The sequence below is a fragment of the Astatotilapia calliptera genome, chromosome 4, assembly GCF_964374335.1.
Source record: "Astatotilapia calliptera chromosome 4, fAstCal68.1, whole genome shotgun sequence".
NCBI classification, from domain to species: Eukaryota; Metazoa; Chordata; class Actinopteri; order Cichliformes; family Cichlidae; genus Astatotilapia; species Astatotilapia calliptera.
In genome coordinates, this window is record NC_137425.1 from 32159564 (window position 1) to 32231652 (window position 72089).

The 72089-nt window shown below is 40.2% G+C and overlaps 2 protein-coding genes and 1 non-coding gene across 10 annotated transcripts; 1 reads left to right on the forward strand and 2 right to left on the reverse strand.

Moving 5' to 3' along the window:
- Positions 1 to 613: 613 nt before the first annotated feature.
- Positions 614 to 30651, reverse strand: LOC113021402 (beta-1,4 N-acetylgalactosaminyltransferase 2-like). 7 transcript variants are annotated; one of them, XM_080300497.1, is made up of 12 exons: positions 30518 to 30651; positions 23212 to 23339; positions 22133 to 22270; positions 21723 to 21829; positions 21057 to 21094; positions 19565 to 19631; positions 19080 to 19193; positions 18802 to 18888; positions 3539 to 3720; positions 2683 to 2826; positions 1942 to 2170; positions 614 to 1854 (listed from the first exon to the last, which is right to left on the reverse strand). In XM_080300497.1, the coding sequence occupies exons 2-12, from the start codon at positions 23337 to 23339 to the stop codon at positions 1661 to 1663; spliced, it is 1428 nt and encodes a 475-aa protein (XP_080156623.1). In that variant the 5' UTR covers positions 30518 to 30651; the 3' UTR covers positions 614 to 1660. The 7 variants fall into 7 exon arrangements, with proteins under 7 accessions (XP_080156623.1, XP_080156619.1, XP_080156622.1 ...); XM_080300493.1 differs by having other exon boundaries at positions 22133 to 22282; XM_080300496.1 differs by lacking the exon at positions 30518 to 30651 and adding an exon at positions 24931 to 25088.
- Positions 30652 to 36123: 5472 nt separating this feature from the next.
- Positions 36124 to 43638, forward strand: LOC113019945 (uncharacterized). 2 transcript variants are annotated; one of them, XM_026163612.2, is made up of 11 exons: positions 36124 to 37257; positions 38189 to 38286; positions 38447 to 38581; positions 38814 to 38962; positions 39064 to 39200; positions 39295 to 39388; positions 39524 to 39644; positions 39763 to 39980; positions 40061 to 40244; positions 40480 to 40604; positions 40776 to 43638. In XM_026163612.2, the coding sequence occupies exons 1-11, from the start codon at positions 37127 to 37129 to the stop codon at positions 41109 to 41111; spliced, it is 1728 nt and encodes a 575-aa protein (XP_026019397.2). In that variant the 5' UTR covers positions 36124 to 37126; the 3' UTR covers positions 41112 to 43638. The 2 variants fall into 2 exon arrangements, with proteins under 2 accessions (XP_026019397.2, XP_080156625.1); XM_080300499.1 differs by lacking the exon at positions 38447 to 38581 and having other exon boundaries at positions 36129 to 37257.
- A 24364-nt stretch (positions 43639 to 68002) lies between these two features.
- LOC113020079 (uncharacterized) lies at positions 68003 to 70287 on the reverse strand. Its single transcript, XR_013908675.1, has 2 exons — positions 69887 to 70287; positions 68003 to 68338 (listed from the first exon to the last, which is right to left on the reverse strand). It is a non-coding gene; the product is annotated as an uncharacterized LOC113020079 (transcript).
- Positions 70288 to 72089: the final 1802 nt, after the last annotated feature.

A 72089-nucleotide genomic window follows, 5' to 3' on the forward strand; every position in this document is an offset into this window, starting at 1 on the left:
TCACCGTAATGTCACAGTTTTCCCCCCAATGCAGTTACTTATATATAGTTTTTATAAATGTCAACTAATCATGATTCATAATTGAAAGAGGTAATATTTTGAGCTCAAATAATGGTTTTCTTAGTACCTTCTTCAGAATGAGCACTACAACTTCATTTTATGAAACCAGTGCAAAGTAGACTTAAATCACCATATCTTTAAACAGAGCTGTTTTTCTGGCCATCTGAATGTATTGGCTCTTTTAGCTGTGATTTTGTTCTCTCCCAACTCCTGAGGGGAGTATCTGGATTTATACATGGCATCGTGTTTGGTGAGCAGGCCATGCTTTAGAACTGGAAGCAGCTTCCTGTTGTAGCCAAAATCATCAACATGGTGAGTCAACCACAGTTGGGAACAGGTGACAATCACAATATGAAACTCTGGTAATCAGAGCAAAGCTGCAGAGTTAAGTGATAACTGTCACGGGGTGGGGATAATGTGGACCCAAAGAAAAACCTGTACTTCAGCTTTGAGGATGTCCACAAAGGCTGCAGAAGACAAAGTCCATGAATAGAAACAGGTGTTGAGTAAGAATAACAGGTGCTGAGACAGAAAGGCAAAGAGAAAACCGAGGCAGTAAATACACACACGTTTATTTGGGTAGTGGGGAACACATGCGTAAAAAAACCCAAACAGGTGCAACAAATCAATGGAAACAAGCTAAATGAAGTAAAAATAAACACAAAGCACAAGAGCCAACAGAGGGAAGCAGTTCAAATATGTTTCTGAAACGTGCACTGAAATGAACTTAACCTGTTTGAGCCTTTTGTACCACATATCTTTAAATTGTTATTAAAAAAAACATATTACATAACTTATAACAATACATGACATGTGAGTTAGGGTTTTTCTTTCTGCTTAACAAATAATAGATGGGTCCAAAAGCTTTTTATAGGGCACTCAGATGTCTGTGTGACGTCAAGATACACACCTGTTTGGATAAATCTTTGACCTATGCATCTCAGACTAGTGGGTTGTCTGTAAAAGACTGAACAAAAAACCAACTGAACTCATTCAACAAACCAGCATCTAAAGCTCACTGACAACCACCCCCCTCTCAGTAAACATTGCTTCTATAAAAGTGAACTCTTTAGCCCATTTACACCAGGATTCAAACATGTGGTTAGAAGGGAAATTATGGCATCTGATTACATCTGTGTAAACTATCATAAGTATAAATTTTAAGGAACTATTACTGTTACGACACTGTTCATTCTTGTACAGTATGTATATTTATTTCTTTGGTTTTATTAAATATAAACATAGGTGGCATAGATAAATGACTCACAACATCTATTAGATTTTAGCGTGTTTTGTACTTCTGTGAAGATATATAACGTTTTAAAGTTCAGTGTATTAGATTTACAATGAAAACATGAGTGAAAACACAGGATGACAAAACAGCAAAAGAAAATAAGTAAAAACAGAACTCAGTGTCACCAACATCACAAGATATTAATCTCTATAGGAATAATAAAGAAAAAAAATCTTGATGAATAAAATCCAAACAGAGAGCCAAACTCGGCTATATTCACTGAGAATCCTAAACTCAGATAACCCTGGGACCATGACAAAACAATATGACATTACAAGTGACACTGATGTTCTTTGAATGAATCTTCTATCCATATGTAATGCACTTAAGGTTGTTTTTGTAAAAGTGAAGCTGCAGTTTGAATTCTTCATCATTTTCTCCCGGGTGTCTATATTCGTCGTATATAGAACTTTGGCTGTCGGCTGTTTTGGGTTGATGACCAATGGATACGTGACTACATGATGCAACCAGCAAAGAGCCCAGACCATCCATAAAAAACTCTAGAGTTAGAAATTGGAATTTAATATTTAACACAAAATGCTCTTGCTGTCATTTGTAATATAAACTTCTTTGAGATCTGGACCTACCTGAATGTGCTACTCGCTGTAGCTTAGGGTCAAAACCAACTTTCTGTACAGCATCTGTACGAGCCAGGAAGAAGTTGACTACTCCATTAGTCAAAAAGCATTGTGGGTAGCCAGGAAGTGAGTGGAATTTCCCCTGAGACTTTCTGTATAGGCAACCACCTTCATTTTCCTTTCCTTCCTCATATATAAGAGTAAAATAAAACTGGTTCTCTTCTACAGCCCCACCAACCTAATACGAATAAAGAAACACAACATCTTGTTACAAAATGGCTAGTGTTTCACTGCAAGCTCCAATATTGTTCAGTCGATGTTCAGGTAGACACTACTTGTCATGCTTGTTTTTGAAAATCAAATCTAGAAATGAGACTAGTCTTTCAGGTAACCTATGCATCTGTCCAGAAGCTGGTTCCACCAACTTTACTTTATTGTGCGTGGTCATAACTGCTCATCTGATCTTTGTTAATAATAGATGTTACAGTAAACCCAAAAATCTAGAATAACCTTTGTCTTCATTGATTATAAAGGATCTGCTCCATGCAAGTTATTGTGAAGTTAAGACCCCAAACGTTGGCATGCTACATGGTCCAAAAGGCCTAACTAGATCAGATGTAATAAAGGAAAAAAGGATTACATCAGTCTAACATGTGTATTTTATGGGTGTATTATATTTACATTTTAATGTTCTATTCAAATTATTTTAAATAAACTGCAAATGCTTTATGTGAGCTATTTCATTCTCACCACATCCAGTTCAGGGTTCGCCTCCATGACCTCCACAAGCTTCTCTATCTTTGTCTTCTCTGTAAACACAAAATCATCATCCACCCACAGGAAGTACTTGGTGGTTACCTGGGAAACAGCCAGATTTCTGCCTGCAAACCAGCCCTGAGGAAGGAAACATCTTTCACATCTTAATCTTAACATTTTAATCTTTTACACTGTGGTGTAATGGTGCTCTCAAGTGATCAATACAATAAAAGTCATTGTAAAGCAACACTGTTTTTTGTTTTATTAGCAAAAAACAAATTTCATCCATCCACCTTCTTCTGCTTATCCGGGGCTGTGTCACGAAAGAAGCAGCCCAAGCCTCCCTCTCCCCAGCCACCTCCTCCATGTGAAGGAGCCCTACTCTACTCTGAGCCCCTCCCGGATGGCTGAACTCCTTACTCTATCTCAGGGAGAGGCAAGCCACCCTTCGGAGGAAGCCTATTTCTCATTCTTTTACTCACTACCCACTGCTCGCGACCATAGGTGAGGGTAGGGATTTAGATTGACTGGTAAATTGAAAGCTTCGCTTCTACACTCAGCTCACCCTTCACCACAACAGACCAGTACAGCGTAAGCGGAGTGGCACTCCGCCCTTTTCCTGCTGAGGATCATGGTCTCAGATTTGGAGGTGCTCATTCCCACCGCTTCACTCTCGGCTGTGAACCGTTCCACCATAGGTCAGACTTATTTTAAATTCATACATACAAGAATCTGAATTATATCTGAGATTTATCTGGTTTTGTAGAAAATTCAAACTGACAGTTTGTACCAACATTGCATATTTAGTAAACACAACTGTGGTTCCAATTCTTGGATCTACCACACATACCTGTGCTGGAGGCATGATGTAATGTAAGATGTTTTCTCTGTGAATTGGCTCTGGTTCTAAGCTGTCATCTGCAATAATCACTTTTATGTTGTTGTAGAATTTTCGGATGCTGTCCAACAACACCTTCAGTTCTCTGTAGCGCAGGAAAGTCTTTGTGGTGATGGTGACTTGAGAACTAATGTCTAAAAGGCAAAAGAAAGCAAATTATTTTCACTTTTCTTCAGTCAATAGAAAAATTAAACAGCAGAACAGAAAAAGGTCAGAAGAAAAGGATACACACTGATCTTTCCTCTTCTCTCTGTAAGATTTCAGTCATAAGTTTTACCTGCCTACACACCTAGAGCAGGCTGTATCTGGTACTGTGGGATTATAATATTATTTTATGCCATGTTAGACCCCTAATTAAAGATTGTGAATTATTATGTAGTTTTAGTTTGCATTATTCTCCTGAATTAGAAGAAGGTGATAACTATTGCGTTTGTTAAACTGATTTGCATTACATTAGACTGCTGATTTATTGTGAATGAATGATATTGTTATATGATGCATTATACTGCTGAGTTATAAGAAATACTGTTCGCAGAAAGTCATCGCCTTATTTGTCTGATTAGAAGAGAACAGAACATGCTGGAGTTTTCTGCCCCATCTCAGCAGGAGCAGATAAACAGGGAGCCAAGGTCGTAGCTTAGGCGCTGTGTGAGAGAAGGCATGTGAATGTTTAGGCTTTTATGATTAGGTGGGGGCCACTAGAGGCTATAAGAGTTTGATCAATGCTCCACTATTTTGAGATCTGATGCTGTCTGCGTACGGTGTCCATCTCCCACGCGTGTGATCATTAAAATCATCGTTTGACTCAACCCGGCCGGACCAGTGTTGTTATTGTGGTTTTTCCTCTTGTATCCATCCCCAATATTTGAATCCGTAACAGTTTGGGGGCTCGTCCGGTGGTATTGGGGTGGAAGTTGGAGGTTTGGACGGTCCGAGGTTGTCGAACGGACAGGCACAAGTCAGTGGTCTGACGTGAGTGGGCATAAGCCGGCTTATACAAAGGTAAGGCACTACCTGTTGAATCTATTTCCAAAGTGTGCCAAATTGGACATGATAAAATTAAAGTCTACTCACTGAAATTACTGGAAAGTGACAGTACTGAGTATTTAAAGCAGTTGGACTGCTGATTGAAGTTAAAGCAGTTGGACTGCTGAGTGAATTTAGTTTGATAGGGAATTGGTCATTTTGTGGGTTAGAGTCCCTGTTGGTTTTAAGGTTGGACCTGCGTCAGTCATAGTCTTGTTTTGGGGTGTTGACTGTTGTTTCAAAGTATTATACATTTTTCAAGAACGGCAGTTGGACTGCTGAGAAGCGCATAGCCCGGAGGTTACGCTCCCTCCTGGCCGAGGAACGCGCGACCTTGACCTGTCGGCGAACAGGGTTAGTTCAGTTTGGCTTGACTGTGGGGTACAGGGCATCCTGGAATAAGCTAGGAGTTAAAATAGACACTTTTAAATTGAGTAAGGGACTTTAGAGACAAGGCCAGAGACTGTTGGACAGATACTGGTTAATTGATCACAAAAAAGTTGGACTTTTTCGGTTGGACCGTTAACTTAAATTTGTCGAAATTGTGTAGGCGCTAAAGCTGTCAGGCCTGAGAGTGATTGTAAATATAAGACGTCTTTGTAATATAAAATAACAGAGCTGTGTGTGAGACTGTGTGTGAGACTGTGTGTGACGTGCAGCTGCAGCGCTGCGAGCTATTTTTAGACGGTGTGTGAACATGCAAATGAGGTGGCTGCTGTGAAGCGCACAGAGGACTTTTGCTTCCTGTTTAGCGTGTTTTTGAGTTTTATAATTATGATTTGCAAACAATGATACATGCCTGTAATTAAAACGCTGATTTTGCTGATTATAATATTACAAATAAAGTTTTGAATGACTACGCTGAATGTTTGATGTTTGGCTGGGTTTTGATATAGAAGAGACAAATCGTGCATGATCTAGACCGGCACTTCAGTCGGCAGAGTAAGATTGAGTGATAAATACAGCTGTGATTTGTTTCAGTTTTGTGGTGTGAAGCAGGATTTATAAGATTTTTAAGTGACTCTTGGTTCAGCTCAATAATATAAGCAGTTACATTTGATTTACTTTTAGTTTTATCATAATATAGGGTGTGATCAAGCACGAATTTCAGCACTGGTGGTGGTGTAGTAATTTCATTTTACTTAGATAAAAGGCATGCTTATTTCAGGGTCGTGCTGAATTGAAATTTCACCTATAGAGGATCTTCTTTACATGAATTGCATTGGTCACAGTGAGTACGAATAGATGAGTAAATACAACGAATTTTCTTGAGGGTGTGTTTCTAGGGATAATTATGACTGGTTTTATACATTCATATTGAGGACGGAGGATTGTGGCTGAGAGTGTGGAGAGAGGACATGAAGACGGCTTTGCAGCTGCTGGGTGGAGTAGCTGTGTGTGTCATATGAAGCAGTGTGTGTGACAGGAACTTTGCATGCCCATAAAAGGCAACTGCCTGACTGTGTGAAGTATGCACCAAGAGAGAGAGATAGTAAAATCTAGGCAGATGAAGCGAATGGATGTTTTCAGAAAAGAAATACTAAGTGAATGTTTTAGTGTGTTAATACAGGTGGATTTCTCTCAACCTGGAAACGATGGCGGTGCGTGCACACGCAGCGGCTTCTCTCTCTCCCAAACAAACTACTTTTTCGTGTTTTTCGTCCTGTAAGTTGCAGTGTTTTTGTAAGTCATTGTCACGTCTATCTGTGTGCAAGCAAGGATATGCCCGAACACTTCTTCTCGACATCGGCAGAAACAAACTTTTTAAGTTAAACTCTGTGGACATCGAGAAGCTGAAAGATCTGGGTCTGCTCCGAAGGCCTACTCAATCACCGACCTCCACTCCTGCACTTCGCCCACAATGGATGCGCCTCAAGCGGTGTGAGAGGAAGCAGAAGAGGGGTAAGCGCGGTGGCATCCGAGCTAGGCTAGCGGCTAGCCCACACAAACCCGCCATCCCCTCTATCGTTCTGGCCAACGTACGCTCGCTAGAAAATAAACTGGACGACATCCGACTGCTACGTTCATCTCAAAGGAATGTAAAGGACTGCTGTGCTTTTGTGTTCACGGAAACATGGCTCAGCGACAGTGTCCCGGACCGCGCCATTCAGCTCGACCAGCTAACATGCTACCGTGCTGACAGAGTCATCGTCGCGGGAGGTAAGACCCGCGGGGGAGGACTTTGTGTTTGCATCAATGATGCCTGGTGCTGCGATGCTGTTGCGGTCTGCAAACACTGCTCACCAGTGCTGGAGTTCATGGTTATTAAGTGCCGGCCATTCTATCTACCGAGGGAATATACAGCCATACTACTGTGCGCTGTGTATATCCCTCCCTCCTCCAATGTCAACAACAGGAGTGAGGCACTGAATGAACTGTACCAGCACATCAGTGAGCAGCAGACAGCCCATCCTGATGCTTTTCTCATCCTGGCTGGGGATTTCAATCATGCAGACTTAAAGTGCGTGTTTCCAAAAATACAACAACACATAGACTTTCCAACAAGGGGAAATAACACACTGGACTTTGTTTACACCACCCAGAGAGGAGCTTACAAAGCTTTTCCCCTCCCCCACCTCGGCGCCTCAGACCATATCACTGTCATGCTAATGCCTGCTTACAGACCGCTCGTTAAAGTCACCAAACCGGTTCGTAAGCGGATACAAGTGTGGCCAGAAGGGTCTTCAGAGGCTTTACAGGACTGCTTCAACACCACAGACTGGAACATGTTTAAGCAGGCTGCCACCTATAACAACACCACTGACCTCCAGGAGTACGCAGAGACTGTTACTGCCTACATCAACAAGTGTATTGAGGATGTAACAGTCACGAAAACCATAACTGTCCAGGCCAATCAAAAACCATGGATGACAGGAGAGGTCTACAGGCTGCTGAAAGCTCGGAATGTTGCCTTCAGAGATGGAGACGAGGCGAGCCTGAGGACAGCTAGGGCCAACCTTTCCCGTGGCATCAGAGAGGCTAAGAGACAGTACTCCAGGAAAATATCTCATCACTTCAAAGACAGCAGAGACTCACGGAGCCTGTGGCGGGGCATTCAGACCATCACAGACTACAAGCCCCCACCACAGACCTGTGATAGCACTATCCCCCTGCTGAACGAGCTGAACACTTTCTTTGCTCGCTTTGAAGTCCAAAACAGCACCACTGCACAGAAGACCCCACCCCCTCCTGGTGATCAGGTGATGACTCTGTCCCCAGACAGCGTGAGGAGATCCCTCAGCAGGATCAATGCACGTAAAGCTCTGGGTCCTGACAACATTCCTGGTCGTGCACTGAGAGACTGTGCAGTGGAACTCACTGATGTCTTCACAGACATCTTCAACATATCACTCATCCAGGCTGTCGTCCCCACATGTTTTAAAGCCACCACAATCATTCCGGTTCCAAAAAAGTCATCTCCCTCCTGCTTTAATGACTACCGTCCTGTTGCACTTACTCCCATCCTGATGAAGTGCTTCGAACGACTAGTCATGCAACACATCAAGACTGTCCTGCCCCCCTCCCTGGATCCCTTCCAGTTTGCGTATCGGCCCAATCGCTCAACCGATGATGCTATTTCCACTGCACTCCACTCAGCACTCACACACCTGGACAAAAAAGACTCATATGTTCGAATGCTGTTCATAGATTTCAGTTCAGCATTCAACACTATAATTCCCCAACAGCTCACTCAAAAACTGGTCCAGCTGGGGCTCAACACCTCACTGTGCAACTGGCTGTTGGATTTCCCCACCGGAAGACCTCAAGCAGTACGGGTCGGCAGTAATACATCCAGCACCATCATTTTAAACACGGGGGCCCCGCAGGGATGCGTGCTGAGCCCCCTCCTCTTCACTCTGCTGACCCATGACTGCACTCCATCATACAGCTCCAACCTCTTCATCAAGTTTGCGGACGACACAACGGTGGTGGGTCTCATTAGCAACAGGGATGAGACCGACTACAGAAGTGAGGTGAGACGCCTGGCCACGTGGTGTGCTGACAACAATCTCTCTCTGAATGTGGAGAAGACAAAGGAGATTGTTGTGGACTTCAGGAGAATGCACACCCAACATGCTCCTCTGACCATTGACGGAGCGTCTGTGGAGAGAGTGAACAGCACCAAGTTCTTGGGTGTGCACATCACAGAGGATCTCTCCTGGTCGTACAACACCACAGCACTGGCCAAGAAATCACAGCAGCGTCTCTTCTTTCTCCGCAAACTAAGAAGAGCAGGAGCACCAGCCCCCATCATGCACACTTTCTACAGAGGCACCATTGAGAGCATCCTGTCGAGCTGCATCACTGTGTGGTTTGGAACCTGCAATGCGTCCTGTCATAGAACCCTCCAATGCATAGTGAGGGCTGCAGAGAGGATCATTGGTGTCTCTCTCCCCTCCCTCCAGGACATTTACAGCACCCGTCTCACTAAAAAAGCCCTTTGCATAGCGGCTGATCCCACGCACCCAATGCAAAGCTTCTTCAAGCTGCTGCCGTCAGGGAGGAGACTGCGGAGTCTCCAGGCCAGGATCAGCAGACTGAAGGACAGCTTCATCCATCAGGCTGTCAGGAAGCTAAACTCCCTCCCGATTCTGCCCCCTCTCCCCTCTTCTCCTCCATGGTCTCACTGAACTCTGTCACATACACACACACACACACACACACACACACACTCTCTGACTCACTCACTGGCCTGCACCAGTTACCAGTCACCTTGTGGAGCATTGGACTGCCATTACCTCATAAGACTTTGTTGTTACACTATCTCTTACCGTACATTACTAAATCTCCTTTTGCACTATTTGCCTATTTGCACTACTCGGTTTACACTCAATGTCATTTACCCTTACTTGAATATTGTATATTGTATAGCTTTCTTGGTATAATCGCATTGTATTTATTTAAATTTTTACTTTTTAATTATTTTACTTGCATTTTTTAATCACTCTCTTATATTTAAATGTTCTTTTGCTATTTCATCTAGGGATTGAGAGTAACGAAATTTCTATTCTCTGTATGTCCTGTACATGTGGTAGAATTGACAAATAAAGTTGACTTTGACTTTGACTTTGACTGAGTACAGCGGCAAAAGCATAAACAGAATTGGGACGACAGACAGACCAAGCTTTGGCTCAAAATTACAGCTTGACCTCACTTTGTCCCCACCCGTAAAAGAAGCTTAAAGGACATCTTCTCCTCCAGTTATCGGTTACCATCACTGGAAATTTTCAGGCAAGTTTTTGGCTGAATTGTTATTGGCACCATGTGTCCCTGAATGTCACAAGCAGGCTCTGACTCCTGGCTGAAGACATGGAGTGCTGTTATTTAAGGTGGGAAATCAAAATTTGGGAAACAAAATGTTTTGTTTTTGTTTTGTTTTTTCTCTTTATGCTTGATTACAGGCTGCTTTGTCGGCCCGGAAAGCCGAGGCTGACCTGGACTCCTGCTCTCCCCCTCTACCATCTTTGCTCTCTCCTCTACCATCTTTGATGTGACCCTGACCAAATGCTACAGCAGCTGGACCCACAACAACAACCTGAAAACGTCAACAGTGCTGCAGGAAAACGATCTCATGCAGCGGAGACGGAGAGCGTTAAATCCAAGGCCCGTTTCACTACACGGGGGAGATTTCCGGACAGCTTCAGCTGACAGAGCTGTGACGAGACGCCCATTAAGCCCGGAGGAAAAGTGAGGCCGAGCAAGACAATGCTGACCTTAACAACTCTGCATTAAAACTGTGCAGGACAGTGACGAACCAACACAGATGATCGGGCAGCAAAAAGGGCGTGCCAGAGACAGGAGGAGTAACTGAGGTCAGAAGGCACCTCAGAATGGACAAAAGCACCAGAAGAAAATAAGCTGAAGGCACAGGTGTCAGGGCTCGGCCAGGAGCTGACCTCTGAGAAGAGCCGAACAGCAGAGCTGTAGAAGGCTGTGGAGCAAAGCAAGGAAAACATCAATAAACTTCAATCTGACGTGTATGGAAAAGACTCTGAGGTTTCTGCCCTCAGTAAGAGCTCAAGGCATCAGAGCAGAAACTGAGCATGGCTCAGGAGGAGCTGGCTGCTAATCGAACCCATCAGTCAGGCTTGGAGTCCCAGACGCAGGACTTGAAATCAGGCCGGAGCTTGCTGGAGCAGGAGGTCGCCAAACCTGACGAGAAGCTCCAACAGCAGGAGCAAACCCTGAAGGAGCTACAGAAGCAAAAGGGTCAAGTTAAGGAGGAGCGGAACAAGGAGAAGATGCAGGACACTGGAGAAAAGGACTGCCTCAATTGGGGCCAGAACCAGTATGGATAGAACTTTGAGCAGCAGCACCAACGGATGCAAACGGACTGAAAAGGAGGAGGGCAGGACCCCAGGGCACACCTCAGGCCGTGGTTTACCCAGAACACCAGAACAGGAAAGTGATGAACACAAACACACAAACACACACATCTACATGCACTGACTCAGAATGAAGAGAAACACACATATGAACACATCTGCACTCGTTGATTGAGTGAGAAATGACACACACACGCACACAAATCGAAATGCTGATTCAATTCACTGAGAAGTGATCCACACACACACACACATGCACACGCTTGTGCAATGAAGAGTGACACACACGCTGATGCAATGAAGAATGCTTTACTAACAAATGCTGCACACAAACATCCCCAAATACAGAATCTGTTACAACAACAAGAAGCCATTGATTGTTTATTGGTTAAATGCAGTTCATGTCACCCAGAAGGCATTTGTGTAGATTTAGGGGACAAGGTCCAAGGCAGTTTGGTTATGAAAACAATGTCTGTGCCTGACGTCTGTTTATGGCTTAAGGCCTCCACTGAATTGTTTACTGTGCTTCACACAGCCTGACAAGGAGCAGTGGTACAGAGTGAAAATGATGAATTAACGGTGTGAGTTTTATTTCGGAGCACCACATTGTTGTGAGTGAGATTTAATTGAAGGAGGAACACACTGAAAAAAAAAAGAAAAAAAAAGGGGCCAGCCCTTGGATTTACGTAAGCATCTCGCGTGTGTTTAACACAATTGCCTCAGGCTTTAAAGATCTGTACCAAATCCAACAACTCAATTTGTTCTCATTGAGATGACACGATACAATCTAATAAGAGTGGTTAGTTGCTGAACTCATGGAATTCACAACACCGCATAAGATTTCAAACTACAGGAAAATCACTGGAGTTATAAGAGGCAGACAATGACACACACACCACATGCATGCTGTTGCTATTTATTGTGGATTAACCTGTCAAGGGCAAGAACAAAAGAATTCTGCATCAAATACAGGAAATCATATCTTTCCTGTATTTCCTACATTGTTGGCATGCTGGTTAGTGCTGTTGCTTGACAGTAAGAAGCTCCTGGGTGCAAGTCCACAGTCTCGCTAGTTTGCAGTGGTTTCTCTCTGGGTATTCTGGTTTTCTGCCACAGTGAAAAGTCATGCAGTTATTAGAGCTAGGTTACTTGATGATTCTAAATTATCCATGAATGTGTAAACGGCTGTTTGTTTCTATCTGATAGACTGGTCAGCTGTCCGGGGTGTACCCTGCCTGGCAACCTATCACTTCAGGGTTATTTCTCAGCCCTGGTGCAACCAGGATAAAGATAGGAGGATGGTAGTTGTTGAAGACCCATTCAATTTTTATGGCAACCAGGATCTAGACTTTGTTGAACCGTAAGCAATATGAAGACAACATGTAGTATTTAAGTGACCAAGTAGTATTTGCATAAAAGTTACTGAATAGTGTTGAAATAAAATGACAGAATTGTGAAGAATTAGAATATTACAAGAGCTCAACTTACTCCATCTGAACATGTTTCAATCGTGTTTTATGAACACAAAATGCACAGGTTTACTGAATATGAAAAGGTTGTGTTGATTTAACTCAGTTGTTTAAGTTTCTGCCAAAGCAAAGCATTTGTGTGCAACCAGTGTCCACTATTGAATTAAGTCAATTCAACATGTGTTTGTCAGTGCAAAAAGGAGTTACGGTACCTGTATTCCTACACAACATTGTCCCGGGAGGGAGAAAAACTTTCTGGTGAAGTTTTGGTTGATTTTTGGGTTTTGCTTGACACTAGGTTGATTCTATCAGTGAGGTTTGGATTGTTTTCTTTCTCTAAGAAATAGAAAGATGGTTTTATGCTTGGACATGTTTGCAATAGGCCCCAGTATTTGTTATTATATGAGTATTTTATTGGTTACGTTTGTTTTTGCCTTTGTTACAGTGCACTGAAATAAGAACATCTGAGAGGTGTGATCCACCGGTGGTGATATTTTGGTATTTTGTGAGCTCCTGATTTAACAAATCAGCTCTTTAATCCAGGCCTGAGAGACTGAACTTTAAAGCGCTATAAAATATTCTTACTGAAAACAGTCGCAAAGTATTTTTTTCCATGATTATAATGGGCTTGGGAGAAATTCCCTTATATGGGACATTGATCACATGAGAAGTCCTGAGCCTAAAAGGATTGCAGCGAGTCAATCCAGTCCAAAAAACAAGTAACTGTTTTCCTTTTAAAATGATGACGTCATCTTGCTGGTGAGGGAGGCTCGAATAGGTTGCGCGTGAGACTCCACTATCAGCAATATCTGGTATGAATGTGTGTGTATGCATGTGACTGGACTGTGAAGGACTGACGACTAAAAGTTTTAACTGACTTGATACTGAGACAAAAACGGTGCCGACTTTAGGATTAGTAAATGTCCACAAACAAGTCACCCAGCCTGTAAAAGAAGGGTGGAGGTTTTGTCTTGCTTTGTTTAGTTTTTGCAAGAACAGAAGGATGACAGAGACTAAAGGGGGAGGCTGTAGCTTCACAGGAGTGTGAACTGCAGACTGAACCCTTTGGTTGCTAATTTTGAGTTTCTGATGTTTGCATTAAGAAAAGTGTGTTTTAGTAGCTGTGTTTCGATTAATATATCACATTATATTGTTGGGAAGGTTAAATGCTAAAGTGAAGAAAAGGTTTGATTTCACTCATGACTGAACATGTTATTATTAACCATAGCGGTAGCGGGCCACTGTTAAGAGTCAATTAACTTTTATAGAGGAAAAAAAAAAGCCAAAAAACTCTATTAATATCTACTGATAACAAGGAAATGTTAGGCTTGTCACATTCAAAATGGAGATATGTAATGATAAACACTGGTCCCCGTCTTTTAGGTCCTTTCATTGAAATAGTTAATAATTTAGAAAAGTAGAGATATAATCGACAGGGGCATGTGATAGGAGGTGGTGCTGCACAAGAACAAGAGCAAAATGAAGAAAAATTATTGTGTTTAGCTTTGATAAATTCAAATTAAAATGTACCATTACACTCAGAGGATCAATATGAAATTCAATATATGCTAATTTTGTGTGTGAGCACATGACTGATAGCTGTTCTGTCCTGAGCTTTTGTTTTTACAGCACCCGCTTGACCACACCAACAGTTTCTCGCCACCAACAGGGGGTACTTGCAAAGAATAGGGAGGAATATCATCAAAACTGGGAAAGGTAAGCCCCGAAGGGGGTGATGACACCATAAATTTCACTTATGGTCAAATTCTCAAAATTTGACCCCAAACTTGAAAAATTCTTCAAACATTTAGAGACAGAGTGGATAAACATAATGTCGCAAACCACATAAGGATGGAGCATTTGAATCGATAAGATGGTGAAATAACACGCAGGAAAAATATTGACCATGTTGATTATGTTTATTCCAGTGTGCAGAGATTGGCTAATCTGACCAGGAAATGTTATAAAATGGATTGTCGGAACAGTCAGCGTTAAAGTCACCTTTGACAGTCCAGACCAAGGTTATTATCGTTAACAAAAACTAACGAAATAACGAAAACTAGAAGTGAAAAAATATTAACGGAAATAAAAAGAAAAACAAAAAAGGAAAACTAACTAAAACTGTAATGAGTGCTCACAAAACTAACTAAAATTAACTGAATTTATAGCAAAAATGTGTTTAGTTTTCATTGATGTGTGCGTGTCATACAATAGTCAAGGGTGAAGATAAAGTTTAGTTTCCAGATTTTTTTCTTGCTGTCTCATTATGCCAGCAGGTGGCAGCACGTTAGTCGAGTCGTCTGTGTCGCTGCTCCATCCACGCGCAGAATCATGTCAGGAAAAGTCGGGAGAAAGCGCCAGAGTCCAATTTGGGATTACTTTGAGTATGACTGTGCTTTGGTTAAAGCAAGTGTCTTGTAGTGGAAAGAGACAAATTGAGGGGCAAATGAGGGACATTTCTAAAGGGAAAAATCCCACAAACCTTAAAGTGCACTTGAAAAGCTCACACAAGAAGGCTAACCTAGCTTACCTTGAGAAGGTAAGGGAGCACACTCAACCCTCATCCCCAGAAAACAGAAGCTAACCCCAGGCAAGGCAGCGTGATGCATCCCGAGACAACAGGACGGGGATATCTACATAACTGTGTGAGTCAGTTGCCTTCAAAAAGTTTATCAATTCACTTGAACCAAAATTACGAACACCCGGTGCTGCAAGAGTTAATAGTCTCAATACCCAAGGATAAGCACAAGAGCATGACTGATATGATGAAACTGGGATTTTGTTACACTTAATTACTGCAAACACAACCAAAACTAAACTGAAACTAAGGATTTTCAAAAAAAAAAAAAAAATAGAAACTAAACTAAGCTAGCAAACAATTGGTAAAAACTAATTACAACGGACATAAAATTGAAAGTCTGAAGTTGAAACTAAATAAAAATAAAAACTAATGAAAATTGCAAAACTATTAAAACCCTGGTCCAGACTGAGATGGCGTTGGACATCTTCAGGGCGGAAAAGGGTTGGTGTGACCGAGGTGTGGTTTGGCTTGTTGTATGTATATTTTGAGATCATGTGGCTCTGGATGGACCAGTTGCCAGGGCATGGAAGGAGGGTGGACTCATTAAATGAGGAGAAGGAATTTTCTGGGATTGAAGATCCTCTGGGTGAGTGGTTGACTAAAAGCATGCATAAAATAAAAGCTATTTTTCATTATTGATTGGTAATAGATTGATAATTGGCCACATTTACAGCTGTATTGACTTGTTGTGGACGCAGTCTACTTCATGTTTAAGCACTCTAATTAACAGATTGACAATAGTGACATTAAAGGAAGAGTATGCAGCGTCACCCCGTCAGACGCCAGTGACGGTGGGGCTCAGTGATGAATCAGGTGAGCTGGATTCATGGCTGATTCAAAACTAAGATTCCCCTGCTGTGGTCAGTGAGGAGAAAACAGGGGGAAATAAAATTTAAAAGAGGCAATTATAAACGTTTATGTGTGAAGTTTATAAACGGGATAAAAGGGGGTGTTTTACTGTTATTTCAGCATCAGCATTATTGTTACATCAGAATCATATAACAAGCATTGCATTAAACATTTCTTGAAGCTATTGACATTACATTAACATTTGTGTCCCAGTGATTGTTATAACCTCAGGTTAATCTTCTATTTACAGGTGTCGGGATAATCATATGATCTTTCATTGCAGGTGTAACCATGATCATTTTTATACATATTGCAGTTTGTTGCTCATTATAGAGTTGTGTTCAAGTTAATAAGGGTTAAAAACTACAGTCAGCGCGATGTTTGGCTGATCTATGGACTGGAGTGACTTTGGGCGTGGAAGGCCGCACGCGCTTACATAACACTGATATCATGCTTTTCTTTGTGATCTTTTATTCAGTTATATCTTTTGCTAAGTTTTAAGTAGTGGCAGTTAATTAAACGACATTTATTTAATATTACATACCTGATTCAGAGCATTACACACAGATCAATTTAACAATCTGCAAAACCTTGTAGCCGCAATATTGGGTCTCAATAAGGGACAGTTGGCTCCAGGAGATAGGTGGGAGTCAGTGCCTGTCCTCGAGGAGGAGAGAATGTTTCTTTGCTGTGTCTAAAGTAGTCAACAGGTTCATATTGAAGTGAAGTTCATATTATTACAGGTTATGTTTCTTGGCAATTCTGCGGACGCAGGCTCTGGGCGGAGCCAGGAGTTGAACAGATCTAACATGACAATTAAATTGATTTCATTCCCTAACACAGGATGACGGGACTGGAGCAACGACACTGGGTAGGAGAAAGTCTGATACTTTCTAAGATATAAAGTCACTAACCTTTTCTTTTAATTTTCTAGCTCCGTTGGTTTGACACATGGGAATGTGTCAAAAAAAGGGGGGGAAGTCGAGTTTTAACATCAAACAAGGGTTATATGAACATTTTTATGACTTCATTTGTGTTTTAATAATTTAGGTGTGGTAAAGCTTAAGCTAATAGTGACCCAAGAGGTTTCCGGACTTTTTTAGAGAATCAGGGAGAAGCATAAATCATTATTTCCATGTTTAAGCATTAATCATTAAAATGAACTGAATAGCGTTTAGAAGATAAAATGCCTGTGTTCACGAGAAGCTGAGTACCACACTGGAGAGGAAACCGTGGGACAGGAGGCGGAAGCAAACACATGATTTTTGTGAAAACGGGGGTCAAATGTTAGAATTAAAAATGGCTAATTTGTTTTTGATGTCTTTTGTTAAAATGAGTGGTTTTAATAATTTTCAGACACACCTTGCAAATGTGCTTATAATGAGTTGGCACTCGGTCTTTTGAAGGTCAGAAGCTTCGTCCGGACTGATAAAGTGTAGGAAATGCCTTGAGTGCAGAGGGCATAATGCAAACACGCTTACACACACATAGGATATGATTAGAATAAGTCCCTGGGACATTCTGAATATTCTAAACCAATTCTGAATCGCCAGAAGATCAGTAGATAACAACATTAGATTATTAGAGCTAGGCAGAGAGGTGTTTTGGTTTTCTGTCTCTTACAGAGAAAGGAACAGACACCAGACGAGGTCACAGATATACGAGGATCCTTCGCAGCAGAGACAGACACAGTGACTGCCGAGACACCAAATGGGTTCAAGTGTCATGGCGTTTTGGGCTCCAGCTAGTCACCTCAAAAGGATGGATCCCATAAACACAGCAATAACCAGGAAGGGGTTGGCGGAAATCCAGGAACACCAGACCAACGAGGTTCGAGAGGCTCTTGGTAAAAAGGGGGACACGTTCCTGTTCCTTTTTCTGGGGGATACACAGGACACACAGGACCCGAGGACACACAGATCGTTGTTTGAAATCGGGGCAGAATAATCCCCTGATCTGTGCAACGACTGAAGGGTTGTCTAACCCCTGAGGTTTAAGAAAGAAGAGCAGAGGATCACCCAACTGGACGACACTGGTGGCTGCAGCAATAAAATAAAGGCTAAAAGCTCCTTGGACAGAGGTTCTAGTCTGAGTACGTCTGAAGGGTATAAGGTAGCACCAAATAAAGCTGTGGGAGAACTGGGGAGTGTCATCTGTACCTGCTATTGTTGGAATAATAGTTTTTCTTTCATCTGAACTGCGCAAACACAGAGGTCATCTCACATATGGTTCGCCCAACAGGGGGACAAAGGACCTAAGGGGTAAGAAGAAATGACCCGGCAACACTGGATTACAGGGTGTAGGTGAGCTCTTTATTCTAAAGAGCTCATCAGGGGGAGTGTGAGATTATAATATTATTTTATGCCATGTTAGACCCCTAATTAAAGATTGTGAATTATTATGTAGTTTTAGTTTGCATTATTCTCCTGAATTAGAAGAAGGTGGTAACTATTGCGTTTGTTAAACTGATTTGCATTACATTAGACTGCTGATTTATTGTGAATGAATGATATTGTTATATGATGCATTATACTGCTGAGTTATAAGAAATACTGTTCGCAGAAAGTCATCGCCTTATTTGTCTGATTAGAAGAGAACAGAACATGCTGGAGTTTTCTGCCCCATCTCAGCAGGAGCAGATAAACAGGGAGCCAAGGTCGTAGCTTAGGCGTCGTGTGAGAGAAAAGAATGTGAATGTTTAGGCTTTTATGATTAGATGGGGGCCACTAGAGGCTATAAGAGTTTGATCAATGCTCCACTATTTTGAGATCTGATGCTGTCTGCGTACGGTGTCCATCTCCCACGCGTGTGATCATTAAAATCATCGTTTGACTCAACCCGGCCGGACCAGTGTTGTTATTGTGGTTTTTCCTCTTGTATCCATCCCCAATATTTGAATCTGTAACAGCACTTACAAATAATAAGCATTTCATGACTGAATCTTGGTAAAAAGCGCACTCCTACCTGTCCCTATGTCGTACAGGACTGGTATATGAGGCTGTTTGATGGCAATGGGGAACACCGCTTCATGGTTTTCAAACTGGAATGTGGCTATAGAAAAAATGGAGAAAACAAAAGTAAATTAAGAAAACACTTTTCACTGTTACCTGAATCCGCCTGCATTTAATGTTAAAGATGTTAGAAGTTTACATTCAGAGCAAAGAGAAAGCCATTAACGCTCATAAACAAAAGAACATACAGATATCAAAATTTGAAATTGTAGGTCATTTATCATTTCTTACCAAGGTCTCCAGTGTTTACATGGTAGATAGTGCTGGTATACGACACTTTGGCCAGCAGGTTGTTGAGGATTACCAGGTTATTGGATTCAATTATCAGTTTGTTCTCACCAGAACCTGTGAATTAATAAAAAAATCAAGAATTTCACAACAGTCTTACAATAACTTGGTTAATATGTTAATGTGTAAGAGCCAAGCAACTTCGTTTTGTGTTGTAATGATCGTATAACATAGTATGACTATCATACATGATACTCAATTTTTACGTATCTAAAGCAGTGTGAAAGTTTGCTTAGCCAGATCAGCTTTACCCATATTTGCTTGACGACCACTAGGAAAAGGAAACATTTTTACTGACCCTTCCATGAAACAGGAGAGTTGGGCTAAAAAGAACACATCATCAAATGCCCCATACACCTTAGAATTTAAACTATTTAATTTTTTCACCAGTTTATAAATAAACTTTAGTCCTGACAGTCAATTCTCACCTTTAACTGTCACGTCTTGATGTTGTATTTCAGTTGTGAGGATGCCTTTAGACACACTTAAGACCACCTACAACAAAAAGACCTCAATAATGTGAAGCAGAATATTGATACCTATACAATCATCTAAACAATAATAGCTACACTAAGCTGTATATGAAACAGGCTTAAGTTACTCTGATTTTCTTAGGTATTGCAGATTGAACTATGTCTTAACTATATACCCGTACTGGTACAGTGTGCAGATAGTGCAGAACACAGGTTTCACAATCAGGTTTCACAATCAGAAAGCATTTCAATGAAAATCATGTTTGTTATGAAATATTTGATGACAATGGAATGCCTTTGGCTATGGAGGTACAGAAGGTCATCTGCTAATTGGAAGGTTGGTCGGTTGATCCATGGCTGTTCCTGTTTGCATGCCAAATATCCTTGGGCAAAAGACTGACCCCAAGGTGCTCTCCAACTCTCTCAGAGTGTGAACGTTAAAGCATAGCGTTCTTGTGTGAATGGGCAGATTAGGCATGTTTTATAAAGAACTTTGAGTGCTCTAGAAGAGTAGAAGGCGCTATATAAGAAACACTACAAATGCCTATGGGAATATCTACTAATTTGATATATGAGGAAAATGAGGAAAATAGCATGGAAACTGATGCTAGTTTTTTTAAATGACACTACTGCTAAATATCCTTTATGATCACTGAGATTGAACTAAAATCACATGACATGTTTAAGACCTGGTGTGGGCAGGCCTTTTTAGAAAGCTGTTTCTGATTTTGCTGATTATGTATACCAATCTATTTGCTACAAAGTTACCAAGTTATTTGAATAATAGTATGCAATATTTTATGTAGTCCATGCCATAAAATCAATCTTGGCAAACTGAGATTAATATATTAGATTAGCAAGATTAACACCAAGATGGCTGATGTAAAATAATAATGATATAAAAAAAAAACACGTGTCTTGTCCATAATCAGTTTTGCAAAATTATCAATGTAATTTTTTTCTGTCCTTGTTTCACAAAGAGAAGGATCCAAGCTAGCATCAGCTGTAGGATCACAATCGTTGCATTTAATGACATTTAGGGATTTGAAAGTTAAATACATCAGAATCCCCCTTGAAGTGTGAACTTTACACTTTCAGCAGCCATCTTGATTAGACCAGGCAACATCTACTATGCTTTACCATCAGTTAGATATGAAAGCTTGTTTCCACCACTGAAAAAAGTATTAATGAATTGATACTTTTTGGCAACTGATTGGCAAAAATGATACAATTTTGAGTTATCTCAGAATTGTGACTTTTTCTCAGAAGTTAATACGATGAAAATGCCTAACTTGAAATTTTGAGATAATAACACAAAATTTTAAGATGACCAATTTGACTTTAAGACCATCATTCTTACTCATAGATGTTTTTTTGTGGTGGAAATAAGCTTCCATAGTGGCATCAGTGTCAGAAATCCCCAACTCATCTGTGATGTCACACCAACCTTGTAGCTCTTTCTTTTTTCTGCATGCAGCCCTAAAGCTGGAAATGAAATCAGTTCTTTCATGAGAAGACACATAATTAACTCAAATTTAGAGTTTACAACAAGACTAAACTTTGCAAAGCAAGTAGATTAGGTAAGGCAAATGGTTTGGGGTATCCAGATTTATGTTTTCTAAAAAGTGTTTCACACATTCATACAGTGCTTTAGACTCTATAGTTTAAACACTTTACCTCGCATGCATGTTCACTTAAGAACCACCTGGTAATCTAATAAGCATTTTTTTGGGCAGTGGGAAGGAGCCAAAAAAATCATGAGAAAACCTACACAGGCCCAGGGTACAGTGAACATTCTAGGAGAACATGGAAAACCCCACGATCCTCTATATAGAAATCACTTAAGCCACAGATCAAAGTGAGATTAATTTGGCGGTGTGACGTTGTAGCCATGCTAACCACACCTTCCCTAGCTATTTCAGTAGCTGCCAGGGCGAAGAAGAGGTGTGCAGAGTACAGCCACACAAATGCAATAAATATGTGGGGGAGCACAATAAACATGAGCTTCCCATGTTTGATCGTGCACACAGGGATTATTTTGTCCACGATCATTTCATTCAATTTAATAACAGTAAACAGTAACAAAGTGCTCTGTATATTAAGCCCAGTATACCTGGTATGACAGTGGAGGTCAAAGGCTGCACTGTGTAACCCTGGATAGGATACTGCAGAGGAGAGTTAGGCAAGGCAAACAACAGTCTGGACAGTACTGAAGTTGTCCTGTTGAAGAGACGAGGTGTGAGCAGAGGAAAAGACAGATTACCTTCTTGACTTATAACATGAAATACAATTGTTCAGTTTCTGTCATTTATATTTGACACACACACACACACACACACACACACACACACACACACACACACACACACACACACACACACACACACACACACACACACACACACACACACAGTAGACGATTAAATGGTCAAAACCCACAAGTTTTATACTGCTGTTCAATTCATGACATGCTGATGCTTTGGAAAATAAAATTTTCCAGCATTCTATCCATGGAGCTGGTACCTGTTTTTGTTCAGCTGAAACTCCCTAGCTCGTCGCTGCTTTAGCTCCTCACTTTGCTCCTTAGGGAGGTGATCTTTTAGGATATATGAGTCTTGAGGACAGATGCAGGAACCAGGTAGAGGTTTGGTCACAGATGACCTGGAAACATGGCTGTAGGATAAAGATGCTGAAGAATGGCTGTTATATAGAAGTCCTGTATGGTTAGCACTCCATTCTTTAATACATTCAGTGTTTGATTAGTTTGCTGTTCAGTTTCTAAAGACCCAACCTAGGGAAGTTCAACTTGATCTCTTCTCTAACTCCAAATCATAATGTCATCTGCAATCATCCAAATCCATGTAAACTCCTGGTAGGCCTCATCCATCAGACTATCCATCACCATTGCAAACAGTGGAAGGAGCTCAGAGCTCATCCCTGATATATTCCTATCCCCACATTGAACGCTTCAGTCACTCCAACCGCACACCTCACAGGTGTCCCACTGTCTTCATACACATGCTTCTCTGTCCTCATTAAATACAAAACTTTCTCTCTCAGCATCCTATCATGTTTTCTTTCACATCATAAAAGACACAGTGCAACTCTTTGACAGATTGACCTCCTATATAATTCTCCATCATCAACCATCCAAATACTTTTTGAGGCACTTGATATAGTTTGCAGGTATATTTGAATGGGCATGCAAGACAAAGCAGGTTATAAAAAGTGTGTTTCATGGTATTGATATTGACTACCTGTGCCTGCCTGTCATTGCTTTCATTATTGTTGAAACTACTAATATGAATATGAAAAAGGATGGTATTTCTTTGATCATTCTAAACAATTTATTTTAGAAATACTGCTAAAAAATATCAAATGTTACATAGAATAAATTAGAAGCAGGCAGAATTCATATCCACACACAGAGAGTTGGTTTCCAAAAGTTGATTCTGTTCATCTGGACGTAGCGTTTTGTGGGAGAAACATTTTGTCACTCATCCAAGTGACTTCTTCAGTCTCAGCTGACTGCAGGTTGGGGAAACCTGCAGTTTAGTTACCTGGATGATTGAGCATGCATCAAGACAGAGAGTTTGTTATACCTTCGTTCTGGTGTAGTGGGAGTGATGTTGGGTGGCTCTCCACGATATTTACTAAAATCTATGAAATAGAACGCCATCAGGATCATCAGGCAAACAGCAAAAAGCAGCTGAAATCTGTTGAAAAACATCTGTGGAGACAGACATACGCAAAAGCACTAATGTTATAGAAAGTTAACAGAGCCCTGAGCCTGGTTCTGTTGCAGATTTCTTCCTGTTAAAAGGGAGTTTTTCCTTCCCACTGTCGCCAAAGTGCTTGCTCATAGGGGGTCATATGATTGTTGGGTTTTTCTCTGTATGTATTATTGTAGGGTCTACCTTACAAGGTAAAGCACCTTGAGGCGATTTTTGTTGTGATTTGGCGCTGTATGAATAAAACTGAAGTGAACTGAAGCTTGCCTATTCTGCTTGATTTTAATAATATGATGCCTTCAACTGTCAAGTTATGCATACTTGTTATTTTAGTAATATTTTACTATTTTACTATTTAGTTGTAAGTTTTCCTTGAATGTTTTGAAAAGTGCCTATAAAAAATAAATAAAATGTATTATTATTATTATTATTATTATTATTATTATTATTATTATTATTATTATTATTATTATTATATTGGACTCAAAGCACATGCTTTCAGTGCAGTAGCTTTCTTTTAGTGCAGTATTTGATTGCTCCTTGGCAGAATCCTCTACCTCTAATTCAAATGAGTCTTTTCTAAGTAAAGGGTACATCTGACTTAGAATAAGTACTTATTACATTACTTAGCCATGAGTGTAAATAAACTACACTAAAAATTCTGTCAACTTGCAACAATATCAGGAACAGAAGCGATTGTAATGGGTTCCAGTTAAAGCCAGAAAAACTGGTTTAAGATGTGACTGCTTTTGTCTATAGTGTAAGGCATAAACAGGAAGGACAATCAGTGAGAAAGACAGAGAAAGCTCTTCTGCCTGGCTCCTCAGAGAAACCCAAAATAAGGGTGAAGAACACGTGAACATAAGAATTTTCAAATTCTGCTAATTGTGTGGATGTAAAATCTGATATATAAAAATCATATAATATTGAATTCAACACAATTCATTTAAAAACAATGATGAGACATTGACAAACAAACATATTCCTCTCCACTGGGGACGGACAATGTAACGTAATCTCAAAGCCTCATGTTGAGGTACTGTCTAAAAAATAGCAGTCAACAAATACTATTTCCATTTCTGACTACAAGGTCAATACACATAAAACTATTCTTGTTTCATCATATACAGATTAGGAATGTTTTTCACGAAATCAGAATATGCATACTAGCAGCTGCCTCTTCTCTCACTCACAAAATGCCTGTTATGGAGGAACAGAAACCTGAGAAACATTGAAAACAATGTGTTTGTGCTTGTCACAACAAGACTTACGAGAGTACCTCATGTTCAGCCACTACGATGAGGTAATGTGATTGCGGAGATAAACTTTAGCACCAATTTCTTCCCAGTAAAGTAAAAGTTGGCTTATAATACACAGCTTTCCTGAAAAGCAGCAGCGTTTGTCTTTCAAAAAACAAAATCCAGATATGTCAAATATCCACTAATACTTATTTTAAGACAGAGCCTGAGGGGAGTCCTGTTGCCACCTGCATGCGCACCTCAGTCAAATAGCCTTTATAGTTAAAGCGTGAACACGGTTCTCCACTATGACAAACTTCCGCCTTGTGAAAGATACAGAATTAATACAGACCTTTCCCAATGGCAGCAGGGTGTGGCTTCGTGTTTGATTCTCCAAGCCTGACCAAAGCTAATTTCAATCATGTATGGGGAAAAGCAAATCCAAACATGTTAAATGTCGAGCAACACTTGTTTGAAGACAGACGACAAACCCCTTGGGGGAGTGTCTTTCCTACCTGCCTGCACACCTCTATCAAATACCCTCGGTGCTAAGGTGTAATGTACAGCCTACCTGCACCACAGACTTCCCCTTGTTGCACTGTAAAAAGAGTTCTAAAAAGAGACTATCAAAAAGCACCAGTAGACTGTAAAATCCAAAATAATACAGGTCCAAATGACTTTTACAGAAAGACAAGCAGAGATGCCATCACCCCATAAACTCATACACACACAGCATCAACAAAACAGCTTCCTCCATGATTTATCAGTTCAAAATAAATAGGACCAGATTAAAACATACTATTTATACTGCCCATCTGCACTCTACATGGTAAATTTACCTTCCTGCGTTTCTTCCTGACTGAAGAACTGTAACATATTATTACTTCATTTGTTAAATAAATATCTACTGGATTACCAAAGATTAGCTGACAATGACAAGTGGTGAAAGACTTTTTCAAAGCATTCCTTTAGTACAGTACAACAGTACACACAAAAGTTAACACATAAAACTGTATTAATGAAAATTCTGCTTAAAATACCAAAAATAAAAATGAATTAATACTGCTTGAGCTCATTTTAAATACTTATATTCTGTTTAATGTCCAGCATCCAAGCATATGTTTGCGGTGGCTGTCCTGTGAGGACCACGTAGCTATGATAAAACAAACAAACCAAAAAGACAATTGTTCACGAGCTGAGAAGCAGAACTATCATAAATATATTAAAACACATTAATTAAAAAAAACAGCTGAATTAAAAGCATTGAGCTGTATGTGGCATGGATAATAACCTACAGGGGGTTTGAAATATGAATGGAAAATGAAGGTGAAGCGTTGGCAAAACAGCTGGTTAAATGTAGTACGAAATCAGACTGATAGAGACATGTACATGCTTGATACAGACTGGCTAATTGTGGAGAGCCAGAGAGACCTGAAATCAGCAGGTACAATTGTGTCAAAGTAAGCAATGAGTCATGCATTCAACCACAATGGACTGCATGCACTCTCACCACCAGCGAGACTCCATGAAAGAAGAATGTTGAGCAACATTTAGACCAGCCTGTGAAATACTGGGAGAGTATAGTCTGTTTTTGGATGCCATAAACATGATATTTGGTGGTCAAAGGGCACTGCATATTACCTCACCATGCCAACAGTGAAGTTTAGAGAACATCATGATGTGGGGCTGTTTTTCAGCACAGGGCACTGACATGCGTTATATAACTGAAGGAAACATGAATGGAAAAAGATACCAAGACATTCTGATAGAAATTCGCCGTCCTCTACCAGGTTGATAAAGATACAACAAGGGTAGATGTTTTAGCAAGACAGTGATTTCAAACACACAGCTGAGGAAACTCTCAGGTGGTTTCAAAGAAAGAAAATAAAGCTGTTAGAATGGCTCAGCCAAACACCTGACCTGAATCCAGCTGATGATCTATGGCAGCGGTCTCAACCTTTTTTGCGCCACGGACCGGTTTATGCCCGACAATATTTTCACGGACCGGCCTTTAAGGTGTCGCAGATAAATACAACAAAATAAAACTAGTACCGGTACCGAAAAAAAAGAAGATTTATTCATAACACACGTGAAAAGTCCCAGGAAAACCGAGTTAACGATAAAAATGATAACAAAATAACGCTGAAAACCGGTAAAAACCCTGAAAACTATACATTTCACACCTGAGCCTCTACTGTCGCGGCCCGGTACCGGTCCGAGGCCCGGGGGTTGGGGACCGCTGATCTATGGCAAGAACTAACGGTCAGAATTTACAACATTTTATCAGTGTGTTGTTGCAAGCACCACCTTCTTTGCTGTGTCATGCTGAGGTGCAGGCATGGCAGGCAAGGAAGCAAACAGACTGAACACACTCATTGCCACCCTGGAGGAGGTGATCAGGGACAGAATGCTGGCAAGACTTCTGGCAATCATTGACAATGATTGCCACCCGCTCCATAGCACACTGGACAATCTGAAGAGCAGTTTTGGCAACAGGTTCCTTCACTGTCGCTGTCTGAGAAAATGTTAGAGGAAGTTGTTCCTTCTGCTGCTATCAGACTCTTTAATTCATCCACTTGGGTCAGATCCACACATGCGGAACAGAACTAATCACATCTCAATGCACCCTGTCACTTTCGTACTCCACGACATATATTTTCACAGCTACTTGTATATTTATATTGATATTTGTATTTATATCTGTTATCTATTTATCTTAATATTTATCTATCAGTATCTCTGTTTCTATACTCATTTTATAGTGTAGTGCCCATAGTGCCCTATGGAGAATAGAATAATTCTATTCTAATTCTAAGACCGAATTAAACTTAAATGAATTGAAACAACAGGTGCAGCGTTTTCAGTTTACGTTTTTGATTTCTTGTGTTATATTTTGAGATAATGTTAAGTTCTTTGATTATTGTTAGATTGCCTCAAGTTGTAGTCTAGGTTATGTTTGACCCACGTCCTCTGTGTTAGTTGTCATGCATTTCTTGTCTGTGTGTTCCATATTGTCACGTGTTCTATGTTGATTGTGTTTAGTCTCACTTTTCTCCTGTGGCATCATTATGTTCCTCACTAAGCTGTTTCCCCATGTGTTTCCTCTTCTCCTGTGTGTATTTAGTCTGTGTGTTCTTTCAGTCTTTGTCTGGCCGTCTGTGTTTCCTCCCACCACGCCACGTCATGTTCCATGTATTTCGTGATTTACGTTTATGTTTCTTCCTCATCATAGTTTGTCACACGTTCCTGTTCAGAATCATGTCCATGTCTGTTGTCATGGTTATCACAGTTTCGTTTCCCCAGTTTAGGTTCTAGTTTTAGTTTTCGCCCCTGTTTGCTTTGTTTTTGTATTCTTCTTACCAGCCGTAATAATGGCTCGCCTTTTGTTAGCCTTAATTTGTTTTTCAACCATTTGTGCGTATTGGGTCCTTTCCTTAAACACACACGCTTCGTAGCTGTGACAACATCAGCTATTAGTGGCACCAGTAGTACCAGCAACAACTAATAACAGCTTGTAACTAGGCCTCGCAGTCACATGAGGCTGCTGCCACTAGCACCAGCTGTGGAGAAGTGAGGAAGATGAAGTAGATGAAATTAATGTGGTAAGAAAATAGATGGAGGGGCATAATTAGGAGGGGAGAGATTTAAAGATTCAGGTAAGATGAACGGCTACTTTGACAATGAGCCACAGCTAAAGTGTAATAATTTAATTACTGTCACATGCTGAAGTGCAACTAAGCAACCCAATCAATAATCATATTGATATTAAATATGTTTTAGCATCCACTGTCTATACTTTAGGACACATATTCTAGTCATTAATCTGTGTTAGTCAGGTTAAGATAGAGATATGATTGATGTGTGGACTTTCAGCTTTAATTCAAAGGGTTTAAGAAAAGGAACTATTTGTTACTTTACTTGTTAACTATTTAGAAATTACAGCTATATCTATAAATGTTGCCGTCTCTCACCTTCTCTCTACAGAGAGCAGAGGATTAAAAATGTATGTTTGTTCAGTGTAGTCGCTGCTGGCTGATTCATAATGCAGGAGAACTACTCGTCGCTGGAGTATTGAGTAACTCGTGTTGGTGAACGCCCGGCTCTGCAAACGTGTGTTTCTCCTGGTGCTTACTCGGGAATTAATGTTAACTTTGGATTTAGGATGGCTAAGCCCCTGAGCGTGAGTGTTGGCAGCTTGAAGTGGAGTGTGTGTGAAAGGAAGGAATTCCAAGCAAGGAGCTGTCGACCCCTAACACCCCCACATTCCCACCCCCACCACACACACACACACACACACCACCACCACCACCTGTATGTAGTTCACCCGGTGTTGTTTAAAAAAGAACTGTATTCCTCAGTCTGCTCCTGAGTCCGTCCCTGACTATTGTAATAGTCAGGGCGACTATTACAATACAGTTTTCATGGAAAACTTGTGATCTGGCTTTGACACAAGCTCCAAATAAACTTTTTATAGACAAACTGCTCAGGACCACAATGAGCAACAAAAAAATCAAAGGCATTGATGACATCTCCAAACTCCTAATCTGTTCCTGAGCTGATCAAACATTTGTGCAATGCGCTGGAAAAAGGCCAGTCTATAAATGTCAAACTCCGCAGTCCACAGAACCAACTGTAGAACTAGACACCGCAGGATGCCTAAAAAGCTATCGTGTCAAAAGAACTAAGCTATTTTGGGACCTAAACAACATTAGGCAGATGGTTATACAGTGGTGATTTATTGCTGATACAATGGAAAACAAAAATATTAGTTTAAAGAATGCAAATGACCTCATTTCAGCCCTTTTATTTAACACTTTTACTAACATTTACTAACAATATATACGAATATATACTATTGAATTCGGTTCTTTGCATTCTTTCGGCCGCGAGGAAAAACTGGGCTCAAAGTGGTCTAACTCAAAAAATGATCTTTATTTTGCATTCCCGAGAATGGGGAGCTGTTAGGCGCTATCATGCACCCACAGCTCTGAAAAGATCACAAGACGAATTCTCATTTTTTTTATTAGTTCAAGTTTTTATTAGTTCAAAACTTGAGTAAAAATGTAATCTATTAATGGAATTCAGTAATCTCCCTTTTTTATATAGAGCATTTAATTATTCATGCCATTACTGGATAAAATTGCCGAACGAGACTTACAGAAAAACTCTGCTTTAATGTTCTGCAGTTTAACAATCCAATCTCCGCTTCACTGGTCGTGCTCTCAAAGCCCACATAGAGCTCTTTTAATGAGTTACTGGTAATAAAGTTCAGTAATAGGTTAACATTTAATTGAAAAATGCAGAGCAGCTGTTCAGTGTAAGACATGGTTTATGTGTCTGAGTCAGTCAGTATGTCTTTCAGGGTGCTGACTCGGGAAATGACCTGAAACAGAACCTGTGCTGCACTACTTGTGTTGATATTGTGTTGAATAATCCACTAGAACTATTATAACGCACATGCACTCTGGTGAAATGGAAGTGGCCAAGTCCCAGCTACCCACAGCTCCAGCACTCCTTTCTCAATGTTCTTGCTGCTCCCAGTTAGCGGGGTTCAGCGTTTATAGCCACTAGGACCTTGGACGGAGATAGCGGATAAGAAAGGGTTATTGCAGCAGTTAGCCACAGTGGTGAGGTGCCATGAAGCTTCTTCCTTGGGGCTGGGACTGGCAATTTCTGTGGTTTAGCTTTTCAGCTCTGTGCTGCTTGACTCAGCCCTCCTCTCTGGCTGTTCTTGCCTCTCTTACCTTGTCCTCCTCTGTGTCCCGGTGTGAAAATTAACAGTAATGGTATTTTGTGTCAGTCTGCCATTGTAGAAATTCATTTCACCGAAACAATAACCTGGCGCACAGTGTGACGTCAAAAAATGCGCACACCTTTGACGCTGCGTTTTCTTTCTGATATTGTCCCTTTCAAGGTCTTGAAGGAAAGCTATAACTTACTTTTTGTAGCTGCTTGTGGGGTCTCGCTTTAAGGCTTCGTAGGTATTGTTGTCACTGAGGAGAGTAGTGATCTTTGTATGGTAATCTGTTGTGTTTAGGACCACAGTGCACCTTCCCTTATCAGCTGGTAAAATAGTGATGTTGTGGTCTTTGCTCAGGGAAGCGACGGCCTTCTCTAATGTGAGGTTAGACGGAGGGACTTTGGCACTGGAGAGGGTGGCCGAGACTCTCATCCTGATTTGCTCTGCTTCTGTCTGTGTTAATTCATTAATCCGTATGGCAGATTCTGTGGCTGTGATGAGGTCCACTATGGGCAACTGTTGCGGAGAAATGGCAAAATTGTTCATATTGCCTTCATATTAAATATTTTTTTGTTTTTTTTAAAGAACCTATTTTAACATCACACTATACAACAACAAAGAAATCCTCCCTAACAAAAAAGTAACCTTAAGGGCCAAATTGCATTATATTTCTACATGTTAATATAAAGGCTGCAAGTAGGGGTGACGTGGGCTGCAAGTGGCCCCTGGTCCGGGACCCCTGATCTAAGGTATACTTTCAGTGGCAGGGCAACAATATAAGAACAGCCCCACCAAAGCTGGAGACAAAGCAATACTGGAAAAGTATATGGGAGAAGGACACAACCCATAACCATAACGGCGTTACTTTTTTCAGTAACGAGTAATGTAACTAATTACTATTCCTATCGTTACAACGCCGTTACAGTTACTAACAAGAAAATGCGGTCCGTTACTATTTTTCAACAAACAGACGGTTGAAGCTGTGTTCAGCTTACCGCAGCTTATATCAGTTGCACGGAAGTAGCTGACTACGTGAGTAATCTGGACGCTACAGCTTTAAGCAGCTGCGCGCTCCCGCGGACGGTGATCACGATCACTGTCTAGCACAACACCTGGAGTTTGACTGGGGAAGAATAAAGGAGTCATGGTAAGCCAATCACATGACCACTTAAAGACAAAGCAACAAGGTGATATATACCAGTTTATAAACTGTGTTGATAGGCCACGTAAAACCAGAGTCATGATAAACAATATATACGCGGCGTTTTTTCCTCAATAGTTTCGCCACGTTTACTGTCTAAGGACAGCGCAGCGAGACCTCTCTGCTTATGAGCAAAAAAACAAAACAAAAACATTTGTCACCTAAAACAACGTTTTAGGAGTGATGGCGAGAGAGAGAGAGAGAGAGAGAGAGAGAGAGAGAGAGAGAGAGAGAGAGAGAGAGCAGAAAAGGAGAGAGAGCGAGTTTTGAGATGTGAGAGATTTGTGACGTTTAGCGTGTTTGGAGTGTGTAGTTAATGTGTTGTCTTGTGTAGTTAGTGTGTTGTGGATAGCTTTGTGTTGTGTCAGAACAATGAGGCGACTGCAGGAGTGATACAGCTGCTGCTGTCAGACCTGCAGGTATCAGGCTGTGATGTTCTCCTTTATAGTGGACAGAACACCTATTCCAAACACCTTTGTGACTACTGCATAAAAAGTGTCTTGTTCTGTTTTGTCACTTAAACATGTCCAATGTGTAGATAGCGCTTGATGTTCCTAAGCCACTGCATATAACTACGACTCATAATAATAACATATAAAAGCAAATTACAAATATCAAATGTGATTTTCATTCATATATTCAGATTTTCATTTAATGCATAAACGTTTTAGATAATAATTAATGGTGGAGTGCCCACTCCGGGTCGGGGATGAGTTCCTGCCCCAAGTGGAGGAGTTCAAGTATCTCGGGGTCTTGTTCGCGAGTGATGGTAGAAGGGAGCCGGAGATCGACAGACGGATTGGGGCTGCAGCTGCAGTAATGCGGACGCTGCACCGGTCCGTCGTGGTGAAGAGGGAGCTGAGTGTAAAAGCGAAGCTCTCAATTTACCGGTCGGTCTACGTCCCTACCCTCACCTATGACCACGAGCTGTGGGTAGTGACTGAAAGAACGAGATCGCGGATACAAGCGGCAGAAATGAGCTTCCTCCGAAGGGTGGCTGGCCTCTCCCTTAGAGATAGGGTGAGAAGTTCGGCCATCCGGGAGGGGCTCAAAGTAGAGCAGCTGCTGCTCCACATCGAAAGGAGCCAGCTGAGGTGGTTCGGGCATCTGACAAGGATGCCTCCTGGGCGCCTCCTGGGTGAGGTGTTCCAGGCACGTCCCACCGGGAGGAGGCCCCGGGGCAGACCCAGGACACGCTGGAGAGATTATATCTCTCAGCTGGCCTGGGAACGCCTTGGTATTCCCCCGGATAAGCTGGAGGAGGTGGCTGGGGAGAGGGAGGTCTGGGCCTCTTTGCTTAGGCTGCTGCCCCCGCGACCCGGCCTCGGACAAAGCGGATGAGGATGGATGGAAGTTATGAAATATGATCATTAAACATGTTTGTGGTTGTTACAGTAAAAATATAACATTTTCTACTCTGATTGTATGTTTTTTGTCTGATTTTAGATCAACTGTGTTAATACAGTATGTCAAAATGAAAACGTAAGTGTAAATTCAGACACGTGAGGTTGTGCTGAAAAGGATGATGCCAAACAAGGCAAAGTAAATAGTTTTTAAAGGTGAAATGTGGAGGGAAAATCAAAAGTAGTTAAAAATGGCCAATTATACCCTTGACCCCAGAGGGTTAAACTTTTTTTTTTAAGTAACGCAATAGTTACTTTTCCAGTAATTAATTACTTTTAGAACATTGTAACTCAGTTACTTTTTTCAAGAAGTAACTAGTAAATATAATTAATTACTCTACATGACCAGCACAGAGTCCTGAAACCTGGCATAACGTGGTGGAAGTTGAACAGGCGAAGGAAGACTGAGGACTTAAACACAAACATGAGGTGATCAGGGGAAGTGGAGACACATGAGAACACAGCTGACTAGAATGAAACATAATGACAATACAGGGAAGAGTAACACTAACTACAATGAACAAAGAACACCACACTCTTCCAAAATAAAACAGGAAACACAGAGACATAGACATGGCACGAACTTGACAACAAGAGCCACACAGACATGAAACATGACAGGTAGACGCATGGACCAGGGAGAGATGACAAAAGGGACTAAGAAACAAAGGACTAAACTGCAAACTAGAAATCAACTAGATGCGTTAAACTACAACATGTGAATACAAAAAAATGCATTAGAACTCAAACACTGGGCCACACAACCCAGTGCCGTGACAGTAGAAAGACATATAACAACAAGTCCATTTAACATTTAGTCTCCTTTATTGCTCAGGGACCTTGTTGTAGTAAAGCTATCCTGCAGTTTGCTACAAGTATGGATTATGTACATAGGAAGAGGTTTACAGTTTTCTTTCTGTTATCATAAGGAGAAAAAGATATTTCTGAAAAGTTATGTGCAATATATAATACGGACAACAAAAAATGTAATTGCGAAAAATGTCATCTGCTGCACACGCAAGGGAGAGCAAGTGGTAAATTACACTAAACCACTAAGGGAAAGTTGACGGAGAGGGCTGGCTCCCAATTTACAGTTTTTTCTGAATGCTTAAACCCTAACTGTGATTCTTATAGCACAATTTCTAAAACTATTAATACTTATAGCAAAACCACTCACTGAGTTTGCAAAACTAAAAGCACAAACACTGCTTTGCACTCAGTTTGCCATTTTGTAATACACACGTTGTAAACCTGTAGCTACAATCCACTGCACAGCACTCTTTTTGCAGAACTGTAAACACAACTCACTGCTTTACACTCAAATACCAAATGATCAATGCACTCCTAGCAAAACTATACACATTTAAGGCCATTATTTACACTATTTTGCCAACTGTCTGGCACACTGCCACATGTGAAAACTTTTTTAGATAATTAGTTCACTTTGCAATCAGCCTAAGCACTATAATACAGGTAAGCTGTGTGTGCGGAGTACAATGGAGGGAGCAAGAAGGGTGAGAAGTAGAGAAGGCCGAGGAAGAGGACGTGGAGGTGAAGAAGTAGGATGAAGAGGACGACAAGGACAAGGAGGAGCAAGAGGAGGACGAGGAGGGGGGAGAGGAAGGGTAAGAAGAGTAAGAAATAAAATTGCTGATGACATCAGAGCTACAATAGTGGACCATGTAATCATCCATGGAGTGAGCCTGAGGGAAGCTGGCCAACGGGTCCAGCCTAATTTGAGCCGCTACACTGTAGCAAGCATCATAAGGACATTTTGAAATGAGAGTCGGTTAGTACCGTCACTTTGCACTACAGTTTTTTCAGTCGCTAACAAGCATTTGTCCAAACAGTTGTCACATTTGCAAAACTAAACACAATTAGCACAGCATCAGTCTGTTGTGGCCATACCATTCACACATTTCATGTCGTGTTCACCCAATATGCAGTCAGTGAACACATTTCCACAATGCTTACATTTTCTTAACAGACAAGCTATACCTCCCAACAAAATTATGGACTGTTTTTGTAGTATCTACGAATGTTAACACACAACATCCCACAATAGCAAAAACAATATTCCAAACCGTAGATACAGTATAAAAACCTCTGCTTCTGCAATGATATCAGTACAAAAACAATATCAATATCAAAAATATATCTCAGCTGATAATAAACAAACAATTGAATAATTGACACACAGCTGATTTATGTTGGGTAAATTGGGCCAACCACAGCTTCTTCCATTCTGGCTTAGACTCAGTGGGGTTTATAAGGCAGGACCTTGAGGAGTGATGTTTTTGGAAACAAAAAAAAGACAAACACTGTATTGTCTGGTCGAGGAAGAGTAAGAGCAAGGGGCCCAGGGAGAAGAGCAGGCCCAAGGAGAGGGCAAGGTAGAGGTGTAAGAATGCATGGTGGTGGCATTCCAAGGGCTGCAAGAACAGTAGTCAGTGATGAAATTCGTGCCACTATCATTGACCATGTAATCAACCATGGTCTTTCACTAAGAGAGGCTGGTGAAAGAGTGCAGCCCAATTTGAGGCGGTCAACGGTTGCCTCCATTATACGCATCTTTCAACAAACCAACAGGTAAGTATTGCATTTTACATGGATTGTTTCTATTCTCACTTGACATGTCAATATGGTCATACAGTAATGCATATGTTGAATTTTTTGTCTTTCTAAAGAATGCAACGTCTTCCACCCTCTGGGGGAAGAGGAAAGCTCCTCAGTAATGATCAGGAGCTTGCCATTGTAGAAATGGTTACTGCAAATAATGCAATAAAACTGCGTGAAATTCAAACTAGAATTGTGGCGGACCATGAGATATTTGACAATATCGATAGAATCAGCCTCACAACCATTACGCGGACATTGTCCAAACACAGAGTGCGGATGAAGCAGCTCTACACAGCAAAAACTGGAGTGTTAAAATTTCAGGGTTAAAGATGTTAGAGTTGATTTCCACTCTCAAAGTGTCATATTAACACATTCTGATTCAAATAGTGTTCAGTGTTGGAGTTATTAAACAGTGTTATTCAAGTCCAAGCAAATGAACTCTGAAGAGAGTTATTTAACTTGGTAGGCCCCTGGGCTTCTGCCCAGGTAAACCCGTGGATCAATTACAGTTTTTTACAGTCGCTAACAAGCGTTTGTCCAAACAGTTGTCACATTTGCAAAACTCTAAACACAATTAGCACAGCATCGGTCTGTTGTGGCCATACCAGTCACACATTTCATGTCGTGTTCACCCAATATGCAGTCAGTGAACACATTTCCACAATGCTTACATTTTCTTAACAGACAAGCTATACCTCCCAGCAAAATCATGAACTGTTTTTGTAGTATCTACGAATGTTAACACACAACATCCCACAATAGCAAAAACAATATCCCAAACCTTAGATACAGTATAAAAACCTCTGCTTCTGCAATGATATGTCGGTGGATCCGACATACCAGGCGGTTTTATCCCAGGTGCATCGACTTGGATAACATCAGATGTGATGTTGATGAAAACATGTGGCCTAACCCTGAAGATCGCAGAGATTAGATGCCAATTTTTTGCCTTTTTTTAGCCCCCCTCCCCCTCCCCCCCTTTTTATCTTGGCTTTTTGCTGTTGTTTTTTTGTTCAGAATGCTCTTGTGTGTTTCATGGATATTTTGTTCACTGTAAGCAATACTGTAAAACTTTCTCTGTCCTATCATACCGTGTTTCTACTGTACCTCCTGTAGTAAACAGTAAAGAAACAAAAACTTGTTTGCTTTTTACTGGAATGCTTTTGAATGTGAACATTACTGTACATGTGGACATACAGTTACCAACCAAGACATTTCTGGTGTCAATATGGTGGATTGCATGTTTCGCATGCAAATACCTGTGAAACTGAAACATAAATGTCTATGCAGTTTTTGTAATGTCAATGATAGCCAGTATTTTGAAACCTGGTGTACTTTGATTGACTGCATGTACCTTGTGAAGTGAAAACAAGTGTTATTCTTTGACAGACTAATTTCATTTTGAGTCAGATTTATAGTGTTTTTGTACAGTTAGTGTGTGCAGAGAAAGATGTGTTCTAATTTTGAAATGAGGAGTTAGTATATATTTAACAAAGTGTATTTTTGGGAAGGATATTATCCATTTGGCCAATTGTGTTTTGTAGGTGTGGGTCTGTGTTAAGAGTTTAGAAAAGGTATCTGAAGTATGGGTAGGCGCTTGTTAGCGACTGTAAAAAACTGTAATAGTTTGCTCTGCCGGGCCGATTTTCCATGTGCTTCTGCTGGTTACACCGTGGTGGATGCCTGCCGTGCTGCTTGGAGTATTTTACACAAACGGTAAGTTATTCAAACTTATATAAAATTCACAGTATTCTATCGGCGCAGTGAGGTTTTCTTGATGTTTCTTGGTGTTCGGTTGCTGAAAACGAGCTTTAATAGAGGAGGAGATGTGTCGAAAATTCTATTTAGCCTCCAATGCTAATGTTAATGTTGCAGTCTTTTTACTCGTAAGTGACGGTAGACACTGCACGTGGAAGCGCCGCGCCACGTTCAGCTTTTCCCCTGTTCACACAGACACGTCTTTCTCCACGCCAGTTCATGAGCGTTTTTGCTTCTCTGTTTATTCAGAGTAATTTTTTCACAATTGATAAGTAAATAACATCCCAAAATAATTGAAGAGAGCTTGTTTTAGTCACTCCTGCTTTTACTTTGACATCGTTCATCGCTGACTTGTCTCTAATCTGTCTCTCTCTCTGTCTCACTCTCTTCTCCCTTTGAGACACCCGCCCCAAACATAGTCAGTTAGGCTGTCCCCTCCTTTGCTATGTGTTCATTTTCATCTCTATTGTCTCTTTTCATACACAAATCTGATCGCATTTGTCAATCGCAGTATTTTATTTTGGAGAATAGCTTTTATCTTCAAAATTGCCTGGATTGTCTTGTGTGTCTTGGTGTAACTTCCTGCGGAACATGCGTGGCCCACGCAAAAAATAGACCAGATACCGAAACAATCGCTTCGTAGCACTCCGTGTCTGGTGTAAACTACACCATAGATTAACGTGTATTTTGTATTGTGTTATGTATCAATTGGACTCCTGCATGGACAGACACAGGTTTATTTGATAACATTAAATGTTATTGCAGTGAAATTCAAACGCATGGTCAGTATTAATCACCATGTACGGTATATGTCAGTGTTTTAATCATTTGTGCTTGAATTGCTCTAAATGTCAAATACTATGCCATCTTTGTTATTATTTTATCCCAGTAAAATGCTGGTCCAGGTTCGATACTGCCAACAGCAGAAGTATGTGAAGTTGGAAGAGGTTGATGGGCGTTTTGAGTTTATGCAGTTTCATGAAAAAGGTTTGTTTATATCTTACCTAATTTTAGTTGGGGGGACAGAATTTTTTGTAGGGCGTTTCGCCAAGTCTCTTGAATCATACAGTGGTGTATCACTTTAGTGAATGTGAGGCAAGAACAGTTTACTTAAAAGGTGCACTCAGATATATCTTATCTTTTCCAGTCATCGAGAGATTTTGCCTGCCACCTGATGCAAAAGTAGTGTACAAAGATGCAACAGGGACAGAAGTTGATGAAGTGATTTTCAGTGATCTTATCAGCCAAGGCACTGTGGTCCTAACAGTTTTCTCAAGTGATGGTGAGAAATTTAAAGGGGCAAGCTCAACACCAGACATGGGGAAGGGCTGTGTGGCTGCTGGTTGTTCCAAATAATCAGGAGCACACAATTTGACCAATCAGCTGTTTGAACATTGAGATCAGTTAATTTAAATGAGTCAGGTCTGCAGTGTGATGTTGCCTTGTTAGTTAAAAATCTGCAGCCAGATTTGTTTTTCTACACCTTACAGAATAATGTTGTTTTTTCCTTTTAGAATTTTCTGATTACTCCTTGTCTTCTGCATCTGATTGTTCTGACTCAAGCTTCAGCTCAAATGCAAGTACATCAACTATACTTCTAGATGAGGGTCCCAGGAAGAAAACAAGAGTTGAGGGTACTGTTGATGCAGCATCTGCTAAAAAGGTTGTGACAAAACTCAGTTCTCATAGTATTTTTTCTACTTCATTATTCTTAATATGTAGAAAAGCTATTCCTCACTTTTTGCATCTTTTTTTTTTCTCAAGTTAATTGAAGGTGTACTTGGAACCAATTCAGGTGGTGAAGAGGTTCTCCAGGAATATCACACAACACAAACTCTAACAGATGCTACCAGAAGAAAAATGGTCAATATAATAGTGGCTCACATGATTGATTGCCATGGGTATGTGTGTTCTATTTGTGCATTTTATTTTTTTTTAAATACAAGTTACTATTTTGCCATTACTTAAGCATGTTAATTTAAAATCGTTTTTCAGGCACCTCCCCACCAAAGCTGTTAGAGAACAGTACACGCTAGGGGTAGTGACATTGTTCCCATCCCTGAAAGACCCATACTCCAAGAAAGGCTATGTATAGTCACTACTATTGCACTTTGTTTACATAATTTTCATGCTGTGCATCATTGGGATTTGTGTGCGTTCACATTTAAGTTCTAAAAATTTTCAGATTGACAACACATTATTTTTGAATGTATTTACATTTTAGGAACACTTCTATGATGCTGCAAGCAGCACTGGATACATTTCTTGGCGTTTGAAAACGATACAGAGAAAGACTAGAAGAGGATCTGCACCACCAAGTAGCTCCACTGGCTTTACTCAAGGAGGTAAGAAATTAAGTGTCCACAAACTAGATAATGTGCTCATTTACATTAGATACTATTTTGTTTTCATTTACCTATCTGATCAGCACCTATGCTTTTATGTTTGTGTGTTTTTCTTCAGGGGGCCCAAATTACCAAAGGCCCATTAATGTCGACATGCAGCTTGATGGAGATGCTTGCCAGGAGGCCATCTCTTTGCTGAAACATACATCCGACACTTCCTTGATTTTCCAGAAGATGAGAGAGACCTTTCAGCATCGTCAGAAGGTCATCAGTGATCCTGACAAAAGTCTTGATATCCTGTCTATCTTCCCAAGATTCTTGGATACAAGAGGATTGGTGAGAATATTCAGTGGAATTTTTAATATCACTTTAAATTTCAAGATGAATGTGGCAGTAGTAGATTTTCTTTCTTAAAGGTGAATCAAGACTTCACTCTCCTGTTTGATGATGAGATATCTACCAGGCTGCTTCAGAAATGGGATCCAATCTTTAGGTATCAAATCATCAAAGAGGCCAAGCAGCTCACCTCAACAGTAGAGTTGCGTCAATTGGTGCAGTCAGCAGAGAGTCCACCAGGAAGTGATCTTGATGAGGCAGCAAGTGAGTTTGTTAAATATGATTTGCTATAAGCAGTTAAAGTTCAATAGCATCAGGATTCTATTAATAAATACCAATTCATTCACCTGTTAGCTTTGCTTCATCAGTTTTCTTTAGCTGTTAGTTTAATGTTTATGACAGCACATTTCAACTTTCTTAGGAAGTGTTTCTAGTTCTCCTTAAAAATTGCATTTGAAAGATTTGCTGTCAATTGATTCTTGTGACTCTTTGGCCGCAGCCTTTGACCAAGACATGGCCTCCCTGTTGTTACTGTTACATCTACTTCCGCCACCCCCAGGAGGACCAAAGTATCAAAAAATCAGCGCCTCTGATGCTGTTGAGAGACTTGTAGTCTTTCATAAGGTAATTTAATATTTATAGTTTTTGTCATAAGTTGTCATGTCACTGGTTAAGAGGTGAATGAAACAAATTACAGTTGAGCTTACAAAGGAGGTTTACATACTCATTTCTGTGATGCTATTATCTCTGACTTGCTCCTGTGTCTAATGCTCAGTATCTTTGTCTCAACTCCAGTCTTGCTGCAGTTTGGAAGAGCATCTCCAGAATCAGCAGAGTCAGCAGCCATACCTCCTGGCTGTTGGGCGCCAGAAGAGGAAGGTCGACAGCTTCTATGTTGCCATAGACAAGCGTCTCATCCCCTGCCAGGCCAGCCGCTCCCTTGGGGCATTTGATGAGCTTTTTAAAGCTCATTTTGTGTTCAATGTGTCTTATGATGCTGCACTTGTGAATTTCTACACATTTCTGCAGACAACAGTATACAATATTGATATGGGGAAAATGAAGGAGTCCCCAAGAGTGCGTGACTTGAGAGCCAAAATCCTTAACCAGGAAATTCTTCTCACAACCTAAGTAAAAATCATTAAAATGCTGACATGTTTTTTGTGTAAGAGAGCTTATCTCAGCAGTCAGCAGCTGATTTCACATTTAAGAGGTGAACATGGTTATTATCCTGGACCTAAGTTTAAGTTATGTTGTTGGCAGCCAGGCTGCAGGCTTCAGTTCCAAACTTATGCAGGCTTTAGGAAGCACCTCAGTTTTCACAGCAATGTTGACCACAATGATCGAACTTCAGCCATTGCTTCTTTTTCTAATGACACAGTTTCACCTGCTTTGGAGGACCAGTTTAATTCCTCTTATCTTCCTCACAGTTCTCCCAGTGTTCTTCCAGAGTCTAGTTCTTCCAGTGTTCCAGTGAGCATTGATTCAGTACTTACAAGGGATTCATCCAAAGAAATCTGTGCATCCATTGTGGCCAAACTGCAGGGTAGTGGCCTTTCTAACAGTTTAGTATCCTCACTTGTAGGCGATTTGGAGGAATTAACAAGTGAGCTTCGCTCAGAAGCAAAGCAGGCCATTCTTTCTGCGTTACCCACAAAGGACTCCAGCATATCTTTAATAAATGAATGTTTTGAAAATTTTGAAAACCCTTTCACCAATCTGAACACAGAATGGAAACGAAATAAATACTTCAATCTAAAATGGGGAGTTGTAGAACCTAGAGAAATAACACTTGGAGTGAGGTATGACATCAGGCGAAATCAGAAGTTTGGTACTTATGATCAAGTACCTGTGAAGGATACTTTTATATATGTACCTATTTTGGAGTCTTTGAAGTTCATGTTTAGAAATCCAGAGATTTGTGTTTTCCTGCAGAGAGAGTGTAGCTCAGAGCCTGATGCTTATCATGACTTTTGTGATGGAAGTTACTTTAAAACTCACCCTTTGTTTTCAGCCAAAAGGCATGCATTACAAATTCAGCTATACTATGATGACTTTGAAACAGCCAATCCTCTTGGCTCTAAACGCGGAATTCACAAAATTGGCTGTATTTATTTTGTTATAAGAAACTTGCCCCCAAAATTTAATTCCATTTTGATGAACATTCATTTAGTGTCACTTTTCCACACACCAGATCTGCAAAAGTATGGTTTTGATGTTATACTGGAACCACTGATAAATGATGTCAAAAAACTGGAAAGCCAAGGGCTAAGTCTTCCATTTTCTGATGAGCAGGTATATGGCACAATATCACAGATCACTGGAGATAACCTAGGGATGCACTCAATTCTTGGTTTTAATGAGTCGTTCAGTAGCCGTCATTTCTGTCGCCTTTGTTTGATTGAGAAGAATGATTGTCAAATGGTGTACAGTGAGGATGATCCTAAAATTATTCTTCGTGGGAAAGATTTGTTTGACATACATTGCCAGTCTCTTCGGGAAGATCCTAAATTGAAGTCACTGTATGGGTTGAAAAGAAATTCTGCACTCAATTCATTGCAGTATTACCATATTTGCAATAACTACTCATTTGATATAATGCATGACCTTCTTGAAGGTGTGGCTCAGTATGAGGTCAAATTGCTTTTTGAGTATCTTACGCAACACTTCATATCAGAACAGAACTTGCTTTCTAGGATTTATGGTTTTGACTATGGATTTTTAGAAAGAAAAAACCGGCCCACTAAAATCATATTGGACAGTGCTGGCAATAGCATTGGTTTGAACTCTATCCAGACATTCTGTCTTGTGAAAAACATCCCACTTTTGTTTGGTGACATTATTCCTGCAGGGAACAGACACTGGAATTTGTTATTGTTGTTACTTCAAATAATGAACATTGTTTTTTCACCTTGTCTCACTCTGGGAATGACTATATATTTGAAGAATTTGATTATTGACCACCACAAACTATTTAAGCACACGTATCCACACAGAAACTTGATTCCTAAGCATCATTTTATGATTCATTACCCATCCTGTATTCGAAAAATTGGCCCTTTACTGTATATGTGGAGTATGAGGTTTGAAGCTAAGCACAAGTTGTTCAAAGATTATTTCAAAAATTTCAAAAACCTCACCAAATCGCTTGCTAAACGGCATCAGATGGCCATTGCTTATCACTGGGAAACCTTTTCTCTTAAACAGAAGGAGTTTGGGCCAATTAAATCATTTTCTTTAAGAGGTGAAAGTGTGGTCAATAGTGAAATGCTATTATCAAAAGATGTTTTCTCAACAAGTTGGGTTAAAATTGATGGTGTAGAGTACAAAGCTGGACTCGTTGTTTGCAGTACAATGGAGGAAGACATGCCAGTCTTTTGTCAAATAATTGATACACTTATGGTTGAAAATGACATTTTTTTGTTGACACACAAACTCTTTACTGAAAACTTTGATGAACATCACCATGCATTCAAAGTACTACAAACTGAAGAACGGTGTGTCATAAAAATAACTGAACTCAAATGTCACAGACCATTTGATATTCAAAACTCATACAGTGCTGCAGATGAAAGTTTGTACATTATATCTTCATTTATTATGTTTTGATTCACTTTCTGGGAAAAAGAAGCATGATAATAAATGTTTTTGGACAATGTACAGTTTTCTTGAAATTATTCTCATGATTGTACTTGTTGTCGTTAAAAAGTTATGTTAATCTATTACATAAATAGTTCTTTTAGGGATTAAAACTACCTTAATAAAATATTAAAGAGTTAAAGTAGTGTTATTTTTCAATCTGTGTAGTGTTAAATTAACCCAGTTTGGTGAGTTAAAAATTAACTCAGACATGGTGTTAATAATAATTTGCTCAGTGTTAATTTAACCCGGTTTTAAGAGTTAAAAATTAACTCAGACATGGTGTTAATAATAATTTGCTCAGTGTTAATTTAACCCGGTTTTAAGAGTTAAAAATTAACTCAGACATGGTGTTAATAATAATTTGCTCAGTGTTAATTTAACCCGGTTTTAAGAGTTAAAAATTAACTCAGACATGGTGTTAATAATAATTTGCTCAGTGTTAATTTAACCCGGTTTTAAGAGTTAAAAATTAACTCAGACATGGTGTTAATAATAATTTGCTCAGTGTTAATTTAACCCGGTTTTAAGAGTTAAAGAAGGAACTCTGACAAAGTGTTAAATAATTAACTATTTTGAAAATGTTAATTCAACTCTGTAGAGTGTGGAGCTATATAAACCCTGAAAAAATGTTAAAATCAACTCTGTGGGAGTTGATTCAACACTACAGTTTTTGCTGTGTACACTGTTCCCTTTGAGAGGAACAGTGAGAGGGTCAAGGAGCTACGATGACAATATGTCCAGGTATAGTGTATATTCAATCCAATGTCCAGTTCTATAAGCTTTGCACTTTGCAAGTAGGTAACCTACACAATACTAGATTACAGTACAGTATGGTATACAGTAATAACATGACTTACATAAACTTTGTTTCAGAGAGTTATGGAATTGGAGGCCAACCAGGCCCCTCATGAATTCATATACATCGATGAGGCAGGATTCAATCTGGCCAAAAGGCGTAGACGTGGACGAAATGTAATTGGAAAAAGGGCCACAGTTGATGTGCCAGGACAGAGAGGGGCAAACATTACCATGTGTGCAGCAATTGCAAATGCAGGATTACTCCTTCACAGATGTCAGGTTGGACCCTATAATACAGAGCGCTTGCTTGCCTTTCTCAATGATCTCCACCAGCGCCTGGTTCCAGAGCAGGGTCAGGAGGGTGAAAACATGAGGACCTTTGTAATTACCTGGGACAATGTGGCTTTCCATCACTCGCAAGCAATAACAACATGGTTTGAAGTCCACCCAAGACTGGTGAGTCTCTTCCTTCCACCCTATTCACCTTTCCTCAACCCCATAGAGGAGTTCTTTTCTGCATGGAGGTGGAAGGTTTATGACCATCAGCTACATGACCAGATGTCCCTCCTTGAAGCCATGGATGCTGGCTCCAGGGACATCACAGTTGACGATTGCCAAGGGTGGATCCGACATACCAGGCGGTTTTATCCCAGGTGCATCGACTTGGATAACATCAGATGTGATGTTGATGAAAACATGTGGCCTAACCCTGAAGATCGCAGAGATTAGATGCCAATTTTTTGCCTTTTTTTAGCCCCCCTCCCCCTCCCCCCCTTTTGATCTTGGCTTTTTGCTGTTGTTTTTTTGTTCAGAATGCTCTTGTGTGTTTCATGGATATTTTGTTCACTGTAAGCAATACTGTAAAACTTTCTCTGTCCTATCATACTGTGTTTCTACTGTACCTCCTGTAGTAAACAGTAAAGAAACAAAAACTTGTTTGCTTTTTACTGGAATGCTTTTGAATGTGAACATTACTGTACATGTGGACATACAGTTACCAACCAAGACATTTCTGGTGTCAGAATGGTGGATTGCATGTTTCGCATGCAAATACCTGTAAAACTGAAACATAAAAGTCTATGCAGTTTTTGTAATGTCAATAATAGCCAGTATTTTGAAACCTGGTGTACTTTGATTGACTGCATGTACCTCGTGAAGTGAAAACAAGTGTTATTCTTTGACAGACTAATTTTATTTTGAGTCAGATTTATAGTGTTTTTGTACAGTTAGTGTGTGCAGAGAAAGATGTGTTCTATTCTGAAATGAAGAGTTAGTATATCCATCCATCCATCCATCTTCATCCGCTTTGTCCGGGGCCGGGTCGCGGGGGCAGCAGCCTAAGCAAAGAGGCCCAGACCTCCCTCTCCCCAGCCTTTTGTTGTGGGCAGTCTGAGGTACACCTGTGCACTACTCATGATGTCAGATCAGCATCCTGATGTGGCACACCTGTGAGGTGGGATGGATTATCTCAATATAGCAGATGTGCCCACTACCACACATTTGGACTGATTTGTGACCACTGTTTGGGAGGGATGGTTATATTGTGTATCTGGAATGAATTTTAGGTCTCTACGTCCATCCCATGGGGAATGGGAGCAGTAACAAAGGTGTTGCGTTTATATTTTTGTTGAGTGTATTTAACAAAATGTATTTTTGAGAAGAAAATGATCCATTTGGCCAATTGTGTTTTGTAGGTGTGAGTCTGTGTTAAGAGTTTAGAAAAAGTATCTGAAGTATGGGTAGGCGCTTGTTAGCGATTGAAAAAAACCGTAAGATTTGTAGCACTGCCGTATGCCAATGAGGAACACACCAATACCATAGATGTAAAATTCCAGAAGATATTTCCCCAGTGCTTGGACTAGAGGACATCGCATGTGATGTAGACAAAACTTTGTGACCGGACCCAGAGAGACGACATGATGTAGACTGATTTCTTTTTTTCCTCAGTGAAATTACTATTTTGTTTTCACTTGGAAATAAACACTTGTGTTTGTTTTGATGTGTGTGAATAAACACCAGTACTTGAAGTTTGGATCCGTCTATGTTTATGGACCTATGACAAAAGTATGAGCTCAATCTGACATAGCCTACCTTGTGCACAGAGAAAGCAAAAGCCAGATGTGTTTTGTATTCATACCATCAGTGTGCAGTTGGCGCATTGTGTGCTTAGTAGATGATGGCTTGTGTGTACTGTTTGATACGAAAACACCATTTTTACGAAGGTGTGAAGAGTTAATCTAGCTGTGTTCGCTTTTGCAAGAGAACTACAATGTTTTGCTAACTGGGTGACAGGTTTTCTTATTTGTGTGAAGAGTTTTGCAAAAATAGGCAATAGTTACAAAAAATGTGCTTAAGCAATCAGAAAAGACTGTAAAGTCGATGACGCTCAACCACCAGAAAAAGTGGAATATTTCAGAAAAGATACGACAGTTTGACCATCTGAACATAATGTTCTCTTTCACTCTCCCTCTCTTGTGCTCGCTCTTGCAGATTCTCTCTAGAGCATCAGTCCTGGTCCCTAGAGTAGGAGCAGCTAAGCAACAATGGCCAGCCTAGCCTTCAGAGCAGCCAAGCAACCCCAACTTACACCTGTCCCAGAGGACCTGGGCCCTATTTCAGGAAGCCGGTTTAGAGCAAACTCTGAGTAAGTATACCCTGAGTTAATGAAAACTCTGGGTTTTCGGTTTCACAAAGCGAGTTTAGATTAATTCTGAGCGAGTTACTATGACAACACACTCCGTGAAGCTAACCTGCCCCCTAGCAGGTTTACTTCAACTAACCCTGACTTTCTCCGCCTCTTTGTCAGAAACCTGACTGTAGGAAGTGTCAGACATGGCGTGTCCCTTCCTTGAAGAGCCAGTAGATGTTGAAGCCCAAATTCTCCGCAGAGCTCTCCGCCGGGAGAGAGTGATTAGAGCGCGTTTGGACATTTTATCATTTCCTGATGATTTCCTGTGTGAACGTTACCGTTTTTCAGCACAATCTATAATTTATTTGAATAACATCCTCAGGCCTAATATTGCTCATGTGACACATCGCGGACATCCTCTCAGTTCTGTACATATTATTTGTATTGCACTTCGGTTTTTTGCAAACGGGAGCTTTCTGTATAATATTGGTGACGCTGAGCACGTTTCCAAGGCTACCGTCTGTCGGGCAGTCAGGAATGTTACAGTTGCACTGAAACGTCTCCTGTACTGGTTTGTGGTGTTCCCCGGTCATAGACCCACAAGATTTATCAAAGAGGGATTCCACAAAATTGCAGGTATCAGGATGAACAAAACTTAATTCATGATGTGGTGATACTTGAACTACTACTTAAATTTTACATTTATTTTCACGGTTCCCAGGCGTGATTGGCTGTACAGATGGCACTCACATTCCAATCATTGCTCCTTCAGTAAATGAAGGAGACTATGTGAACAGGAAGTCTTTCCACAGCATTACAGTTTTTTACAGACGCTAGGACACATTTTTCAATACTTAGGTCACGTTTGCAAAACTCCTCACACAGTGAGCACAACAGAAGTCTATGTGGGCTAAACTGAGGATCAGTTATCATTGTTTTGGCACAAAATGCATTCAATGACTACATCTCTCAAATTTCATGAATTATTTTCTCACTCAGACACAACAACTGCCAAAAATCTTTGTACGGACAGGACATTTTGCATGTGCTTACATACTGTTTTCAAAACTGTTAAACTTATGGCCAAAACAATAACACAATGCAAAACTTGAAAAGACAGCAAAATTCAACAACAATATTTTATTGAAACATATTTTAAATCTAAAAATGCAGTTTAACCAGCCACAGCTTATTCTCATTGTAGATGAACATCTACACAGGTGTTACTCCTTCAATTTTTCAACTCCTTCAATTCTGGCAGTCAGAAGATTCTTTCCTAGGTGTATTGCCCTAGATGACATGAGATGTGATGTGGATGAGAACCTGTGGCCAAATGGAGAAGACCGAGTAGATTAGCATTACTATTGTATGTGTATCAGTGGATGGTGTGTATACAAATTCTTGTATTTTGGGATTACTTAGTGCAAAAAAATAAAAAAATACATAAACAAATATTAACGAATTCTGCATGATGTCTGATTCATTCCAGTAACATATATTGAAATTATAAACAGAGATGTGTCCTTGTTTTACACAAGAAAACACTGTGTAATGCTACATGTTGTTAGTGTTTTTTAGGTCATTGTTTTGTGGGTGACAAAGTGTGTTTGTCGGCTGTCAACCTTTGCTAGTGTTCTGGAAGAATGAGTTTATTTGAGACCTGAATAAAGTGTTTTGGTAGTTGTAGTGCATTTTGAATGTGAAATGAACTGCTTTGCCAAGCTGACGGTCAGTTAGGAGGATTGTGTGAAGAGTTTTGCAAAAGTGACCTAAGTATTGAGAAATGTGTCCTAGCGTCTGTAAAAAACTGTAATGTGCAGGTACATAGTTCCCTGTAGCATTTCAAACTAACAAATTATTTCATTATAGTAATGGATGCTAATTTGTGTTCTCTGCACTGTGAAGATCATATGTGATGCTGCCAACATTATCACAAATGTGGAAGCCAACTGCTCAGCCTCTGTGAGTGGTGGTGGTGGAGGACCCCCACCTGTTTTTCAGGCCTCCGCTTTTTTTTCTGTTGGCTATAACGGGTCACATTTGAGCATACAGAGTAAGCAAATATGTACTTGTAATGTGCTCAGATAATTTCAATAAGTGCTTACAGAAAGGAAATTAATGTAGCCTCTAACTGCAATTGATTTACATCGGACAAACAGACCAAGCACTATGGCTCATAATACAATTACACCTTACCTGTTTGGACTATATTTTTATATTTCATTTTTACTTGCTGCCAGGAACGTTTGGGGCCTGTTGGGTTGCACCTGCGCTCACATCACATCACAAAATAAAATTTATGAAATAAAAAATAAAATAAAATATAATAAAATAACGTGTTAAATGGGTGGAAATCCCTAGATCAATGTTTAAATTAACACTCATGCATTGACTCTGTCGGCTATGTTTTGCCATGCATGCTCCCTTTCTTTTGCAGCTGAGGCTGTGTTACTTTTTTTCCGCAAAATTTGCATGTTATCGCCCACCCCCGTGACATCACGCTCCAAAGCCCTATACTGCCATCAGAATTTCGGCCTCAAGCGCTGTAAAATACATTGACCGCGCCTTCTTTCCCTCCGTCTCCATGGTGACTCGCTTAATCTGTGCTCCACTAATCAGGGCTTTATGTATCCTCGTGCGCGCGCTTAACTTGGGGTTAAAGCAACTCCGCGTTGATTGAACTAATTGTTATCAGCCTTTCTGAAACCGAATATTCCGAGTTGGACAGTTCGGGGTTACTCAACCCTGAGTATCGTTTTTCACTCTGAGTTTTCTAAACCGGCTTCCTTAAATAGGGCCCCGCAGTCTGAACCTGTGCCTGTGGGGCCCAGGGGGGGCTTTTCTTTACTTTGCATTGTCTTCTATCCTTTTTGGTTTTTTACCGTGTTGTCACTTTCATTCTCCATAATTTGGTTTCAATGATAACAAAGCAAGCCTTTCAAAACATTTCTACAGAATATTGAAATTCTTTTATGCAACCATTCGGTTTTATACAACATCACAGCTTCTTATTATGGGGTCCAGGGTCATATTAGGGACAGGCCTGAATTCTACTCATCAGTTCAAAGCAGTTTTATCCTTCTGTAGCAAGAGGTCATTCATAGGCTGCTGCAGGCAGATATGGATAAAGAAAGATGTTAAAGCTTTACTTACTTAGATTACTATGTCAGTATACAAAATTTTGTTTCCTCTGTTAAACCTATCCAAAGCCCGTCAACCGGGCAGAGAGTAGTGTGCAGCCAGCCAAGGAAGCAGCAAAAACATCTTTTTCCATTGCTAAAAATAATTTACAAAAACAGATGTAAAATGATATATAGAAAATGCAGCAGAGGGTTGACAAAACAGGTTAAAATCCTTATAAGACCATAACCCACTTTGATTAGATTTTTAGCAACACTAAAAATCTAATCAAAGTGCACTTAAAAGTTGCAGGAGAAGCTAGAGTTCCCACAATTGAAGTGGCCTTATTTTACACGCTCAGGACGCTGATCTTCTAAAGTGGGGTCCACCTGTTTCGGTCAGGAAGAGGGAGTGAGGGGATTTCATCCACACAAGCCGTGCTGAAAGCAGATGATCCAACTGCTGAATGTTGATTGGTTGACAAGTGGGTCGAAATAGAGCAGTCGGAGATAACAGAGTTCACGGGGAATGGTGGTATAGTCATCACGTCTCCTGATCCCTTCCACCAGAGCCACCTAGTGGTCTTTGGTGAGACTAACCCTGATTGGTTAATGGTGGACTCCTTTAGGGGCATGAACTAATGCAGGGTAAATCATTTTAGTTTCAGAATGTGCTGTCCATTAGAAAAAAAAACGAAAAACACAAGCCTTAAGATAAAAAACATGCAATATAGCACAACTACAAAAGACTAAAAACCATAAAAGATTAACAAACTGACCACTACCAGGGTGTTTGCTCTCTTCCTGATTTCCTATTTGTTTCTATGTTTGTCACACTTAAATGTTTCAGATCATCAAACAAATTGGTAACACGTTATAACACGACCGGTGAATAAGGCACAAGTACTTATGTGCATTCTGAGGGCAACAAGTCAGGTTTTTGCAAGAAACAATGAAACACGTACACTGTAAATACCCTTTCTGATATTATAGATTAGATTAGATTAGATTAGATTAAACTTTATTAATCCCTCGGGTGGGTTCCTCCGGGAAATTCAGTTTCCAGTAGCAAAGCACCGAAAGAAGTTGCATGTTACAGATATATTAAGGGGAATGAGAGTAAGGATATAAGCATAAATACACCATATATAGATACAGAATATACAATATGGATAAATAGGATTGCTCATTTGAGTGAGTATATTGCACAGTGATTATTGCACAGTCAAATATAAGAAAGAGACAAAAAAACGAAAAACAAATATTGCAAATATTGCACCGTGTAGAAAAGCCCCTACAACTCAGTTGTTCCCCCCTCCCTTGTCCCCCTGTTTCTCCTCCCTCTCCCCTCCAGTGAGGAGTTAAACAGTCTGATGGCGTGTGGGACAAAGGAGTTTTTAAGTCTGTTGGTTTTTGACTTTGGGAGAAGCAGCCTGTCGCTGAATAGGCTCCTCTGATTGTTTACGACCGTGTGCAGAGGATGCCCAGCATTGTTCATAATGTCCAGCAGTTTCTTTAATGTCCTTTTCTCTGCCACTGTCACCAGAGTGTCCAGCTTCATGCCGACCACAGAGCTAGCCTTCCTGATCAGTTTCTCCAGCCTAGATGAGTCCCTCTTTGCTGTGCTGCTCCCCCAGCACACCACAGCATAGAAAAGTACTCCAGCAACCACTGACTGGTAAAACTTCCTCAGGAGCTTCCTGCAGATGTTAAAAGACCTCAGCCTCCTGAGGAAGTACAGTCGGCTTTGGCCATTTTTATACAGGTTCTGCGTGTTGCATGACCAGTCCAGTTTATTGTCCACCCACAGCCCGAGGTACTTGTATGTGTTGACCACCTCCTGTCCCTCTATCTGAACTGGCAGTGGACCTGGTCTGGACCTCCCGAAATCCACAACCAGTTCCTCGGTCTTTGAAGTGTTGAGTTGCAGGTGGTTTGTGTGACTCCATGTGACAAAGTTCCTCACCAGGCTCCTGTACTCCTCTTCCTGGTCATCCCAGATACACCCCATGATGGCCGTGTCATCTGCAAACTTCTGAATATGGCATAATTCAGAGTTGTAGCAGAAGTCGGAGGTGTACAGGGTGGAGAGAAGAGGGGACAGCACAGTTCCCTGTGGTGCTCCTGTGCTGCTGACCACAGTGTCAGACGTGATGTCCTTCAGCCTGACGTACTGTGGCCTGTCGGTGAGGTAGTCGGAGATCCAAGCCACCAGGCAGGGGTCCACCTGCATCCTGTTTAGTTTCTCTTGGAGCAGACAGGGCCGGATGGTATTAAAGGCACTGGAAAAGTCAAGAAACAGGATCCTGACCATGCCTTTTTCCCCATCCAGGTGTGAGTGGGCTCTGTGTAGGAGGTACAGGATGGCATCCTCCACACCGACATCTGCCTTGTAGGCGAACTGTAGTGGGTCCTGGGCATGTTGTACCTGTGGTCGGAGGAGGTTGAGGAGTCACCTGCAAGACCCATCCATCCATTCGCTTACTCATCCCAGCTGTTATAGGGCGAGAGGCGGAGTACAACCTGGACAGGTCGCCAGTCTGTTGCGGGGCTAACACACAGAGTTTGCGTGGGTTCCCTCCGGGTACTCTGGCTTCCTCCCACCATCCAAAGACATGCAGTTTGTGGGGACAGGTTCATTGATTAATCCAAATTGCCCATAGGTGTGAAAACCTGCGAGACCTGCAAAACAATTACGCTATTGCACCCATGAATAAGACACAAATAGCCTGTAATTTTGTGTACCTGGTTGGGGTTTTACAGGAAACAATAAAATATTGACATAATTACACCCTAATACCCTGTAATTACATGTAATTTTGTGTAACAAGTTTTGTACTGGAAACAAACTTGGTATGTATAAGTTACTTTGCTCACAAAGTAAAAGATATTTTCCAAACTGAAAAACAACAACTTGTGAATTCCATGCTGGTTCTGAACATCCATCCATCCATCCATCCATCCATTTGCTTCTGCTTATCCTTTTCAGGGTCGCGGGGGGCGCTGGAGCCTATCCCAGCTGTCATAGGGCGAGAGGCAGGGTACACCCTGGACAGGTCGCCAGTCTGTCGCAGGGCTAACACATAGGGACAGACAACCATTCACACTCACATTCACTCGCACATTCACACCTAGTGGCAATTTGGATTATCCAATTAACCTATCCCCGCAAGCTGCATGTCTTTGGACGGTGGGAGGAAGCCGGAGCACCACTTAATTAAATGTGTTTAAGGGCTTCTGTAACAGAGAAAATTCCTTTTCTGCTGGCAGTTTCTTATGGCAAAGGGTTCAGTGCTGTTCTTCTCGAAGACGCCACAGAAGCCATTAGTCGGGCAGTTTGGGAGATCCTCATACTGCACTTGTTCTCCACCCACCCACAGCCATTCACCAGCCAGGTTGCACAGGCCTGTCCACACCTGCCAACAGTAAGCAAAGAGATACATATAAATACCGTATAAATACAGTCTCTCACCAACACAAATGTGTGCATGAAACTGTCCAACCTCATCAGTGGTAGCCTCTTGTGCAGTGGTGTGGTCATCTGGAGTGATGAGGGAGGACAGGTCATAGCTGTGGATCCAGTATGAAGAGGCTGGATCATCTGTGTCCATTGTATCCAGGGACCTGCCTTGTTCTAATGCGTCCTCCCAAGTCTTATTCTCCTTCACCAGAATCAGGTTTTCATCGTAACATAGCACGATTATCATCACAATTCTTGTTTCCCCATTTTTCTCTGTTTGTGTACTGTCGAGGAGGGAAATTATTTTACTGCTATTGTTAAATAATTGTTATTGCATTAATAATATAATTTGCAGCATGGATATTGCATTCCAAGGTTTAGACAGTGTCTCTTTCAGAAAGACTGAGTTGCAGGCTGACAGGAAGTTGTATGCAGAAAGAAGCAGGAAGTTATTTTGAGCCGCAGGCTAAGACGAGGCTTTAACAATGTAACAGATAGCTTTATCATTTTATATTAAGGTTTTAGTAGAGGTTCTTGATTAAAACATTTATTTAGTAGAAGACATACACATAGTCTCAGTGAGCTTCTGGTCCGGTAAAAGGTCAGAAGTGTAAGAGGTGACACAAAGAGCATGTGAGGTCAACACACACACACACACACACACTTTAAATTAGATTTATTTAGAGGAAGAGGTTAGTTATGTTTGGCTGTAACTGCAAAATGGTCTCGGTAAAAGAGGAACCGTTCCTTGTTGTCTCGGCAAGAAAGAGGAACAATTCATTTTAAGATAAGAACGGAAAGTACCAAGCCATGAAAATAGAAGATGATTTTCTAGGGGAAAAGTCATGAGGATGTTGATCTGATCTATGTATAAAATGTGTCTGTGACGTATGAAGGGGCGTCAGTAAACAAACCCTGATGCTATAAAATATCTGTTCATGCTTTGATTAAGTCGAAGACTACTTCCTGTCTGCGTACAGAGTTCTCTTCCCACGCGTGTGTTCATTAAAATCATCGTTTGACTTCACCCGGCCGGATCGGTGTGGTTATTCTTCGATCACCTCTTGTACCCTTCCTCAATACTGAATCTTAACATTTGGGGGCTTCGTCCGGTTATTGAGGAGGGTGAGTTGGAGGTTTAGATGGAGAAATTTGGTGGTCTTGGGTGGTCTGACGGGCAGACATGAGTTCCAGTGGTCTAAGTGAGTGGGCATAAGCCGGCTTATTCAAAAGGTAAGGCACTACCTGTTGAATTATTTCCAAAGTGTGCCAAATTGGACATGATAAAATTTAAGTCTACTCACTGAAGTTACTGGTGGATGTCTGTTTTGATTTTGATGAAAATCTCATGAGTTGAAGCAGTTAGAGTTCTGCTAAGAAGAAATGAAAGTAGTTAAGAGTCTGATAAGAAAAGTTTAAATACTGGGTTGAAGTCCCAAAGAAATTGAGTTAGAGTCTCAAGTAGTTGGTAGGGAATTGGTTATTGTGTTGGTTAGAGTCCAAATTTGGTCATAAGAGTGGACCTGAGCGGTCATTTTGTGAGTTGGAGTCTCCATTTGACCACTAGGTTGCACCTACTTCAGTTATACACTTGTTTCGGGTGTTGATTGTTGTTTCAAAATATTATAAATTATTCTAGAACGGCAGTTCGAGTCTGCTAGGAAGCGCAGTGCTCAGAGGTAACGCTTGCCAATGCAAAGGACGCTTATGCATTGTCCTCGAAGAGGGATAGTCAGTTGGTCACTGTGGAGCTTGGGGCACTCCAGAATAACTAGGAGTTAGAATCTCCTTACCGTTTGAAACGGTATCTGCGCTTTTTTGGACAGGAGAAGTTGGTCTTCGGGCGTGTAACTTTAACCTAAAACTTCAAAAAGTTTGGGTTGGTTGACGCTTTTAAATTGAGTTAGGGATTTTAGAAATGAGGCCAGAAACAGTTAAAGTCTTGATACTGGTTAATTGGTCGCAAAAACTCAGGGAATTTATCCGCTGGGTGGTTATGTTAAATTTGTCGAAATTGGTTAGGCGCTAAAGCTGACAGATCTGACAGTAGTTGTAAATATAAGACGTCTTTGTAAAATAAGAGATCTCTGTGTGAAAGGAGTCTGAGGCAATGCTGCTGCTATTTTTAGACGGTGTGTGTGAGTGAAAATGCAAATTAGTAAGCAGTGAACTGTTTAAGCCACAGTTGGTTTTACAAATACTGCTGCAAACATTGTTGAGTGTGTGTTTCAAATGCCATTTATGTTTATTAGAGGACTATAAATAAAGTTTTGAGTTGCCGTAGTGGATGTATAGTAATTGACTGAGTTTGGATGCAGATATATAAATATATTGAGTGCACTGTGTATACTTAAGACTAACACATCACTTTCAGTAGTAACTTTTCTCCAGCATTAGTTGCTGGTGGGTTTTATTTTTTCAATTTCTTGTGTGTGCGGTGAGAATTAATGGAGGTTTCAATTTTTGTTTGTTTGTTTTTTACTTGCTCTTTTTGATTATGACAAGCATGTCTAAAATACTCTTAGGAAAGTGTGTTGAGTTATATTCCTTAACTCTAGTCACCGTTTAAGTGTGAATGCGGTGACTAGAAGCTTTGACATGATGAATAAAGGTGTGAGAGGTATTTCTTGGGTGATGTAAAGTAGGACGTTTTAAACTTTGAAAGTGTTTTTAATTTGAGAGAGGCATGAGTGATGTTATAAGAGTTTAGTTTATTTAAAAGGTGTGTGTGAGAGGATTATGAAATCATTGTGTGAATGATGCTACATTTTAGGTCAAAAGTTAGTAGAATTACAGAGGGTTTGTAGATTGTAAATACAAAATAAGTTTGATTAGCCTGGAGAAACAGCAAAGCAGCTTGAGCTGCTCTGAGCAGCTGCGTGCGGTGTGTGTGTAACAGGAAATGGTGTGGGTGACAGGAAGTTTGCATGCCCATATAAGGTGATGTGTGAACAGAGGAAGTCTGAGAGAGAAGTGTGTGTGTAGGCAAAAGGCAGAGTGTGTGCGTGAAATAAGGGAGTATTGTTTTTACATCAAGGTTTAGTAGAACTAAAGTAGAACGTTACAAACAAACAGATAAATAAGGTAAAATGAAGAGAGAAAATAACTGACAATTACATTAATGAATAGAAAACACACATACACAAAGTGCCATATGTGAAATTATTCTAGGAAGGAGTCAGAATTGAGATAGCTTATTATAGAGATAGTTTAATATAAGATGCAATGAAGGAAGCAGCTTACATTCCTTTAATTCCCAGAGCCAGTGTGTTCCCTCCCCTGCCCACTTGGGCCCCGTATCAGGCGAGTATGGAAGGCTGGATAGCCCATGACGGGTAAGATCCCACCTCGAAACCCTGGGACAACCTAAGGCAGGCACAGTCACGAATACTCGGCTTCAGTAAGAAGACAGGACCTGACGGGTAAGGCCGCTGGGCTAGGGTGGAGGTGGAAAGTGGCAAGTGGAGCCCTACCTTCTGGCTGAGGACAAGGAATGCTGCTATTTAAGGTAGGAAATCAGAATTTGGGTTAGTAAATTTGGGGAGGAGAAAATTGACTGTTTAAAGGCAAAATTATGAAGGAGTCTGACACACTGTAAAAGCACCATATGCAAATTCACACACACAAACAGAAAATGCATTAAACTTATAAAGATAAGACAAGCTCATGGAGTTTAATGCATAGACACTGATTAAACCTAGCTAAGAACACAAACATAGGCAATGAAGAACAGCTTGCTATTTTGTATGAATGATACAAGGGTGTGAATGTTTAATAAAATACATTTGAGTTTGTAATTGAGGAATAGAATAAGCCATATGACAAAGGGAGTTATGAAAACGAAAAAGGGATTAAAGTAGTTTTAAAAAAAAAAAAGAGTGACTTAGGAGTGCTCTCGTACTGAGTGATCAACACTAGTGATCACTGTTGGAAGAAATAAAATGATTTAATGAGTTGGGAATGTTTAAACATATGTTTCTGTTGTTACAGCTTCTTGAGAGATGACTCAGTATGCAAATTAGCTGGAGTGTGTGTGTGACTGTGACTTTCAGGAAGAGGAAGCATAGCAGAGACGAGAAGTGCAGATTGGGGTAGGAAATTTATAGTGTAGTGATATGTTGTTGTAAGGGGGTTTTATGCTGAATTGAAGTATGTTATAGAGCATAAGGGGGTGATTTTTGTGTGCAAATTGAGTGGGTTTAATGGGACTTTTGGTGTATTGAGGAGGTGAAATTATGTGGTGGCAAGACTTGTGTGTTTAAGCTTGTTGAGGTTGTTGTGGTGAGGGGTTGATTTTGTCAGTTAGGTTTGGGGTTGGTGTTTTTGTTTTTAATAAAGGGAGTTTTAGGAAACATGGACATGTCTAAAAAATTGGGCCCATTATTTTGTAACAGTGCACTTAAAGAAAACCTGTCAGGTGATTTTGTTTTGTTTTTATGAGCTAACAATCAGCTCTATTTTTTTCATTTCTGTTTTAAGCAGGCCTGCAACAGTGAATAACGGCGCTGAAAGTTCTCGGGAAGAACAAATATAAGGCGGCTTTCCAGATTACAATTGGCTGAGGAGAAAGCTACCTGGGGACTGATCAAGGTCGTAAGTCCCTGTAAAAAGGATTTTATGCGAGTCAATCCAGTCCAAAAGCATAAAGAAATATTTTCCTATGGAAAATAAAAAATGACTGAGCTCATTTTGCTGAGGGTGGAGTATCTGATCGTGCGGGAAGCTCCACTATCAGCAAATATATGGTGTGACTGCATGTGAGTGAATGTGTGACTGGATGAAGGTGAGGATGAATAAATGTGGATAAACAATTTGTTTTTACCAGAGAAAATTTCTGTTTTGTTTTATTAGGTGGGGTTAGATTATGGGATTATAGTATATTGTTGGGAGAATGCCAAATGCTAAAGGGGAAATATTTTTTGATGTAACTCAGTTCCCATTAATTGTAGAAACACATGACTGATAACTGTTCTGTTTTAAGTTTATTTTTATGACATAGATTGGATCATGAGTAGGGAAAACTGAGCAGTTTTAAGTTTTGTATAGTATCTTGACACATGAAATGTATCAAGATAAAGGGGGGTTTAGGGTTTAATAATTTAATTGTTTAATAATTTAGGATCATTTTAGGACCTTTTGGGTTTTTGATCATTTGGATATGGTAAAACTGAAACTGTTATTTTTAAGTTAAGGTTAAAGGATTAAAAGTGAACTTGTCACGGTTTGCGAGGCAAGCCGTGTGGAGTTGTAGAAAAGGACCCAAAAGGCGGCAGCTCTGGTGCAGGTGAATATTTATTTACAACGGTGGGCACAAAACAGCACTGGTGGAAAAACAACCTAAACTGGGTAAGCTAATAACACAAACCAGAAACGAGGATGCAGGGAGGTCCGGGGAAATACACAAGAGACGCAGGGAGACCGAGGGGAAACAACACAGACAAACCAGCAACTACCATAGCAGAAGACACAACTTAAATACACCCAGAGCACGGGGAGAACACAGACATAACAGGCTGGGGGAAACATGGAATAAATACAAAGAGAGACGAGAGCTCATAAATACACAGAGGGGCACGAAGGGGTAAGAGTCACAAAGGAAAAATACTTAGGGAACACCACAACAGGACACCTCAGAAAACCTGGCCTAAATAAGGAGCAAAAATACAAGGAACCAAGAATACTGGGCCAACATGGCCCAGGACCATGACAGAACTGAATCCTGTTTAGAAGATACAATGCCGGTTTTTCAAAGCTGTGAATAATTCTTAGAGGGAAAATTAGTGAGGGTTGAAGGGGTAGAACAGCTTTGATTTCTTTTTGATTTCTAGAAGTAGTGGTTATAATGTAGGCTTACACATACCGATATTATATAGGAGGTATTTTTAGGATAAAAGGGGGAGCTTATAAATAGAAATGATTTTTATACATATTGCATTTTGTGCTTTTAAAGGAGTTGTGGCTCAAATTTGTCTCTGGAGGGTCATGAGCCTTTGGCTAGCGCTATGATTAGCCAATCTACTGTGAGGATAATATGAGTTCATGAAGGATTGCACACGCTTACAGACACAGAGTTAAGAAACACACATGACAGTATTGATTCCAGGCAAAAGGCCTTAAATTCATTTAGCTTTTAACTGAACTTAAAGAAGGACCAAAGAGGAAGGAAAGCATATATTTTGGTTAAGTCTGATAAACTAGAATTAGGAGGTATTGTTACATTAAAAGGAGCAAAATGAAATAAAAAGGCTATACCAAAACAGGTGATAACATAGGAAATGTGAGGTTTTAAAATGAAGTTAGTGTTAACACATAGGAGTTGTTTCAAGGCAGCATTTAGCTATGATGAAATGTATACAGGAGTAATTGCTTATATGCTTAAACTTAATTGATTGAAGTGGTTGTTTTCTTTTGGAGTAGATTAACTTGCAGCAGCGACAACTTGTGCACAGGATGTTGATGATCAGATAAGGGAAAATAGAGCGAGCAACCGGACGTGAAACCAGCGCTTAAAAGAATTTTAAAGTGATGAGTAACGTTGAAGAGTATACATAAATACAAGTCAATAAGTTAAGAAGATAATTAGGATCAGGCTTTTGATTAAAGAGTCCCAGATAGGATAAGTTAGGGAGATGCAGGAAAGGTGTTTTGTTTCCTTTGCAGAAGATCTCGGCGACCACAGGAGGGGCGAGGATCCTGGAGATCTCGAGGTTCGAGACCACCAGAGAAGGGTCTGCGTGAGGACACAATGTATTGTGACCTCTGGTTTTCCAGAGGTCAAAAGGGGGAGTGTCGAGGAGGGAAATTATTTTACTGCTATTGTTAAATAATTGTTATTGCATTAATAATATAATTTGCAGCATGGATATTGCATTCCAAGGTTTAGACAGTGTCTCTTTCAGAAAGACTGAGTTGCAGGCTGACAGGAAGTTGTATGCAGAAAGAAGCAGGAAGTTATTTTGAGCCGCAGGCTAAGACGAGGCTTTAACAATGTAACAGATAGCTTTATCATTTTATATTAAGGTTTTAGTAGAGGTTCTTGATTAAAACATTTATTTAGTAGAAGACATACACATAGTCTCAGTGAGCTTCTGGTCCGGTAAAAGGTCAGAAGTGTAAGAGGTGACACAAAGAGCATGTGAGGTCAACACACACACACACACACACACTTTAAATTAGATTTATTTAGAGGAAGAGGTTAGTTATGTTTGGCTGTAACTGCAAAATGGTCTCGGTAAAAGAGGAACCGTTCCTTGTTGTCTCGGCAAGAAAGAGGAACAATTCATTTTAAGATAAGAACGGAAAGTACCAAGCCATGAAAATAGAAGATGATTTTCTAGGGGAAAAGTCATGAGGATGTTGATCTGATCTATGTATAAAATGTGTCTGTGACGTATGAAGGGGCGTCAGTAAACAAACCCTGATGCTATAAAATATCTGTTCATGCTTTGATTAAGTCGAAGACTACTTCCTGTCTGCGTACAGAGTTCTCTTCCCACGCGTGTGTTCATTAAAATCATCGTTTGACTTCACCCGGCCGGATCGGTGTGGTTATTCTTCGATCACCTCTTGTACCCTTCCTCAATACTGAATCTTAACAGTACACACAGTTTCCATTTTGATCTGGTTCTGCAAGAAGTGCAAGAAGCACAATAGAGAAACAAAGACTGGGATAGATTTCAGAAATATTTCAAAGGTAAATAAAACTAGATTTGGTGTCAAATCATTTACCCAGTACAGCGTTTATGTCTCTAACAAAAAACCTCTTTGCTGAAGTTGCAGCTAAAACGGCTAAAACAGCTGGTTTGGGCCATCATTAAAACTCTAGTATAGTCAACACTGTGCTTGAAAATACTGCTGCATATTGTAAATCTGACCCTCTGTCAGCACTAATGTCTCAAATGGATTTCAGGTCAAAGTGCAAAAGACTTTTGCATAATTACTAGTAAGTCTGATCTTGTAACATCTGAGGAGTCAAAAATAGAGTGTCAGACTTTCACTATATGTTACCATTGTGATCCTACATGGTGAAGATGGCTATTTCACCTCCTCTGGACCATTTCCATGGACTTGATGCATCCTCTCGGTACAAACCAATCCATCCAAAGCCTTGAAAAACTTCACTCTCTTTTGCATTTCTGATTTGGACCAAGTCAGTGCGGTGCTTCCTGCAGAACGCTTGTGCACTTGCCCAGTTTCTCTTGTAAGAGTCAGTATAATACGTGAAGTCCAGCAGATGTGCACACACGGGGAAAAGAATGAGCAGGAGGGCAACATTCTCCCTCATTGTGTTTTTGACAGAAGAAAACTGGAACAAAAAAGCCTGCACAGCCAGGACACAGAGGAACAGCTTTATAGCGGGACAGAGCACAGTCACTGAGTCCACATACTGCTCTACTGATAAATGCTGAGAACAATTTTGATCAATAAACTCTTCAGCAGAGACAATTAAAGTGCACAGATGTAGGATTTTGTGTCTGTTTATAGAAATCAATAAAACATTTAGAATTTCAGAAACATAAATGAAATTTTAGAAATAAAATATTTTAATTATTAAAACAGAAAAAAGAAAAGAAGACAAAGCAATAGAAATAATAATTTAAATGAATCACTGTAATGACATTTACAAAAAAAATGAGTTAAGTTCAGCCAGTGAGATAGCTTTTCTTTTTTGGGGAAGCAGCTATTTCCTCTGTGAACCATCCATTCACTTCTACTTATGCTTTTTCAGGGTTGCGGAGGGCACTGGAGCATATCCCAGCGAAAGCAGGATCCACACTGGACAGGTCGCCAGTCTGTCGTTGGGCTAACACATAAACAACCATTCACACCCCTGGGCAATTTAGTGTTTCCAGTTAACCTATTCTCCCACTAACTGCATAACTGTGGACTGTGGGAGGAAGCCGGAGTAGCTGAAGAGAACCCACGCAAACACAGGGGGAAATCCAAACGTCATACAGAACAACCCAGGAGTGATGGTGGAACTGAAGTCAGGACATTCTTGATGTGAGGCAACAGTGCTAACCACCGTGCCACCATGCTGCCTTCTCTGTCAACTGCTGTTTGAAAAATGTAGAGGTAAGAACTCTTCAGGAATCAAGCCGTTTCAGAGACTACAGTTTAATTAATCATGGTTTTCAATCACTCATATGAAAACAGGCCTTAACCCAGTTGATCTCTGTCACATTTTCCTCAAGGCATCTTCAGCTATATATCTTACTACTGTTAGCTGTGGGTTAGTGCAAAACATTACAACAAAATCAAAGCATAAAATGTTAAGAAAAAACAACAAAGAAAAACATTTATATCATTGGATAAAAAAAACCCATTTTTATACGACCTGCCTTTTTAAAAGGTTTGAATATCTTTAACTGCCATGAGAGACATGACTGTTTATATTGCTTGCTCGGTTTGAGGTAGCACAATGGAAGCACTGGAAGACTGCGGTGTGGACTTCTTCTTCGTACAGAAGATTCCACTGTAACATTTAGCTGAGAATTCCCCAGAAGTAGAAGGGAAATGTTACTGTAAATTAGATATACAGTAACATTATTAGAGTACTTTTTAATCACTTGATGCAATGACAGACTATTGTTCTATATTTCAAACAAGCAAGAAGTAAACTCACCCCCACAATAATTATTTCAAGAAATTTCTGTCAAATGATTAAAAAGAAAATCAGACAATGAGTGGTAGATGCATACATGCTAGTCTCAGAAGGTTAAGCTGTTTTTAATACACAGTTTCAGCAGATTTAAACTGAAATCAGCCAAACTGATGCAAAGTAGCACCACCCATCTTGAGGAGTTTGCCCCCTCACATATACTAATGTGCCACAAACAGGACTTTAATATCACCAACCATTCCCATGTTATTACGGTGTATCCATGTAAATGGCCCACCCTGTACATGCACAATAAAATTGTGCAGGAAACACAATTGGTAAGATAACAGGAATAAATAACAAACAAGAACAAGGCACACATTAAAATGACAGGTTGCAAAGGATGTGGACTGTATAGTGTCTGTGTGTGAGTGGACTGAGGGATGAGGGTTTGCATGGCAAGCTCTCTGGCAGTGCCATATATTGATGTGTGTTCTGGAGGAGTTGTACATTCCTTCACCCTATCACACAACAAATTCTTAGTGCTATCTAACTAACACACTAAACACACATTCAAACTCCGATGGATGCGTCAGAGACCAACCTGGGGTTAGTATCTTGCATTAGTGATGTGCGATACCACTGATTTCCTTTCCGATCCGATACCAAGTAAAATTCAGGGTGGTATCGGCGATACTGATCCGATACCGATACTCTGTACAAAAACTTAATGTTTCATTGCATTTCATAATACAATATATAATTTTATTATGTAATTGTAATAATAACATAACCATATTGCTTCATAATGATTAGAGGACATCAGACAACTTGTTTTTATTGCTTAATAATGCAGAATAATCATATAGAAATAAAAAAAAAAAACTGAAGTTGTGCGCTATTTGAGCATGTTGCCTGCCTGCAGCACTAAAGGACTCTGCGAGAGACGTCTGTGTCCCTGTCCTCCTCTTCAGTTCGCCTCAACCTAAGCTCATCATATTCTGTGATGTGATTTACTCCGAGGTGTTTGACGAGGTCAGTGGTGTTGCCACAACACCTCACTGTCTTGCCACATATATCACAAACCGCGTCTGGGCTGTTTGTGGAGGTAAAACGCGTCCACACATGACTCTGTTTGAATCGATATTTCAGTATCGATCCGCACACCACTATCTTGCATGCTATCATCAAACCACCAACCTTCCAGTTAGTAGGTGACCTGTTCTACCACCTGAACTAAAGACACTCCTCTAGTGCACATGTTGTTAACTTCATTAACACCAAAGCAGCTGAAACTGATTAACAAGCTTCTCTTGTATACTAATGCGCCACAAACTAGGGCTGTTCGATATAACGATATATATCGGATGACGATATAAAAACGTCTATTCTTTCATTTTATGCTATCGTTTGTTTCGTGGTGTCGCAACATAAACTGTTTACTGCAAGATTTTTTCACCGCTCTGATGGTCACTGTAGTGGCTATATTAATGTCTTAAAGTTCTCTCTTTCTCTTATATTTAATATAACCACACTACGGACGGACAAGCGCCTGTTTTTATGCGTTGTCGTTAGCAACAACGATGGTAACACCATAGCGTGTCCGCTTGTTTATGTTCCACATAAACCTTTCACAATAAAGCTCAAGATCCTGTTGAGACTTTTCTAAATAAACTGAATCACGTGAAAGATGCAGAGTATTTACGGATGAGAAGCAAAAAAAGAGCAGCCTGGGCCCTATTTCAGGAAGCCGGTTTAGTGCAAACTCTGAGTAAGTATACCCTGAGTTAACGAAAACTCTGGGTTTTCGGTTTCACAAAGCGAGTTTAGATTAATACTGAGTGAGTTACTATGACGACACACTCCGTGAAGCTAACCTGCCCCCTAGCAGGTTTACTTCTACTAACCCTGACCTTCTCCGCCTCTTTGTCAGAAACCTGACTGTAGGAAGTGTCAGACATGGCGTGCTCCTTCCTTGAAGAGCCAGTAGATCTTGAAGCCCAAATTCTCCGCAGAGCTCTTCGCCGGGAGAGAATGATTAGAGCGCGTTTGGACATTTTATCATTTCCTGATGATTTTCTGTGCGAACGTTACAGTTTTTCAGCACAATCTATAATTTATTTGAATAACATCCTCAGGCCTAATATTGCTCATGTGACACATCGCGGACATTCTCTCAGTTCTGTACATATTATTTGTATTGCACTTCGGTTTTTTGCAAACGGGAGCTTTCTGTATAATATTGGTGACGCTGAGCACGTTTCCAAGGCTACCGTCTGTCGGGCAGTCAGGAATGTTACAGTTGCACTGAAACGTCTCCTGTACTCGTTTGTGGTGTTCCCCGGTCATAGACCCACAAGATTCATCAAAGAGGGATTCCACAAAATTGCAGGTATCAGGATGAACGAAACTTAATTCATGATGTGGTGATATTTGAACTACTACTTAAATTTTACATTTATTCTCACGGTTCCCAGGCGTGATTGGCTGTACAGATGGCACTCACATTCCAATCATTGCTCCTTCAGTAAATGAAGGAGACTATGTGAACAGGAAGTCTTTCCACAGCATTAATGTACAGGTACATAGCTCCCTGTAGCATTTCAAACTAACAAATTATTTCATTATAGTAATGGATGCTAATTTGTGTTCTCTGCACTGTGAAGATCATATGTGATGCTGCCAACATTATCACAAATGTGGAAGCCAACTGCTCAGCCTCTGTGAGTGGTGGTGGTGGAGGACCCCCACCTGTTTTTCGGGCCTCCACTTTTTTTTCTGTTGGCTATAACGGGTCACATTTGAGCATACAGAGTAAGCAAATAATTTCAATAAGTGCTTACAGAGGGGAAATTAATGTAGCCTCTAACTGCAATTGATTTACATGGGACAAACAGACCAAGCACTATGGCTCATAATACAATTACACCTTACCTGTTTGGACTATATTTTTATATTTCATTTTTACTTGCTGCCAGGAACGTTTGGGGCCTGTTGGGTTGCACCTGCGCTCAAATCACATCACAAAATCAAATGTATGAAATACAAAATAAAATAAAATAAAATGAAATAACGTGTTAAAGGGGTGGAAATCCCTAGATCAATGTTTAAATTAACACTCACGCATTGACTCTATCGGCTATGTTTTGTCATGCATGCTCTCTTTCTTTTGCAGCTGAGGCTGTGTTACTTTTTTTCCGCAAAATTTGCATGTTATCGGCATATGCTGCCATCAGAATTTGGGCCTCAAGCGCTGTAAAATACATTGACCGCGCCTTCTTTCCCTCCGTCTCCATAGTGACTCGCTTAATCTGTGCTCCACTAATCAGGGCTTTATGTATCCTCATGCGCGCGCTTAACTTGGGGTTAAAGCAACTCCGCGTTGACTGAACTAATTGTTATCAGCCTTTCTGAAACCGAATATTCCGAGTTGGACAGTTCGGGGTTACTAAACCGGCTTCCTGAAATAGGGCCCAGGTGCTAAAAAATAAACCTTAGACTCAAACGTTAGAACAGGCTTTTACTCGCAGCACACTGTGTAATAAATACTCACAAAGAAAACGGCGGCCGTTACAACTTATGTCTAAAGATGTATCGTTTCATGCATCGGTTAAAACACTCGACTCCAGCTACATGACGCCCAGCTGGAAACACTTCACGCAAGTCGAGCTGCCCGAAATTCACAGCCTTTACAGAAAATGTTACATTTTTGTGATTTATATCGTTATCGGGAGGATAGAATTCTTATATCGGGATATGAGATTTTGGTCATATCGCACAGCCCCACCACAAACAGGACTTTAATATCACCAACCATTCCCATTTTATTACGGTGTATCCATACAAATGGCCCACCCTGTATAATGACCAAAAAGGAGCTATTCTATTGTATTCTAAAGGTAGTCCTGCAAACTGAATAATGGGATGTGCTTAAGTTTTTCAAAGGACTGCACTGAGTCACATGACTGTATAATTCAAGTATGCTTCATATTTATGAGACGTGATGAGCAAATCAGCTGATCTAAATCCAGAGCACTTTGTCCTAGATTTTTAGGAAACCTGAATGAATGAGCTTACAGCACATGGCTACAGAAATCCAGTTCACATTAGGCTATGCATACATAAATGGCACAGAGCTCATATTTCTTACTGTGCAGTCATGAACATTTAGATATTTTGCTGACATCAGCAGGGTTGCTTGCAAACTGAATACATTTAGCCTGCATGTAGCTATGTGTACAAAAATGTTTTGGGAGTTAAGTTGCTTGTTGATTGAGCTATGGGCTTTACTTTTTATACACAAAATTGGGATCTTACATAAATATATTGGGTGGCTGTGGCTGAGGTAGCACAACTCACCTGCTAATCAGAAGGTTGGTAGTTTAATTCCTGGCTGCTCCAGTCTGCACGCCAAATATTAGGTAAGATACTAACCCCAAGTTGCCACTAAGATGCATCAATCAGCGTCCTAAGCATAGGAAAGCGTGCTTGTGTGAATGATGCACTGAATGAATGAGCAGAAAAGAGCTATGTGATTACCATATCTGTATAATGCTAAGTAAACATTGGTCATTTTTTTCTTGAAAGCTGAATTCTTTAGTTTTACTGAGACACTTTCTACTGTTCTGGAATATGCCACTGATATACAATGACTAAAATGCTCTAGTCTGGACTTATTATTGGAAATACACTGCATAAACTGAAACCTGTTTCTATGTTAACTGTTTCATTTAGAGATTTCTTATAAATTTACTGAGAATTTATATGCAAAGATGGGCATCAGTGTTTTATTCACAGCACATTAGGCTTACAGTAATGCAGAAAGCTGATCAGAAATATATATATATATATGATTATATCTGCTTTTATTTTTTTCCAAGCAGAAAAGGATCCAGAAACACTGTAATGTCCATATATGAGCTGTGATCCCTCCAGCATCCACGTGTAAACTTCTCCACCTGTATTAAGGGGCCAGAAAGCCCAGTCCAACTGAGTCAGGAGTTGGCACCAGTCCGTGGCCCTCTGATGATGTGGATCCTAGCTTCCTCATCCAGTTCCTCCACAACTCTCTCCTGTTTCACAGACAGGATGGTGTAGCTAACTGGGAAACTGCAGGTTAAAGGAAACATTAAAAGAGACATGTGTGTAGTTTAACTCGTGTTTTAACTGGAAACCCTCATGTTCTCATTATTCCAAATCAATCATGATTTCTTGGTTTATTTTCCTGTAAAGTTTCTATTATAATTATATATATATATATATATATATATATATATATATATATATATATATATATATATATATATATATATATATATATATATATATATATATATATATATATATATATATATATATATATACACACACACACACACACACACACACACACACACACACATTCTATTAAATGCACCTACTGGACTGGAGGAAGCAATTAGAACAGGTACATCCAAGCCATTTTACATGATGGGCCAGAAACAGCCCATTTTAAGTGGGCTGGACCAGTGAAACTCATCTTTCTGTCAGTGTAAAGAAGCTTAAATACACAGAAATACTGTTGTAGAAAATAAAAGAAATTTCTCAGCATGACATTCTGGGCTTAAATTATAAGAAGCAAATATGAACAGTTCCACACTATCCTGTAAATATAAAATAAAAAGTATCATAGGTTTTTTTTATTTATTCAGACAAAACTTTTTTCTCCTTTCTATATTTTTTATATTTCTATAGCAGATAATGGAAAAAACATAAACGTTCCCATCATTCCTTTGTAAAATCTATTACATTTATGTACCTAAAGCAGCTAAATGTTTATCAGTAAACATAAAGTTGTAAAATTACAGTCAAAAGTTCAAAAGGTATGCCCTCCTTTTCCAAAACTCTCCAGTGAAGTCAGATCAAAGCCTTTACCAGGCCAGTTGTGGCTCCTGCACCTTATGTTTGATACCCCTGCGTTAGAACATTATAGGTTTAGAGATTACTGAACCTTTTATTGAAATGTAACTAAAAATGTTGCACTTATTTATTAACATGTACTGCAAAGGGCTTGCAGCAGGACTAACACAACTACATTTTTTCATGTTGTCATAACACAAAAAACACAACACTCTCTCACCTGCCCTTTAACACTAAACTAAGAGGGCATCATGTCACATGTTTAGGGCAGGGTGATTTTGTTCTGCCATTAAGACATAGTGGACAGCTGTCAGGCTATCCATCCGATCCCCTTAACTACGACGTTTCACATATATCACTATAAATCTGAAGCAATAGAACAACGATCGGTGATTTCTCGTCAGTAGCAAAAGTCATCATCTGCAGTTAGAGACTAAATATTTTCATAGTGTGTTTCTTTCTTGTCCATAAATCAAAGCACAACATTGTTTTTTAACGGGTTAAAAACAAATAAAAACTGAATGCGGTGACTTCTCCCTAAAATTAAATGCATTCACAGAGCTACAGTTTCAACAAGTAACATTTGTTATGCTGCCTGTGCATTATTTATAATTATGTTTTGTGTTATAAATAAATTTAAGTGCACTCAGTTTTTTTAACAAGTCTGATGACCAACTCTGTTAAACAGACTGTATCTTTAATAAAGTTTAATATTTACATTTTTAAGCTGAATTTGCAGACCCGCATATTTACACTTACTGTGAACACATCCCGATGAACTGCTCTGCATTCCCATCACGGGGTCTGTAAGTCTGCTTGTTAAACCTCACCTCTCCCCTTTCTCTGAGGAGTGCTGAACACATGGACTGTTTTTAGTCTAAGCACCCAAACACTCCTGTCATTCACTCTTTAAGCGACCTGTGAAGGATACAGATGCCGACCACAAAAGCTCCTATAGACAAGCCTGTCAGCAGGTTGCGGGTTCGGATCTGGGCTGCATTTTTCTTCCAGAAATCGAGATTCTTTCGGTGGCGGATGAGTTGTTCCTCCGCCGCTGTTAGTCTGGGTTTATCAGCTCCTTCCTTAGACATGACTTCTTTGAATTGTTCGCTGCTCGAAAGGAAAGTGTCGCGTAAACCGGAACGGCACTTCTTCTTCCTTATATTGTTTATTGGCGATTGGCAAACAGCAACATGGTGCATTACCGCCACCCACTGGTGTGGAGTGTGCAATGACAGAAAAAACCCACCAAAAAATTCAAATCCTTCCCAAACAAATGAGTCTGCCCAAAATATGGTCTGAAAACTTTCACTTCTCGAGTTCTTATGAAATAAATCAACCAAGTCCAATTTCACTTTCATATCGACAAGCTTTTTGATCAGTTATCATCTTTCCGCATCATAATTCTGACAATGCAATAAAACATGTTCTATTGTTTCCTATTTTCGACTGCAGTCACACTGTATGGTGTTTCCCTATTAAAAGCAACGTGTTATTCAAACCGGTGTGTCCAAATCTAAGTCAAGATATAATTGTCTCCTCTCTCCTGTCCTTTCTGTGCTTCTAATTTCTCCTGCTTTCCTTTGGATTTTGTAAAACCTCCGGCCTTTCCTCTCTTCCTCCCATGGCTTTTGGCACCTTTCTTTCATTTTGTGCCGTATTCTACTCTTAATCTTTTTTCTACTAACACTGATATCCATATCCACCACCGGTCTCTTTGCAGCTTCCTTCGCTGTTCTGTTTGCCATAAGTCCCTTCATAGTAATTCTGTATAATGTTTGAATCTCTATCAGAATGTCAGCTCTGCAGTCTGAATGACTGATAAACTTGAGTCTGAACATATCACAGATCTTAGTGGTCTGCATCTTCAATCCACTGGACAGCTAACAGTATTGAAACCATTTCTCAGTGTACACTGATAAATCATCACTGATCCTTTTCCTTACGTTGATATGAAATTCAGGAACAACAAATGCTATCCCACTTTGGTTGGCTATATTCTTGCGTCTGTGTATATTTTGACATAATTGCAATACTGGTTAATATATTCCTGCACTGTATGAGAGTTTAAATAAAACCCCTTTTGTTCAATAGTGTGAAATCTACTACTGCATCAGGGAGCATTCAAGGTGGTTTTGTAGGCAACATAACTGTTTGACTCGTGTTGATCTTGTCCAGAGTAAGTTCAATGGCTTTCTGTCCTACTGGCCACACAAAGGTCATCAATTCTCTTTTCATTTTTTCCCAGCAGGGGTGGAAAATCGTTTTTGTTGGATGTCATTGTAGACTTGCCCGGTAATTCAGTGCTAGTTGCTCTCTCCTTTTTTTTTTAATGGCATTTCTCCCATTTCTACCTGTATTGCTGCTGTCGAGGTTGTTTTGAATGCACCTCTGCAGACTCTTAGTTGCCTGATATAGGATACTATCTAACTTATGAAGACTTGCTCTGGCTGCAGAATTATATAATATACACCCATAGTCTAATACTGATGTAATTAACCCAGCTTTAAAAAATGTCATATCAGCCCCCCATTCAGTTCCCACTAAGCACCTCATATTTAGCACTTTCTTGTATTTGTCTATTATTTTCTGAATATGTACTACACATGTTACCCTTTGATCAAACCATAACCTCAGAAATGTAAATTGTTTTATCCGTTCTTATTCTTAGTCTAAAGAGCTTCAAGAGAAAATCATCTGGATTTCTTTAAGTGGCGTGGCAACCTTCACAGCATATCTTTCTTATTTTTTTATTATTCACCATTTGACCCTGGAACTGAAGAAGCTTCTCGGATGAGAGGTGAAATGTCTTTCAAGCAACTTAAAGAAATTCAGATGCTTCCAAGCTCCTTAGACTACGATGACCTGGAGGACTGAGAACCTTCAGACATCTTTCTTATTCTTGTTCATTTAATCTGACGTTGATTTCCTCCCCAACTCTTTTCCTTGTAAAAAACATTAT

Excerpts from the sequence above, each read along its gene's own strand:
- LOC113019945 (XM_026163612.2), top strand. The coding sequence starts at position 37,127 with ATGGGTAGGCGCTTGTTAGCGACTGTAAAAAACTGTAATAGTTTGCTC. Across the intron at positions 39,389-39,523 it reads CATACTCCAAGAAAGGCTAT|GAACACTTCTATGATGCTGC; the intron begins GTATAGTCACTA and ends TTTACATTTTAG. Across the intron at positions 40,245-40,479 it reads TGATCTTGATGAGGCAGCAA|CCTTTGACCAAGACATGGCC; the intron begins GTGAGTTTGTTA and ends CTTTGGCCGCAG.
- LOC113021402 (XM_080300493.1), bottom strand. The coding sequence starts at position 23,339 with ATGTTTTTCAACAGATTTCAGCTGCTTTTTGCTGTTTGCCTGATGATC. Across the intron at positions 21,095-21,722 it reads GACCTCCACTGTCATACCAG|CTTTAGGGCTGCATGCAGAA; the intron begins GTATACTGGGCT and ends TTTCATTTCCAG. Across the intron at positions 2,827-3,538 it reads ACATCATGCCTCCAGCACAG|GGCTGGTTTGCAGGCAGAAA; the intron begins GTATGTGTGGTA and ends TTCCTTCCTCAG.